The sequence below is a fragment of the Symphodus melops genome (genome assembly GCF_947650265.1).
Source record: "Symphodus melops genome assembly, chromosome: 10".
In the NCBI taxonomy this organism is placed as follows: Eukaryota; Metazoa; Chordata; class Actinopteri; order Labriformes; family Labridae; genus Symphodus; species Symphodus melops.
In genome coordinates this window covers 2,204,510-2,265,457 of record NC_136700.1, presented here as the reverse complement: position 1 = coordinate 2,265,457, position 60,948 = coordinate 2,204,510, and the positions used below count along the sequence as shown (strand labels likewise).

At 42.7% G+C, this 60,948-nt stretch overlaps 4 protein-coding genes across 6 annotated transcripts; 3 read left to right on the top strand and 1 right to left on the bottom strand.

Annotated features, from left to right (window-relative positions):
* Positions 1-314: 314 nt before the first annotated feature.
* Positions 315-27,305, top strand: prx (periaxin). 3 transcript variants are annotated; one of them, XM_079353741.1, is made up of 9 exons: positions 315-430; positions 8,079-8,128; positions 9,575-9,682; positions 11,225-11,350; positions 11,468-11,627; positions 12,470-12,663; positions 12,773-13,011; positions 13,235-25,542; positions 25,785-27,305. In XM_079353741.1, the coding sequence occupies exons 4-9, from the start codon at positions 11,321-11,323 to the stop codon at positions 26,066-26,068; spliced, it is 13,215 nt and encodes a 4,404-aa protein (XP_079209867.1). In that variant the 5' UTR covers positions 315-430; positions 8,079-8,128; positions 9,575-9,682; positions 11,225-11,320; the 3' UTR covers positions 26,069-27,305. The 3 variants fall into 3 exon arrangements, with proteins under 3 accessions (XP_079209867.1, XP_079209868.1, XP_079209866.1); XM_079353742.1 differs by lacking the exons at positions 315-430; positions 8,079-8,128 and having other exon boundaries at positions 9,581-9,682; positions 13,235-15,971; positions 16,311-25,542; XM_079353740.1 differs by lacking the exons at positions 315-430; positions 8,079-8,128 and having other exon boundaries at positions 9,581-9,682; positions 13,235-22,886; positions 22,989-25,542.
* Positions 27,306-31,805: 4,500 nt separating this feature from the next.
* On the top strand, positions 31,806-42,490 carry LOC306831052 (uncharacterized protein). The gene is made up of 5 exons (XM_079354914.1): positions 31,806-34,456; positions 37,018-37,217; positions 38,488-38,600; positions 39,428-39,542; positions 40,455-42,490. The coding sequence occupies exons 1-5, from the start codon at positions 31,960-31,962 to the stop codon at positions 40,584-40,586; spliced, it is 3,057 nt and encodes a 1,018-aa protein (XP_079211040.1). The 5' UTR covers positions 31,806-31,959; the 3' UTR covers positions 40,587-42,490.
* Positions 42,491-45,482: 2,992 nt separating this feature from the next.
* kcnk6 (potassium channel, subfamily K, member 6) lies at positions 45,483-56,494 on the top strand. Its single transcript, XM_079353664.1, has 3 exons — positions 45,483-45,883; positions 49,511-49,903; positions 55,176-56,494. Exons 1-3 carry the CDS (start codon positions 45,568-45,570, stop codon positions 55,424-55,426), a joined length of 960 nt encoding a protein of 319 aa, XP_079209790.1. The 5' UTR covers positions 45,483-45,567; the 3' UTR covers positions 55,427-56,494.
* A 206-nt stretch (positions 56,495-56,700) lies between these two features.
* Positions 56,701-60,075, bottom strand: sertad3 (SERTA domain containing 3). The gene is made up of 2 exons (XM_079353663.1): positions 59,749-60,075; positions 56,701-59,066 (listed from the first exon to the last, which is right to left on the bottom strand). Exon 2 carries the CDS (start codon positions 59,056-59,058, stop codon positions 58,084-58,086), a length of 975 nt encoding a protein of 324 aa, XP_079209789.1. The 5' UTR covers positions 59,059-59,066; positions 59,749-60,075; the 3' UTR covers positions 56,701-58,083.
* Between the last annotated feature and the right edge of the window lie 873 nt (positions 60,076-60,948).

Below are 60,948 nucleotides of genomic sequence, written 5' to 3'. Positions count from 1 at the left end.
ATACTCTGCCTGGTCAGAAAGACTCTCCACTATGTCACACACTTTGCTATCTTCTCCTCCCTCCTTCACTGCAGCCCCACCTCTCACTGCCCTAATATGGGGGGGATCTCTTTGCCCTCTGGCCAATCAGACGACTGGATGCGTCCCTCCTAGAGATGCCATGGGTCCAGCCTGGCCTGAGGTTTTCAGTGAGGGGAGCAACAGGCTGGCTGGTGACAGGGGGCAAAGGTTTCAGATAGAGAGAGGGGGACAACATCCAAAAGAATAAGAACAAGTGAAGAAGAGAAGCTGTGAAGAGACAGGAAGTGAGCGTTAGCTGGAGCCAGAGAGGACAGGAAGTTAAGAAAAGAGAGGCTGAGATTGAAGTCGAGCTGCTGCAGGTGGAGGTTGTCACCTTTGAGCTGCTGGAGGAGAAACACTGAGAGGAAAGGTAGGCTGGATGGATGTGCTTTAATAAAGTGTGTGCTGATGCCACAGGGCTCTGAGGGGCTGGGATGTGCAGGGCGGAGGGCAGGTGTTGGGACGGGGACAGATGACAGCAGTATTAATGCATCTTCAGCGGCCATGCCCGTGTCCACGCTGTCTCCACTGTCTGTTTGTTTAATTTAATTTAAAATCAGCTCGAGGACTTGCTTTAGTTCTCAAATATTGGCTCAACATTTGGCAGCTGGGAGCTGTGCATGAACAGTTTATGTGTCAGGCTGCAGCCTGAACATTGCTGACTCCAGAGAGAATAACAATAGCGCGCTGTTTAAATGCAGAGATACTTTTAGTCAGACAGCTGCCGCTTGTGTTTATTCCCGCATGCCAGTAGCTGCTCACACACACACACACACCCCAGTATTCACCCAGCTTTATGGTCACCATTTGCAGTGTGACATGTCACTATGACTCCAAGTTTATAAGAGTGTTTTGTAATGAGACCTGTGTCAAATAACACTGGAACATTTTTCATCGCAATTATTGAAAGTTTTAGGAGCGTCCGATGGGCGGGGCCGCCACTGGACTACCCATCAAGTCAAAACACGAAATACTAAAGCTTGATCTAATGCTTCAGTGTCTCCATAAGGATTGTGTTTAAACGACTTGGTTTTGCAGATGAGCACTTGTTGTGTTGTGCATTTTGAAATAGTGGCTGTCTTAACAGTGTTACACACCAGCGACAGCTGCAGTGTGACGGTCACAGGATCCCTTTGCCCCGCAATTCCAACTCAAGCAGCCTGGTATGTGTGTTGGCCCAAAGTGGCTTCAAGAGTTTCTGCAGCCAAAACACACCCGCTGTGTGATGGAGGATCACCGACATATGTGAGGCCCTTACATAATGGAAGCAGTGTGTTGACTGTTGAAATATCGGCGCTTACATGAAATCAAACTTTCTGATTTTGATCCAAACAGAAAATGTCCTGACTCTACTTTTTATCATCGACAGTATTGACGATTTCAGAAGCTTTCAAAAAAAATTACACATCTTCTGTCATATTTTTTAACTTCTACAAGAGAGAGAGCATCGACTGTGGTCTATTCAAATTCAGAGGCCAGAAAATGCTGACGCTTTTCAAGCTCTTTCGACATAAAAGTGAGGTTTATGTGTTTTTACAAAAAGCAAACAGAGAGCCGATGAGGTAACACTGTGCAGGAGTTTGCCTGTAACCGAGCTCTTAACTTAAATCCTGACAGAGATCACGAGTCTGATGCCACAAATAAAGCCCCCCCCCCCCCCCCCCCGAACGATGCACGCTGGTTATTCGTGGGGTGACTTGTTGCTTCGAAAGGTGCAAGAAAAGAAACAGCAGGTATATGTGACGCCCGCGAGCTTGAGAGTAAATGACGTAGAAAACGAAATGATGGATGATGATAGGAGCTTCCTGGCGACAGACTTCGGGTGGTGGGTGGGTGGGGTTAATTTTAAACCAGGAAGTACAGGGTCAGCAGTGGATTGGGCAGTTCAGCGGGGAGACCTGAGGAGGAAACTGTGCTTGACGTACGCACTCGGGTGAACTTCCCTCAGCGTACACAGAGAGCAGAGACGAGATGTCAGGAAGGAAGAGTCGTGTAAACAAATGTCTCAAGAGCACATTTGTGAAATATTTGAGATTATATAGAAATAATCCCAAAGTGAGAAAACCCATCTTAAAATGTGCTACAGTTCCTAACATCTCATCCTTTCCATGTGCAGTGTGTCGCTCACTCGTGATAAGTGTATCTGTCAAAAGTATCTCGGTTTCCTGTTTACATGGAGGCATTTCCTGTCCAGAAGCTAACGCCTGCGGGTGTGTCTTGTTTTTGTCCATCTGACGTGATGATGGGAGTATCTGTCTCATCTTCCGGGGTTTGGACATGAATCTGTCTGGTGGATCTTTTATCTGCGGTGGCTCACAGCAGGAACACTTGGTAAAAGTTGGCCTCAGATCATCTCAGTGGGAGTCAAAGCTGCACAGTGTCGGAGTTGTCGCTCTGCACGATTTCTTTTTTGTCTCCTCCTTAATTGGAGTCCTAATCTCGCTCCTTCCAGTCATAATTATTCTGCTCTTAGATTCGCCTCCTGAACTCCATTTTCCCAAAAGTTTCTTCTTTCTCAATCGTATTCGAGGTCGTGTGACGGCAGCATCCAGTCCTGCTTGTCTGTATTACCGACTGCCTGAATGATTTATGCTTCTGGAGAGCCAAATCTCTTCAAGACGACTTTTATGTTGACGCTCTGTTGTTTAACTTTTGGAAGTTTGGAAAAACAGATATATCTGCAGAGATCCTTGGCCCGTGTTAACCCAATCAAAAACAAGTCTTGCTCCGCCCCCGTAGATAAGAATCAAATTCTTGGGAAAAGATTTCCAATAAATAAATAAATAAATAAAGAAACGAGAATCTTCGGACTCATGCATGTGGTCCAGCATCCAGAAAAGTGTTTGTGCTCTCAGGAGAGGGTACTAAATAGTTTCACTTTGTTTTAAAGACTCTCTGGTGTTTATTTAAGTTTCAGTCAGTCGTGTGTCCAGAATAGAAACTGTTTTCCTCCTCTGCTCTGGTGACTGTCCTAAAATTAGATTGAATACGGTTGGTGTTGTGTCCTCACACTCGGCCGACTATTGTGAAAAAGTGTTTCGGTATTTCCTCCGTGTACGTACGCTTCTGTAAGAATGTGAGGAGAAATCCTATTCCTGTCGATATCTGGCCTCTGCTGATAAAACTTCAGCTCCAAAATAAATCTCACACACACACACACACACACACACACACACATCCTCAGCTGTCGCTCATGTGCTGCATCACTGCTGCTCCGTGCTACGTCACAGAAACGTTGTCAGCTCCGTGAAGGACACAAAGGTGGTTGTTTTCTTCGGGTGGATACCTGACGCTCGAGTCCTGTCACTACTGAGCCAACGGTAACATCATTAACTGCTCCATCTCTGGCAGGCTTAGCAGCATCTGAGTGGGATCAGAGCTGCGGGGTTTAAGTTTCATGATGCTGCTGCTGGAAGTCAGAGAAGGACAACAAAAGCCGTACTCCGAGCCGTCAGTCATGATTTGAAGGACACGAGTTGAGTCTCTAAGATTTCCTCATGCGACAAAATACAAACTGACACTTCGATAAACAAGAGCAGGAGGTTGTTTTCACGCTCACTTCTAACCTTGTGTTCTCCTAAATGAAATATGTATGTGGCTCTTATCCACTAAATGTTTGTGCCTCTCATCAATAATCTGTCAGTAGATTTTTAGACCGTTTGCATCTGGGCGCTTCATAGTTAGATTTACGCAGCTCATCCCTTTACACATTTTCTTCTTATTGTTCAATGAAAATATTTTCCATAAAAATGTTGATTAAAGACGCTGACGTCAGCGATCACATCGCACAGCCCACGATCAGAGGCTGAGATCGTGGGTTTAAATCCGACCTCGGCCCTTTGCTGCCTGCTTGTCCCCCCACGTCCTCCTTCTTACATCTCCTGTCTCTCTTCAGCTGTCTCATCTGATAGAGGCGAAAACCTGTCCCCAAAAATAACTTTAAAAAAAGACTCTTAAATCACAGAGGTCATAGTTCAAATACTGTGTTAGTGCACTGATTGCACTAACACACTGACATGATTCAGCTCTTTTTAAATGAACATAGTTAAATAAAGATCGTAGCATCCTACCTCAAACCTGTGAGTGTAGAGTTTGGTCTGTTCACTGTTTTGGGTTACGATGGATGATATCCTTTTAAAACATTGAAAATAAACACAGAGAATAAAAAAGGAAATAAAATGGACCAATAAAGAGCCGGATAAAGGAAATCAGAATTATAAGATCATGTCTTGTGTCATTTTACATTCATGATTTATCCATCAGAACAACCTGTGACAACAACAACCACTTGTTCCACGTTTATCCCGTATCATGGTGTCAGACTGAGGATGTGTCGCTGTCACCTTCACAACAAACACTTCTCTCTGCCTCCTTATTATTATTATTATTATTATTATTATTATTAGAGGGTAAAAACAACAGCTGTGTACAGATTGTCTTGTTGTCTCTGCTCGTTTGATTTGAAGGGGACAAATTGTGTCTGGATGCTGAACTGAAACATTCAAAGAGGAGTAAGTTATCAGTGCAGTTTCCTGGATGTAAAATGTAAATGAAGTGAATCTTCCCAGAGTGATAAAACGTCAAACTTGCAGAGCACGTAGAGAGGCAGAATTCATTTTGTTGTGACTAAGCTTGAAGCACAAACTGTGCCGAAGATGAAAGTTGCTGTCAGAGCGTGTTGGAGTTTTTCGTTCCCACTTTAAGACCTCCCTCACAGACCCGCCTGCGCCATCGCCAGACGGCTTAATCCTGCTGCTGTTAGACAAACTGAGGAGAGGCTGACACACCAAACACGCTCCTTACGTTTGTTCTCTGATCTTCAAATACTGAGCTCATCAGGAGAGAAGTGAGAGTCTTATATCAGCTGTCTGCCTCACACTCACTGACTTAAGACAAGTGTAAACTTTCTGCACAGACTGGAGAGATGACTACAGCTGTGAATATACTGAACAGATCCTCAGAGAATAATTAGATTTTTTTTTTATCGGGGAGTGCAGCATTACAGTTTGTAGATGTGGTCGTCACAACAACAAAGCATGTTGTTTGTTCATGACTGCATGTCGGTGTCTTCATGTAACTGGATTGTTTTCACATAATGCATCGTATGAATCCTGTGCAGCTGCATCAACTCAAACTATCTCACAACCTTCGTGAGCGTCTGTCTTCGTCTCGTTCTTTCTTTGAGACTAAATCGATTATCTCTCCAGGCTGCTGGTTTCAATACGTTGTTTCACGGGTTCTTCTTCGTCTTGCTTGGACCTCTCGACTTCTATTTCCTTTAATACGCCGCTCTAGTTACTCAAGGGCGCTGGAGTAGAAACAGAGAGGAGCCTTTCCAACCTGCCCATGCGTAGGCCTACTACATAGACACCATCACACTGCTACATACATCCAGCAGCTGTCAGTGGAAAAACAATCAGTTATTTGTCGGCATTAACGATGCGGTTCATTTGTTATCTAACAGCGCAGTAGGAAAAGAGGCTCCTCCCTCTTCACTGATTTATTACAGAAGGCCGAGGGTCCGGGCTGAGGGGGGGGGGGGCTTTCATTAGGCATGTAGAGGCATGCAGATGTGTGAGTGTGATCTATAAAGAGAAAGGACTGCGAGGCATTTCAAATCTTCGCCTCCTCCTCCTTCATTCCTCCGCTCGGTGCAGGGAGTGCCGCCGCCTCCTCCACCTGCTGCAGTCCGTCTCTCCACACAGAGCTGCAAACCTCAACAAGAAGTCCTGATTGATAATCACATTTCTCTCTCTTAATTAGATTTAGTGGTTTTTTGCGAACAGTTTGTTAGCAGAAATGTGTTTTGATTTAACTGCCGACATCTTTCATCGTCCTTTTTCACGCTGTCTCCTGATTTGTTTTTCGGGCCGTGGATGCACCTGTTGTTGCTGCTGATTCAACGTCGGTCACTCAGCACTGAAGTATTAACAAAGCCGAGATCTTAACACTCAATCAATTCAACATTTATGTTTGACAAATAAGTGACTGAAATATGTGCAAGACGGCGTTTAAATAAAAGGGAATCACCTTCAGCAGAGTCATTTATAAATACAAGGAACAGACATGTTCACCGTTTGTGTTTGTAGAGATTTTGAAGCGACTGTCAGGAATATATCTTTGATCGTCAGCGTATGATTTACAATAACTACGGAAGCCCTGAGCAGACATTTTACATCATACATTTTATTTACTCGTTTTTTTTTCAAGATATTTATCTGAAGATCACAAAGCTTGTGGGAGGTTAAATCTTTGTCCGTTTTAAACGCTTAGATTTCAGAATATAGGATGAATGAAAACATGTTAACACAGGATAAGCGAAGTATAATAAATGTATGGTCACATGTCAGCTGTATAATTGACAGCATCAGTGGGGGGCTAATGATGTTGCTCATGACTGGAGGGTCTTCATGTGTCCGTCCTCATCACTTCATGTGCTGAGAGTTTATCTTCTCACACTCTGCTCCTCGGTGACTGATACACTGACGGCTGCACTGAATGTGTAGTATGTGGTCCTGTGACCTCCGAGACACCAGATCCCTCCAACCCACCCAAACAGGCACGACATCCACGCTGACACTCTACACGTCCACACACACACACACACACACACACACGCCAAAAATCAAACACACTGATAGCTTTCTCTCTTGTACACACACACACACACACACACACGCATAGCTTCGCTGATGCAGTTAAAAAAGTGATCACATGAAGACAGGACTGTGAGGAATGAGATGCTGGGGGGCCGCAGTCACAGAGGGTCATCGAGACCCCTGAACGAGCAGAGATGTACTTGCTGATTTACTCGGTTCGGCCCAATCTTCATGTTCACGCCACACTGAGTGGCTCGTAATGCCAAAACCACAGAACTTCTTTCTCCTGGGTGAAACGCCTTTTTGTGGTCGTTGATTTTCCCTTCGACTTTGTTTTTGTATAACTCACAGTCCTGTCATGTTTCTGTGCGACGTCACTGCTTCGACCTGTTCATGGGACTTATCGAAGTTTAAAAGTAAACAGTTGCTTAGCTGCTTGTCTTAGTGGACGTGAAGTCACTAAAGCCATGCAGTCTGGTTTTGAGGGTTCTTCCTATATGTCAATGTAAACACTGTCTTTACCCATCTGAGCCTTTAAGGCGGTACCACTGGATGGAATGCGTGCGTGACTGGAGGGTTTAGATGACTCAGGTTCGGGTGGGATAGTTGAGAGATGTGAAACCACACTGCAGAAAGAATTTAAAGACTGCCAACCCTAGAAGTGAAGGGCCGACTGCCACGTGTAACTTCAGCAGACGTTAAACACCGTATGCACAAACTGACAGGAAACACCTGATGCTGCTTGAGCTGATTTACTGTGAGAAGAGACGGTTCTGATCCGATGGTATGTCCATGTGGTGCACTGCTGTCGTACGGAAAAATGTACCCACATTTACCTCGATTTATTATCTCTAACAGTCGTGCAGCACGCCTTAAAGAGATCGTATCTGTTCATTTTCAATATCCTACTTTGTGCGCCATCGTAAACTGACCCCACAGACACAGATCATCTTGTTTTTGTATCAGATTAAGAACTATTTAAAACACTCCACGATAAAACATCATTTGCTCATCTTGAAAATAAAATAAATGTAACTTGACCTTCATGGAAATTATTTAGTGGAGCACAATTTCTTTTTCTGTTAAGCTCATTGTTGTTCTGTGTAAAATCGATGGTCTTCGTTCTGTTTGCCTCCACAGCACAGTTGTATTGATTAGACTTGATTCACCAGCTCGGCTTTACATCCTTTTTTTTTTTTCTTTTTCTAAAGCCGAAAGTCTTGGAACAAATAAAACGAGGAAACAAAACACTGAAGGCCAATTCAATAGCTCTGATTTGGATCCAAACAGAGAAGAGCAACACAGAGACACTTTCTTTCTTTCCAACCATTTTAAAAACATTTTCACCACATGCATCTGATTTATGACACTGTTACCTCATTCATCTTAAATGAAGCTTACTGTGTTTTTGTGTTTTAGACTCTGACCCAGAGGACAGCCATGTGTTCAGCCAGAGCCGAGATTCATCCGTAAGTAAACAACTCAAACTGAAGTCAACATTAACAGTGTTGTGTTTACTGTACGGTGACGTGTATGTTTTATTATTGTGCCCTCGCTGCCTTTTAAAGTCTGTCCTGCTCTCAGTAGAAACACTTTAAAGGAGCGACTCTTTTATGTTTCCATTCTCTAATCTTATAAGAACAGCTGTGCATCATTACTCTCATAAAGAGAGTTGTTACTTATACTTGGCTACGCACGACGACCCGTATGCAGAGTACTAAACATTTTAACCTCATGGTTTAGTGCACAGGTGTCAAACTCCAGTCCTCGATGGGCCGGCTTCCTCAGACTGTTAGATGTCTCCCTGCTCTAACACACCTGCTTTAAAACAATGTGTTGTCATTAAGCTCTGCAGAAGCCTGATGACGAGTCACTCATTGGATTCAGCTGCGTCCAAGCAGGGCGACGTCGAACAGTCTGAGGAAGCCGACCCTCCAGGTCTGGAGTTTGACACCCCTGTGTTTCACTGCAGCTGAACCTGTGTGCATGTTTGTCTTAAACGAATCTAAAACTAGGAACTTTTCAGAAACCAGCCAGAATATAATCTGGATTATGAATGTATTAAACCTGTCTAAATGAAAAGGCTTCTAACCCTCAGTGATTGAGGAGTGAGAGTCCATGAGAGAGCGTCAGGGAGATTGTTGTCCTTATTAAGGAGAGCCAACGTGCCTGTTTGTTTCTGCTTGTTGAAGACTTTTTGATTGATCTGAAAGCGGACGGTCAAAATGTTTCCATACTGAATGAATTTGAACGTTGAAGAAATGATGTGCATTTGGTATTTCAAGGATGTAGCTCTTGATGTGCACAGGAAACGTGTCCTTAGTTTCAGAGGTTGCAGCAGCCTGCAGGTCACAGCGACAGGTGAAGTGCTAACACAGGATGTTTTTACAATCTATGTGAGCGTTTATGAAGTGAGTGCAGGAGAGGAAGGAGGCGTGGGAGGCCGGGACGAGACAAAGTTTCCTCAAGTTAGAGGTGAAGAAGTTCAGCTCGGTTTGACCCACTCTGTTTCAGGGAGGGGGAAAAAACACCCAAAAAATGGTCGAGATTAAAGATTTCATATTTGAATGAAATTCATGCAGTGCAAGTTAAAAGACAGAGACTGTATCCTAAATCAGACCGTCAGTCATCTGCAGATGAAGGTGAACATTTGATTTTCCTCAGAGATTAAAACCTTTAATCGCCTCTCTGCTGCAACTGAAGATTTGTGAAATTTCGATGTCCCGACCACATTGGATTAATAAGAGCAACAAATAGTGTTCAACAAGCCCGTCGTGTAGCTTCAGTGTTCGATAAATTCTAAGCTGAGAGCGTGTTGGAAAAACGCAGGTCTTTTAGCGTCTGCCCAGAGAAAGTTATTCCGGTTCAAAGTCGACCTGAACGAACGTGAACACGATCTTCTGCTGTGTGTGCAGGTAAAAGACAAGAGGAGGTCGCCCCCCTCCAACAGATCCCCCTCCGCCCAACAACGCAACCCTCATCACAGCGGCTCCACAGACGAGCAGGAGAGCCCAGAGAGGGTGGTGAGAGAGAGAGAGACACACACACACACATACATACACACACACACACACACACACACACACACACACACACACACACACACACACATGCATGAAAACAAGAATGCACAAACTGTGACACATACACATTCATTCATCTCCAGGGAGTTCAGATTATGTCAATAAAAGATTTTATTCAGACATGATGACAGCGGTCATTGAAAGAAGAGAACGGGGAACCAAATCCGTTCCAAGGTTGAATTTTTATATTGTTTTTATTAGCAGTATTATTTAAGAAAAGAAAGAGTTAGGGTGTTAGGGTTAGAGGTTGGATGTTGTTGCTGCTTGTGTATGGTTTTTTCTTTTTTTTTTTTTTGCTAGCTGTGTGTCTGTATAGATATCATGGTAAACTTGTACCAGAATGAAATATATGACGGTCTTATTAGCGAGTGTACAGAACTCTTTGTGCTCAGTAGAACACTTCGGTTTCTGATCAAATGACTGCAGGATTATGACTAAATGACAAACTCCCTTCTGCAGACTCAGACTTTTTAGCAGAATTCACCAAATGCATATAAACCCTGAACAGATGGGGTATGGAACAAACACTATAACTGCAAAACAGCAAACCTGCTATCACAGGGACTGTGGCATTTAGCCCAAAACAGTCACTGTGTGAAACACAATGCTGCTGCTGCAGTGGATTCCTTTGTTTGGACTCGTCAGTGTAAAACTGACCTCAGGACCCTGACATGAACAGAACATGATGACATTTTTATAAACTTCATTATTGTTCAGATATATTTGGAAAGACAGACACAGTTTAAAGACCGACCGCCTGACCAAGCCCATTCAAGCTGGATCACAATGGTCCAGGCTGATGTGCTGAGGTTGTTGTCCAGCACATAAACAACCTTTCATTTCTCCCAGCTCAGCACACATGCCAGTGCTGGCTTTTTCACACCGCCACAACAAAAGCCTGCATGTGGTGGATCTGAAACCAGCTGCAGGTGGTTGTAAACACTCTGCAACACATTCTTGGACTTTAAAAAAAAAAGCACGTTAGCACTTTCAGAGTTTTTGTGAAATATAATAATGATGCTGCTTGTCTTGACACCGCAACACCTGGTGGTGTCTAACATGAGAGTGTAGGTAAAAAAAACTATTTTTAATAGGAATTTAATTTATTACGATAGCATGTCTTTGGCCTGTAGTTCCATGTTATCAAATAGTCAAGTATAACTATTTTAAAAAATACCACAGGAAGTAATTTTATGTAGAAAATTCTAAGTATTTGGAACAAACTAAAAAAACAGATAGAAAAGCTGAAATTATTTAAAAAAAAACAAAAAAAAAAAACTGAGGAGTTTTAAAACTGTTGATGTTGATGCCTATATGTCAACTCATATAATACCCATAGCTGCTGCTATTGGAGCAGTGTTGTACATTTCTCCTGAATCTTGACATCCACCTGCTCTTTTGAAAATCCTAAGCGTTCTGTGTGTGTGTGTGTGTGTGTGTGTGTGTGTGTGTGTGTGTGTGTGTGTGTGTGTGTGTGTGCAGGTGCAGAAGGAGAAGCTCCATGCAGAGTTGAAGAAGGTGTTGAGTCAGAAGAGAAGTCACCTAAGAGAGTCGACCTGCCAACTGGCCCAACCAGAGATGGATTCAGAGCCCACAGAAGAACAAGCCGTATGTAATGACTGTGTCAGGCAGGAGCGGCTAATACTAACAAAGAAAAGCCGTAACTAGAAATAGTTCACAGGTTTGTCTGAGGTACTACAAGTGGTTTCCTTGTGTGTGTTTTAGATTATTGAGGAGGTCTCTAAGTTGGTAGAAATCGTGGTTGAGACCGAGGCGGAGGCTGGAGCGAGCGGCTACAGTGTGACTGGTGGAGGACAGCGAGGGATCTTCATTAAAGATGTCCTCAAAGACTCGCCAGCTGCTAAACATCTCAGTCTACAGGAAGGTAGAAATATGGAAGCAAAAATATGATATAAAAAGTACATAATTCAACACGAATTAAAAATAAATAAAAAAAACATGTACACTGCAAACTCTGAGCCATTGTGTGTGTCCTAGGTTGTTGCTTGGTCAATACAAAACTATTTGATATTCAGGACTATTTATTAAGTCTCAAAATTAAATCCATCAGAATTGTATACAGCAGTAGGTGGGCAGACTTTAAAAGTCAGTGTATAATGTTGCAGTTCCCCATGTTGCCACTAGAGAGCAGTGAAATCAGAAGATTTTACAAGCAAATGTATCCAGAAAACTGTTATTAGAAAAACGACCGTCTAGCATGTTGTTAATTATTTGCAAAGCAAGTTACCCAACACTGACCTGACGTAGGGCAAATGCAAGATCGCTTTTAATTTCTCTTCACTTTTTTACATTTCTGGAAAGTTATCATTGGTGCTGAACAAAATACGTTTGGATGCCAGAACCAATCAGAACAGAATCAGTTAAACGTGTGTCGAAGCAGGCAATTTCAAAATCAATATCATAATGACATTTCAACATTTATTATCATCAATTGTTGTTTGCATGCGAGTTTGAAATTAAGCCATCATAATAAACTTGCTTCTTATAAGATAATAGTTTTGATTGGCTCCATCAAGTCCAAGAAGGTCCTGAAATTGTTGTTTTTTTGATGGACCAAATACACAGTATAGAAAATTACGCACTTGAATAGATGCACATAGTTTAATGTAGTTACCAGTACTTAAATAATTAGAACAGGGTGCATTTAAATCAGTGTAATCTATTGTAATTCTTGAGACTTTGATTCATGATGTTCTCCATGTGAAGGTGACCAGCTGCTGAGTGCCAAGGTCTATTTTGACAATGTGAGGTATGAAGACGCTCTGAAGATCCTTCAGTGTGCTGAGCCTTACAAGGTCAGCTTCCAGTTGAAGAGGACCATCCCTGGGGCAGAGGTCAGCGTGAGACCTCGAGTTCCCAGTGTGGAGGTCAAAGGTCCCAAAGCCAAGATGGCCAAAATGGTAATTAGTCTTAATATTCGGTGTATATTTTTGACATGTGTAATTCTTCTTTTCACTTAGTTAAATTAGAGGCATTCAAATGTTGCTAATCCTCACATGCCTATTTCAGAGTGTGAAGGGCACAAAACCATTCAAGACAAAGAAGAAGAGAGGTGGTCGTTTTGGTCTGAAGAGGCTAAAGGAGAGACGCAAAGAGGAGCTGGTGATTGAGGGAACGCCCCCCAAGCTGGAGATGAGCGACGTGGACGTGGAGTTTTCTCTCCCGAAATTCAAACAGAGTAGGAGTGTGAAGGTGGAAGCCGGAGGAACTGAAGGAGCTGCATCCATTGGGAGGGCGAAGAAAATCAGGTTGTTGTTTTTATTTTTATGGTTCTAGTTACTTACTGTAAAACATTGCACCAGAAGTAGATGCTTGTTGCAGTACAATAATGACGGTATTTCTAAAGAATACAAAATTACAGTATTACTGTCGGAAAGGTTTATGGGAAAATATATTTTGAGCTATTTAACAATACATAATTATTCTTTTCTCCTTTCTTTCTTTCTTTCTTTCTTTAATTGGTCCTTTTAGGTTTCCTGGCCTGAAAACAAAGAGTCACACTGGAACAGAGAAAGAAGGAAAAATGGAAACGGGAAGATTTGAGGGACAGGTGAATCTCTTGCAACCAGAGATATCGGGAGCTAAAGCAAAAACAAAAGTAAAAGGACACAAGTTTGGGATCACCTTTCCGAAGAGCAAACGCACAAAGACAGGCTCGGCTTTGGGAGCTGGATCTGTGGAGCTCAAGCCCCCCAGTGTGAGCATCCAATCACCATCAGTGGAGTTCAATCTATCTGATAATAAAGACATTAAAGCGCCTGATGTGGAGTTTGCACTTCCTTCAGGAAGAGCTGATGCAGAGGCAGCTGGAGGAAAAATTGACGTAGACATAGGAAAAGGAGATGCAAAACTAAGAATGCCAAAGCTAAAACTACCCAAAGTTAGACTCTCACGTCAGTCAGATGAAGTAGATGGTGACATTAGGGTAAAAGCCAAGGGGATAAAAGTACCTCAAACTGACATAACAGCTCCACAAGTTCAAATGAAAGCAGAGGGGATCACTCTCCCTGAAGGAAATGTAACCAAACCAAAGATAGAAAGTAATCTCTCAGGAAAAGCTGCATCTATTCAAATGCCTTCTGTTGATATTTCTTTGCCAAAATTAAAGGGAAAGTCTGACATCGAAATCTCTCTACCTGAATATGAAGGTGCTGGGAGGACAACAATCAAAATGCCAGCAATTGACCACTCTGTGCCTGATGTTAATGTGGAAATGGATACCAATCAAAGAATTCCCGATGAAGTGGAGGGCACATTTAAAGGGCCCAATATCCCCATGCCAAAGATTGATATCGCCTTACCAAAGATGGGATCATCCAGTGTAGATATCGAAAGGCCAGAAATTGGAGGAAAATTCAATCCACCCTCTGTTGATATGTCTCTCCCCAAAATGAAAGCGGAAGGTGGAGATGTGAACATGGACTATTATGTTGGTGGAGATGGGAAGTTCCAAATGCCTGATTTTGACGTATCTCTCCCAAAATTGAAGACGCCAGGACAAGTTAATACACAAGGAAAAGAATTGGAATGGGGCTTTAAGTTACCTAACGTAGACCTGACCCTACCCAAAGGCAAAGCAGAAACAACAGACATTGAAGCAGAACAATTTAAGCTACCATCGCTTGATATCTCCCTCCCTAAAATGAAAACAGGTGAGGTAGAAGCAGACATTGTAGGGCCTGAGGCAAAAGATGGTCGATTCAAAATGCCTAGACTTGATATTTCTCTACCCAAAGGCAAAATCGATGGAGACATTGAAGGAGAAGGGAGTGCTGGGATGGGAGCAACATTTAATATGCCTACTATTAATGTTTCCCTACCGAAGATGAAACTACAAGAGGGTCACGTGAATGTTGACAAACCCAAGCTTGAAGGTGGAGGTCAAATCCACATGCCGTCTATTGACATATCATTACCAAAAGGACAAGACATCAGAGGAAAAATGGAAATGCCAACTGTTGATATCTCACTTCCAAAAGGAAAAATAGAGGGAGATGTTGATATTGACGGACATGGAAGTAAAGGAGGACAGTTTCACATGCCATCAGTTGATATCAGACCTCCAAAAATAAAGACTCAGGACATCAATGTTGATATAGAAGGACCTGAGATTCAAGGAGGAAAGTTCGATACACCATCAGTTGATATTTCAGCACCTAATATAGGAGCTCCTGGGATGGATGTCAGCATTGAGGGTGCAAAGATGAAAGGAAGAAAGCTTGAAATGCCAGACATTGACATTTCCCTACCTAAAGGAAAAGCAGGTGGGAAATTTGAAGTTGATGGACCGGGTGGAAAAGGAGGCAAATTCCACATGCCCTCACTTGACATCTCCCTTCCTAAAATGAAAGCAAAGGGACCTGAGATAGATATTGAAGGACCTGACATTAAAGGTGGAAAGCTAAACATGCCATCACTTGATGTTTCGTTGCCCAAAATGAAATCTCCTGAAGTAGATGTCAGCCTGCAGGGTCCTGGTGTCAAAGGAGGAAAGATCAGCTTGCCAAGTGTTGATGTTTCACTTCCCAAAGGAAAACTAGAAGGGGACTTGAATCTTGAAGGCCCTGAGGTGAAAGGAGGCAAATTCAAAATGCCCAAATTTGATGTGTCTTTACCAAAAGTGAGTTTACCAAAGATTGATGCCAATGTGGAAGGACCAGATATGAAAGGAAAAATGGAAATGCCAACAGTAGATGTTTCACTTCCAAAAGGAAAAGCAGACGTGGATATTGACATTGATGGACTCAGTGGAAAAGATGGAACCTTTAAAATGCCTAAATTTGATGTCTCATTGCCTAAAATGAATCTCCCAGAAGGTCATATAAACTTAAAAGGCCCAGACATCAAGGGGAAAAAGATTGAAATGCCAGACATTGATATTTCCTTACCCAAAGGAAAAGCAGGGGGAGATATTGAAATTGGAGGACCTGCTGGAAAAGGCGGAATATTCCACATGCCCTCACTTGATATCTCTCTTCCTAAAATGAAAGCAAAAGGACCTGAGATAGATATTGAAGGACCTGACATTAAAGGTGGAAAGCTAAACATGCCATCACTTGATGTTTCTTTGCCTAAAATGAAATCTCCTGAAGTAGATGTCAGCCTGCAGGGTCCTGATGTCAAAGGAGGAAAGATCAGCTTGCCAAGTGTTGATGTTTCACTTCCCAAAGGAAAACTAGAAGGGGACTTGAATCTTGAAGGCCCTGAGGTAAAAGGAGGCAAATTCAAAATGCCAACATTTGATGTCTCTTTACCAAAAGTGAGCCTTCCAAAGATTGATGCCAATGTGGAAGGACCAGATATGAAAGGAAAAATGGAAATTCCGACAGTAGATGTTTCACTCCCTAAAGGGAAAGCAGACGTGGATATTGACATTGATGGACCCAGTGGAAAAGGAGGCAAATTCCACATGCCCTCACTTGACATCTCTCTTCCTAAAATCAAAACAAAGGGAGCTGATTTAGATATTGAAGGACCTGAATTAAGAGGTGATATTCCCCTCCCAGGGGGTAAAGTTGAGGGTGACCTGAATATTCAAGGCCCTGAGGTAAAAGGAGGCAAATTCAAAATGCCCAAATTTGATGTGTCTTTACCAAAAGTGAGTTTACCAAAGATTGATGCCAATGTGGAAGGACCAGATATGAAAGGAAAAATGGAAATGCCGACAGTAGATGTTTCACTTCCCAAAGGAAAACTAGAAGGGGACGTGAATCTTGAAGGCCCTGAGGTAAAAGGAGGCAAATTCAAAATGCCCAAATTTGATGTGTCTTTACCAAAAGTGAGTTTACCAAAGATTGATGCCAATGTGGAAGGACCAGATATGAAAGGAAAAATGGAAATGCCGACAGTAGATGTTTCACTTCCAAAAGGAAAAGCAGACGTGGATATTGACATTGATGGACTCAATGGAAAAGGCGGAACCTTTAAAATGCCTAAATTTGATGTCTCATTGCCTAAAATGAATCTCCCAGAAGGTCATATGAACTTAAAAGGCCCAGACATCAAGGGGAAAAAGATTGAAATGCCAGACATTGATATTTCCTTACCCAAAGGAAAGGCGGGGGGAGATATTGAAATTGAAGGACCTGCTGGAAAAGGCGGAAAATTCCACATGCCCTCACTTGATATCTCCCTTCCTAAAATGAAAGCAAAGGGACCTGAGATAGATATTGAAGGACCTGACATTAAAGGTGGAAAGCTAAACATGCCATCACTTGATGTTTCGTTGCCCAAAATGAAATCTCCTGAAGTAGATGTCAGCCTGCAGGGTCCTGATGTCAAAGGAGGAAAGATAGGCTTGCCAAGTGTTGATGTTTCACTTCCCAAAGGAAAACTAGAAGGGGACTTGAATCTTGAAGGCCCTGAGGTAAAAGGAGGGAAATTCAAAATGCCCAAATTTGATGTCTCTTTACCAAAAGTGAGCCTTCCAAAGATTGATGCCAATGTGGAAGGACCAGATATGAAAGGAAAAATGGAAAAGCCGACAGTAGATGTTTCACTTCCCAAAGGAAAACTAGAAGGGGACTTGAATCTTGAAGGCCCTGAGGTAAAAGGAGGGAAATTCAAAATGCCCAAATTTGATGTCTCTTTACCAAAAGTGAGCCTTCCAAAGATTGATGCCAATGTGGAAGGACCAGATATGAAAGGAAAAATGGAAAAGCCGACAGTAGATGTTTCACTTCCAAAAGGAAAAGCAGACGTGGATATTGACATTGATGGACTCAATGGAAAAGGCGGAACCTTTAAAATGCCTAAATTTGATGTCTCGTTGCCTAAAATGAATCTCCCAGAAGGTCATATGAACTTAAAAGGCCCAGACATCAAGGGGAAAAAGATTGAAATGCCAGACATTGATATTTCCTTACCCAAAGGAAAAGCAGGGGGAGATATTGAAATTGGAGGACCTGCTGGAAAAGGCGGAAAGTTCCACATGCCCTCACTTGATATCTCTCTTCCTAAAATGAAAGCAAAGGGACCTGAGATAGATATTGAAGTACCTGACATTAAAGGTGGAAAGCTTAACCTTCCATCACTTGATGTTTCTTTGCCTAAAATGAAATCTCCTGAAGTAGATGTCAGCCTGCAGGGTCCTGATGTCAAAGGAGGAAAGATCAGCTTGCCAAGTGTTGATGTTTCACTTCCCAAAGGAAAACTAGGAGGGGACTTGAATCTTGAAGGCCCTGAGGTAAAAGGAGGCAAATTCAAAATGCCCAAATTTGATGTCTCTTTACCAAAAGTGAGTTTACCAAAGATTGATGCCAATTTGGAAGGACCAGATATGAAAGGAAAAATGGAAATTCCGACAGTAGATGTTTCACTTCCCAAAGGAAAACTAGAAGGGGACCTGAATCTTGAAGGCCCTGGGGTGAAAGGAGGGAAATTCAAAATGCCCAAATTTGATGTCTCTTTACCAAAAGTGAGTTTACCAAAGATTGATGCCAATTTGGAAGGACCAGATATGAAAGGAAAAATGGAAATGCCGACAGTAGATGTTTCACTTCCCAAAGGAAAACTAGAAGGGGACTTGAATCTTGAAGGCCCTGAGGTAAAAGGAGGGAAATTCAAAATGCCCAAATTTGATGTCTCTTTACCAAAAGTGAGACTTCCAAATATTGATGCCAATTTGGAAGGACCAGATATGAAAGGAAAAATGGAAGTGCCAACAGTTGATATTTCACTCCCTAAAGGGAAAGCAGACGTGGATATTGACATTGATGGACCCAGTGGAAAAGGAGGCAAATTCCACATGCCCTCACTTGACATCTCTCTTCCTAAAATCAAAACAAAGGGAGCTGATTTAGATATTGAAGGACCTGAATTAAGAGGTGATATTCCCCTCCCAGGGGGTAAAGTTGAGGGTGACCTGAATATTCAAGGCCCTGATGTAAAAGGAGGCACCTTTAAAATGCCTAAATTTGATGTCTCGTTGCCTAAAATGAATCTCCCAGAAGGTCATATGAACTTAAAAGGCCCAGACATTAAGGGGAAAAAGATTGAAATGCCAGACATTGATATTTCCTTACCCAAAGGAAAAGCGGGGGGAGATATTGAAATTGAAGGACCCAGTGGAAAAGGCGGAAAATTCCACATGCCCTCACTTGATATCTCCCTTCCTAAAATGAAAGCAAAAGGACCTGAGATAGATATTGAAGGACCTGACATTAAAGGTGGAAAGCTAAACATGCCATCACTTGATGTTTCGTTACCCAAAATGAAATCTCCTGAAGTAGATGTCAGCCTGCAGGGTCCTGATGTCAAAGGAGGAAAGATCAGCTTGCCAAGTGTTGATGTTTCACTTCCCAAAGGAAAACTAGAAGGGGACCTGAATCTTGAAGGCCCTGAGGTGAAAGGAGGGAAATTCAAAATGCCCAAATTTGATGTCTCTTTACCAAAAGTGAGTTTACCAAAGATTGATGCCAATTTGGAAGGACCAGATATGAAAGGAAAAATGGAAATGCCAACAGTAGATGTTTCACTTTCAAAAGGAAAAGCAGACGTGGATATTGACATTGATGGACTCAGTGGAAAAGGAGGAACCTTTAAAATGCCTAAATTTGATGTCTCGTTGCCTAAAATGAATCTCCCAGAAGGTCATATAAACTTAAAAGGCCCAGACATCAAGGGGAAAAAGATTGAAATGCCAGACATTGATATTTCCTTACCCAAAGGAAAAGCAGGGGGAGATATTGAAATTGGAGGACCTGCTGGAAAAGGCGGAAAATTCCACATGCCCTCACTTGATATCTCCCTTCCTAAAATGAAAGCAAAGGGACCTGAGATAGATATTGAAGGACCTGACATTAAAGGTGGAAAGCTAAACATGCCATCACTTGATGTTTCTTTGCCTAAAATGAAATCTCCTGAAGTAGATGTCAGCCTGCAGGGTCCTGATGTCAAAGGAGGAAAGATCAGCTTGCCAAGTGTTGATGTTTCACTTCCCAAAGGAAAACTAGAAGGGGACTTGAATCTTGAAGGCCCTGAGGTAAAAGGAGGCAAATTCAAACTGCCCAAATTTGATGTCTCTTTACCAAAAGTGAGTTTACCAAAGATTGATGCCAATTTGGAAGGACCAGATATGAAAGGAAAAATGGAAATGCCGACAGTAGATGTTTCACTTCCCAAAGGAAAACTAGAAGGGGACGTGAATCTTGAAGGCCCTGAGGTGAAAGGAGGCAAATTCAAAATGCCCAAATTTGATGTCTCTTTACCAAAAGTGAGTTTACCAAAGATTGATGCCAATTTGGAAGGACCAGATATGAAAGGAAAAATGGAAATGCCAACAGTTGATATTTCACTCCCTAAAGGGAAAGCAGACGTGGATATTGACATTGATGGACCCAGTGGAAAAGGAGGCAAATTCCACATGCCCTCACTTGACATCTCCCTTCCTAAAATGAAAGCAAAGGGACCTGAGATAGATATTGATAGACCTGACATTAAAGGTGGAAAGCTAAACATGCCATCACTCGATGTTTCTTTGCCCAAAATGAAATCTCCTGAAGTAGATGTCAGCCTGCAGGGTCCTGATGTCAAAGGAGGAAAGATCAGCTTGCCAAGTGTTGATGTTTCACTTCCCAAAGGAAAACTAGAAGGGGACTTGAATCTTGAAGGCCCTGAGGTGAAAGGAGGGAAATTCAAAATGCCAACATTTGATGTCTCTTTACCAAAAGTGAGTTTACCAAAGATTGATGCCAATGTGGAAGGACCAGATATGAAAGGAAAAATGGAAATGCCAACGGTTGATATTTCACTCCCTAAAGGGAAAGCAGACGTGGATATTGACATTGATGGACCCAGTGGAAAAGGAGGCAAATTCCACATGCCCTCACTTGACATCTCTCTTCCTAAAATCAAAACAAAGGGAGCTGATTTAGATATTGAAGGACCTGAATTAAGAGGTGATATTCCCCTCCCAGGGGGTAAAGTTGAGGGTGACCTGAATATTCAAGGCCCTGATGTAAAAGGAGGCACCTTTAAAATGCCTAAATTTGATGTCTCGTTGCCTAAAATGAATCTCCCAGAAGGGTATATGAACTTAAAAGGCCCAGACATCAAGGGGAAAAAGATTGAAATGCCAGACATTGATATTTCCTTACCCAAAGGAAAGGCGGGGGGAGATATTGAAATTGGAGGACCTGCTGGAAAAGGCGGAAAATTCCACATGCCCTCACTTGATATCTCCCTTCCTAAAATGAAAGCAAAGGGACCTGAGATAGATATTGAAGGACCTGACATTAAAGGTGGAAAGCTAAACATGCCATCACTTGATGTTTCTTTGCCTAAAATGAAATCTCCTGAAGTAGATGTCAGCCTGCAAGGTCCTGATGTCAAAGGAGGAAAGATCAGCTTGCCAAGTGTTGATGTTTCACTTCCCAAAGGAAAACTAGGAGGGGACTTGAATCTTGAAGGCCCTGAGGTGACAGGAGGCAAATTCAAAATGCCCAAATTTGATGTCTCTTTACCAAAAGTGAGTTTACCAAAGATTGATGCCAATGTGGAAGGACCAGATATGAAAGGAAAAATGGAAATGCCAAAAGTAGATGTTTCACTTCCCAAAGGAAAAGCAGGTGGTGAAATTGAAATTGAAGGACCTGCTGGACAAGGCGGAAAATTCCACATGCCCTCACTTGATATCTCCCTTCCTAAAATGAAAGCAAAGGGACCTGAGATAGATATTGAAGGCCCTGATGTTAAAGGTGGAGACATTGACATGCCAAGTATTGATATTGCACTTCCTGGAGGAAAGGCTAAAGGGAACCTTAATATTCAGGGCCCAGAGGTCAAGGATAGCAAATTCAAAATCCCCAATTTTGATATTTCTCTTCCAAAGTTGAAACTGCCTGAAGGAGATCTCAAATTCGAAGGACCAGAGATGAAGGAAGGAAAGATTGTAATGCCCGCTATTTCCGGTCCAAAGGGAAATGTTGAGGGAGATATCAATATCACAGGACGAGGTCTCAAAGGAGATGCTAAGCCAGGCAAGTTGAAAGTTAAGGGTGCAGACATTGAGGCAGATGATGCAGAAGGTCCAAGTGCATCACTTAAACTTCCCACTGTCAAACTTCCATCAGTGGACATCTCAGCTCCAAAAGTGGATCTAGACTTTGGCCTTAACAAACCTAAAGGTGATGATGTGGAAGTAGAGCTCCTGAAAGCAGAGGGAGGCCGGCCCTCTTCAGGGGGCAGCTTTGATCTACCTAATGTCTCCCTTAAGTTCCCCAGTTTTACACTTCCTAGATTTGGTGGAAAATCCAAGAGTGGTGGTTTGGAGATATCAGGTAAAAGTCCAAAAGGAGACATTTCCCTCAGCCCACCACATGTGGAAGGAGAGATTAGGGCACCATCCGTAGAGTTTGATGGGGATGGAAAAGTCAAGGTGAAGAAACCTAAAATCAAGATGCCCTCATTTGGTTTGTCAAAAAAAGATGCAGATGTATCCGTGTCTTGTCCTGATGTGGATATTAGAATGAAAAAGGGGAAAATTGACATTCCTAAACCTGACATCAATGTTGATGAATCAAAACATAAAGTGACATTTCCTAAGTTTAAAATATCATCACCCAAAGGTCAACTGCCAAATGCAGAGGTTGATGTAAAAGAGGAAGCACATATGGAAGGGAAAGGTGGCTTCCATGCACCTGATGTCACAATTAAACTACCAAAGTTCTCAATGCCAAGATTTGGCTCTCGAGAAAAAGGTTTGGGTAAGCCAGATGGTAACCTTGATGCTAAGGCAAAAGTCAAGATGCCCTCTGTAGAGCTTTCACTTCCAGAAGCTAAAACACCTGATACTGAGGTTCTTCTTCCCAAAGCAGAAGTTGATGTCTCAGAAGCTGATTTAAGAGGTTATGAGGGAAACCTTAAAATTCCTAAAATGCCAACTATTGACCTTGCAATCCCCAAAATTGACCTTGATGTGTCTCTGCCAAAAGTAAGTGAAGCGAGAGCTGATGGGGGGGAAGGAAAATTGAAGATGCCATCAATAGACATTTCCCTTCCCAAAGGAAAGACTGAAGGTCCAGAGGTGGAGCTTAAAGGAGAAGGTGGAAAATTCAAAATGCCACATCTCAGCATGCCTTCGGTTGACATTTCACAGCCGAAAGGAAAGATTGAAGGTCCAGAAGTTGAAATAGATGGAGGTACAGGGGGGAAGTTTAAAATGCCTCACATGAAAATGCCCAATGTTGATGTGTCTCTTCCAAAAGGAAAGATTGAAGGCCCAGAGGTGGAGCTCAAAGGGGAAGGTGGAAAATTCAAGATGCCCCATCTCAGCATGCCTTCTGTTGATATTTCACTGCCCAAAGGAAAAACGGAGGTTTCAAATGTGGAAATAGAGGGAGGAACAGGAGGAAAGTTCAAAATGCCTCAAATGAATATGCCAAATGTTGATTTATCTTTGCCCAAAGGAAAGTTTGATGGTCCGGAGGTTGAAATTGAGAAAGGTACAGGAGGAAAATTTAAGATGCCACATCTCAGTATCCCTGCAGTTGATATTTCATTACCCAAAGGAAAGATTGAAGGTCCAGATATTGAAATAAAGGGAGGTACCAATGGAAAGTTTAAAATGCCTCAAATGAAAATGCCAGATGTTGGTGTATCTCTGCCCAAAGGAAATATTGATATTCCAGAGGTTGAGCTCAAAGGGGAAGGTGGGAAATTCCAGATTCAAAATATCAGCGTGCCTTCTGTTGATATTTCATTGCCTAAAGGAAATATTGAAGGTCCAGATGTTGAATTTAAGGGACGTGGAGAAAGAGACTTCAAAATGCCTGGTATGAAGATGAAAGATGTCAACATTTCTCTTCCTCAGGGAAAGATTGAAGGTCCAGATGTTGAAATAGAAGGAGGTAACGGGGGAAAATTCAAATTACCGCACATGAAAATGCCAGATGTCGACATCTCTCTACCCAAAGGAAAATATGGCAAAATTGAAGGAGCAGAGTTTGAGGTTGAGGGAAGTGGAAGCCAAATGAAATTGCCACACATGACAATGCCCTCAGTAGATTTTTCACTGCCAAAAGGAAAGGTTGAAGGTCCCACAGTTGAAGTCAAGGGGGAATCAGGAAAGTTCAAGATGCCAAAGGTTGATATATCTCTTCCTAAAGGCAAACCTTCAATCCAAGGACCAGAGTTAGAGATTAAGGCAGATGAGGGGCAGTTCAAGACTCCAAATGTGGCCATATCTCTCCCTAAAGGAAAAACCAATATCCACACACCAGAGGGGAAAATTGAGGCAGAAGGAGGAACCGTCAAGCTGCCATATATGAAGATGCCAAAGGTTGACATTTCACTTCCTAAAGGTAAAAGTAGAGATTCTGAGGCACCTACAATGGAGATGGATTTCAGAGGAGGAAAGATCAAAAGTCCTGATGTTAAAGTTTCTAAGGGGACGATACCAACGGAAAAATCAAGTGGTGTGGGGATCAACTTACAAACCATTGAGGCAGGAGGGAAAACCAAACTGCCAAAAGTCACATCACCAGATCTGGATGTGGATGTAACACTCTCTAAACCAAATCAAGGGACAGTTGTTGAGGCAGAGAACAAAGGCCTAAAACTTAAGATACCAACAATAGATATTAAAGTCCCAAAAGGAGATCTTGAGCTTGATATAGGACTGCAAAAAGGGGATGGCACGAAAGACAGGAAAAAAGTTGAACTACCTGACTTGGAACTACACACAACAGAACCCAGTAGCAAAGTGAAGGGTGCAAAAGTTAAAGGGACACGATTCAACATTGGAATGCCAAAAAAGAAAAATGGCAAGGATTTGGCAGCAGAGGCAAAACCGAAAAGCCACAATGGACATAACGAAGACAAATATCGTATAAACATCCCAGTACCAGGGGTTAGTTCAAGTGTACAAGGCTCAGCCAGCTCAGTAACAGGAGAAGAGAGTGGTCTCTCCTCCAGAGCAGAAATCAAAGTCCCCAGGATTCCAGATATAGATTTTGATATAGGTACGTCACAGGATGAGGAGGAAGATAAAACTGAAACAGGCAAGAAAATCAAAATCCCCAAGTTTGGTGTTCCACTGCCCACGATATCCCCCAAGGGAAGACGAAATATCTATGGGCAAGAAATTCAGTATGAGGGCCCAAAAATGCCCAAAGTAAAGAAAGCTGTTTTTGTCTTGGTAAACCCTAATCAAACAGATGAACCTGCTGCATGCTCAGGCTGCCTAGAAGAGGACTTGACGAAAGACGACCTCAAAGTGAAGATGCCCAAGATCCAAATGGAAGGGGAGAATTTAAAGGGAGAGAACATGACAGTTCCCAGAGAGTCATTATCATCTGACACATCAGGACAGTTTGATGTCAAAGGTTCTAGTTCAAGTCAAATACACGCAAGTCTTCACAAGGGCTCCATGGATGATGAAGGGAAATTCAGTGGTAAAGTTAAGCTTCCAAAAGTAGAGCTCAGCTCTCCCTATGGAGAAAGGGCTGCATGGGAGGAGGACGCTGAAATGAGTGTGAAACTAGGAAAGAATTTATTATCTGGAGAAGTGGGGGATTCCAGCGGACTTGCATTCAAAACCGGCGAGATGGGCTCTGCTGGTTTTAGCGAGCAGCTCTCTAAGGATGTGGTATCATCTCTTGCCAGAACAGATATGCTAGATAGGGACAGCTCAGAGTCGCCTGCAAGTCTGACCATGGAGCTCAGCTCTACAAAGGTCCAGACTTGGAGCGAGGTTGAAAGCAAGAGCTGGGAGTCTGAAGAAAAAGAGTCTTCCCCCTGGTTCAAGGTTCCTAAGTTCACCCTGAAGCCGCACTCTACAGGTGAGAACAAAGAAAAATTCAAGCTGCAATGAAATGACAAGCTTTGTTCACACCTAATCATATATATCAGATATTACTTGGCATTCCCTTTGTGTTTAATCTATAAATGATTAACATACAATCTCCTCTTTTCTCTCTGTTAAACAAGACTAAGTTTCTTTTCCCACTTTATTTCTTTATTTATCCTCCTCTCCTACTTGTTTCCTTTCCTTCTTGCCGCTCATTTCCTCCTCCTCCTGCAGGCTTCCTCCAGATAACTCCAGAGGGTTCTCCTCAGGCCCAGAGGAAGGGGGAGGTGGCAGGTGAGGTTGATGTCTCAGGGTCCTTCTGCCTCCACACCTCAGGACACAGTTTCACCACCCAGGAAATGCCAGAGGAACACCAAGTCTCCTCCACAGAGGAGGAAACTCTCACCATGGTGACCAAAACCACCAGAATCACCCGGCAAATTGTCACCACTGAAACACGAACAGGCGAATCTTCAACAACCACAACGCCACCCAACCAGGCATTGGACTTTGACTAATGAAGATGCTGTGATGATATCTTAAATGTCTTTGAATTGTGTTGTTTTTCTTTGGTGAGGGTGCAGTATAAGCTGAGCCTGCAATGTGGAAACCCGTGTCTACATTTAAGTCTTTATTTTATATTTTAACAGTTGCGGAAAACTGAGATGAGAAAAATGACATTTCATCTTTAAGCATTTTTGTCATTATAGCAGCAACAGAGTAATATATATATATATACACACACCTTTTTTTGTTACTGTTCTTTGAGTATTGTTAGTTTAGTCTTAATTATTTATCGGTTTTGTTTGGTTTTACAGGTTTCACTCTAAATGTAAGCCTGTGGTGTTGCTTCGTTATTTATTGTTGTTTGTGGGTTCAACTTGTACTGTAACGAGTCATTTACAAGCATCAGCATCATGGCTTCCACCATGACTTTATTGAACAGTACAGGCCAGAGTAATATTCATGTATATACTACTTTATAGTTTTTTTTAGCAGTATCCCCTCAATTTGAAATGTAATTATTTTCATATCTACCAGTACAAATCATATTTTTTTGGGCTGGATAACTTATCGTGTTTCTCTTGAAAGAAAAGAGTGAGCTTTTTGTGATTTAGGCTTTTCTCCTTTTCTGCCATAGTTTTATATTTTGAGCATTTATCTGGTGCTGTGAGATAGTCACAGTTAGTGAGCGAGACACTCTGGACTCTAATCTGCTGTGGAGATCAAACCTGTGACCCTCTCGTCAAAGGCTTTTCTCTAAAATGTAGGCCACCCTGCTGCTAATGTATTTTATATTTACGTTTATACTGTACACTGCGAGGTGCTATTTGGCACTTGAACAAAATCAGTGAAAAGGACCTTGGTAGTGTAAACTGTTAAACATTTGATCTAACTGCTGAGATAATCGACTATTTGGGCTGATGTTATCATTGGACTGCTACAATGACAGACCTAGTGATTGGAGAGTCCCAAAGCCGACCCCTGATAAAAGAGATTGTGATCAGCAAAGAAAGAGGTCAACAACTCGTGGACTCAGGCACAGCTCTCATGTTTTTACATCAGAAAATTAATGTGTCGAGGTTACACACAATGAGTAGTATCTATGTATAATGGAGATGTTTTACGCCTCTGGTTTTTAACAAATCTACAAAGTTCTTTTAGATGATAAGGGTTTCAGTGCCAAGTGTTTCTGTCAAAGCTGATTTTGAGAGGATGTTTGTTAAAATAAAATTATATTCACATGAAAAATGATTCAAATTGAAATGGCATCATGTTTTGACTTCAACAACTTTTTTTCAAATTTGAATAAACCATTGAATTTAGGTGGTTCAGTTTTTAGAGTTTATCACATTAATCAGCTGATCAGAGTCAAGGCCCTGACACACCAAAGAGGCCGTCAGTCCCACACCGTAAAAACTCAATAAAGTTGAAGCAACAGAATGCACGCATTGTTATGAATTAAATATAACTTTGTTAGAAGTTGAGTTAATATAACTCAAATCAGGTGCTAAAGAATAACCTGTTTAAGTTGAATAGATTCAAATGAAACACAAATATATCAAGCAAATTTAAACAAAAATATTAAGTAGATATCAATTAGGGAAAATGTCTAAATTAGTAAAAGGTGCTGATATAAATAATTAAATCCAATGTATAAATTATTATTATTACTTAATTATGTAATTAAGTATTACTAATTACTTCTAATTTCAGTGCATTTTTAAATGTTCCTCAATAAAATTAATTAAAAAACAACAACAAAAAATACTGTAAACAAACTAATCACTAATCACAAGAAGACCTTCATGAACTGACTGATTTTATGACTGAGCAAACTAACCAAAAAAAAATTCTTGGAAAATATGCATAAAAAAATTTAGTAAATAGGTCCGTTGTTACTGTGAGCTAAGCTCCATTAGACCTTTTAAACAAGTCCTGTGACCAGATTGTCATGTGTTTGACTTCAGGAAAAAGGAAGGACTCTGTTTTAGTTTTTAGCTCCTGTGTGAACTACTGGAGTCTGGGTGTCGGGAAAGGATGTCTACTCAGTATGTAGACAAGCTAATGCTACTGAGGATCTGTTTGTATCAAATATCCTCTGCAATATAAATGAAATATTTAAAAATGAAACAAGATAAAAATCTCTTAATTTAGAATTACAGTCGAAGAGGAACTGTTTATCTATGACATTATTTTCATTAGGTAAGAAAAAACACTATATTTGGTCTCATATGAAAATTATTTTCTTACAGATTTGTATTTGTTGGCTAATGTCAAACTAAGAGATTCAACCTGATCCATGAAATTAAAAGCACACATCTGATTTACATCCAGAGCGCCCCCTTGTGGTGTTTATAAAACAGAGCGTGAATTCACAAATAACTCAGTTCAGGTTAACTTAATGTTCTCAAGCAGTTTTAATTTAAGTATTTAAGTTTTTAAAATCTAGTCTGTATTCTACACATGTTGGTAAAAGCAGCAGATACAGAGCACACGTGGACTGATTATTCTCACCCCATCATACAGAAAACACGTCACGGTCACTGTTCTGTCTGTCCTTGATTGAAAATGCAGCTTTAGGATGAATTCCGGGTGTAAAAGCGATAGATAGCATCAATATATTTTGAGAAGCATAATGTTCAGAGAAGATGAGAAGAGGAGTTTAAAATTCTGCTGTGGATTGAAGACACAAAAGCAAATGGATTAACATCAGGTATAAAAAAAAATCTCAAAGTGGAGGGACTTTGGAGGAGAAGAAGTGCAGGGGCATGACGTCTTCTTATTGTGTGTGTGTGTGTGTGTGTGTGTGTGTGTGTGTGTGTGTGTGTGTCAGTCACCTTATCTTCTGCTGTGATGATGCTGTGCAACGTAAGAAACAAGGAGTGTGTGTGTGTGAGGGAAGATTACTGCTGTATGAGGAGTGAACGATGCAACTAGCCAAAGTCTCCCTTGTTTGTTTTGAGTGGATAAAACAGAGGAGATGAACAATATTACGTCTTAACATAAAAGGTGCAAACTTTACTTCACAGAGATTAAACGACTGGACAATTGTGACACCATGCAGACAACAAGCTTTTGCAAAATTGGGCATAATAAAAGGTGTGCCGGAGTTGACTGTAGCGACTCCAAGCCCTATTGTCGCTGGAGAGGAAAACCCTGGGTTTGGTTTATTTGTATGACGCGCTGCTCGGCTATCACAGAAGCACAGACTTCAACCAAGTGAGTTTTTGTGGCATTTAATTAAAAAAGTGTCGTTGGTTCACATGCAGTACATTGTAGATCAGTGTACACGTTTATGGCTGTATTCCAGTGCTGAATGAATGAAGCGAACGGTCAACAACAACTACGGCAACCCCCGGCCCCCCTCTCTCTCCTACAACTTTTCCAATTCACAAAAAAAAGAGGTGAGCCTTATAAAAACTCCGCCCGTGAACACGTGACCTCGAACCCTGCACGTCACCACCCAGTCGTGAGTGACAGGCCCCATTACCTCATTTATGGCTCCTACATTGACTGACTGCAGCTGTTTGTCAGGAGGCTTAAGGTTATGGTTGCTAATTCTGGGAGGTTTACAAAATGTAAAAAGTATCCTCTCCTCAGGGCTCCATATAAACCCACTCCCTCCTCTAAGGCATGTACGTAGAACATGAAAGCATCCTTTTAGCAAGCCATAGCTGTTGTTGCTAACTATCTGTCCTCTGTACACAGAGGTTGGCCGTTGTGCAACTTGATCCATACATATGAGCTTTTCTTGCAGTGGATGTCTTCTAGCGTGTTTGTTTTTAAATGCATCATGCCTTGCATCATGTATTTCAGCCTTGACTTCCACCTATTGTCTTTATTGTGAACAGCACCACAATAGTGGGAGTTAGGGAGGGGGGTGGTGACTATATCTTGTGACCAGCGCATGACCGCTGTGTGCATCTTATTGGTGCACATGATGACGCTGCATCATTATCTCTCTCTCTCTGGCATAGATATAGAGGCAATGTTTCTTATTAATGTGCTGTATACCTGACTCTGTTGCTTCGTCCACCAACTTCTCTGTTGATTTTATGTCATGGATTGCCTCAAGAGAACCCTCACATGTCTCCGACATGTTCACACATGTGAACATAGCCTACTATTGGATCTCTGGAGGATGTTAGGGGCAGAAATATTCTAGACATTTTAAGGAATGTAATTTGTGCTGGGAATTTCTCGGAGAGTCAGAGTCATTATAATGTTAGTATGCAACACTAAGACTCATGATGATCTCTTCTTTATATCCACACTAAAAAAGCCTCTGGTGTGGCATTAACCATCCCTCATACACTTCCGCTCTCCTCGCCTCTCCTGCCTCCGTGTGGCACGATCCACCCCTCTCGTTGGTGAGTGGGCTGCAAGTCAAATTAGCTCTCCGTCATCCTGCTCGCTGAGCGCACCCGAGGCTACTGCGGTAAGATGCGGCGACGCACGATGTCGAGCCGCGGCGGGTGAAGCGATGCGCAATGGTCGAACGAGTGACGAGAAAGATGAGAGGAGACAAACGAAAACCATTCACCGTGCTGTTCAGCTATAATTTAGAGGATGGGGCAGAGCTGAGTGCGTGTTCGGCTGATTTGTAACGCTGTAAGCTCCAGTGGTGCAGGCCGACTGGAGGGATGTGGTGCTGAAGCTGATCCCGCTGAAGGATGCTCCAGAGCCCGAGGAGGAAGAAAGGGCTTCTCCTGTAAACAACAAGGAAGCAGAACGACATCCAGCGAAGGGCACTTGATTTAAAGCTCGGACAGGAAGCTCGGAAGCATCGAACCAGGTGAGACACGATGAGACCTTTCCTCGAGCATCTCTCAGGACATTTTGGCTGGGGATACTGGTTTCGCTGGTTACAGTTGACGTGGTTTATCTTCATCGTAGTGTGCCCTCATGTGAGTAGGTTAAGTGAGATTTGTGGCCCAAAACCAGTTCGTGCTTCTTAATGTGGAGCTCTACTGAGTCACTTTTGGTCAATCATGTAAGCCGTGTTGGCACGAGGAGGGGATTTATGGATTAATGGCCCCCTATGTGTCATTATTCATGTTTATTTTTATGGCTGATGCAACAGTAATGCATGTCTGATTGCACATGCTTTATATAAAACATGGTCTGTCCGTGTAGGTGTAGTATGAAAAGAAGCCACTTGGATTCTTATGTTTGACCTTTGACAGACTCACACCTCCACAAACAGGAGAGCTGTGAGTCAAACCCGAAGTGAAACACGATCTCTGCTCCGTGTGGATAACAGGAAATTCATCTTTACTCAATTATGCTTATACATTTACATTTTCACCTGATCTTGTGTACTTTTAGAAAGGATTTTATGGTTTCCACTCCTGGCATGATTCTTGTAATTTAAACTTTAAAAACAAAGAATGAAAAAATTGTGCTGTTTCTGTATGAGCATGACATCACAGCTTTCTAACTGTTAATTGCCTTGTTTTGTCCCTCTCCCCTGCAGCTTGTTGTGTGACAGCTGAGTCAGTCTTCTGCGCCGACAGTGAAGCTCTGAAGACGGCGTCACTGTGCATCAGTCTGGAAGAGACGAAAACTTCTCATTATCCTCTCTATCATAGTCTCTGACAGCTTGGACGTCTGACCTGGGCGTTTCTTTTCATCATCAGACTTTCAAAGTTGAGGAGTGATAAAGGGAAACTGAAAGTCAAATCGGGCCGACCATTAGGAACCCGACAGATTCTGAGCTGCTGTTAATCAGCATGACAGTCAGTTTGAGGCGCTCTTGACAGTACTTTAGCTTTTCTATCAAACTTTAGTATTTTAACATTAGAGCTATTATGCTCTGAATCATATACAGGCTCTTGATGGTGCCAGTGTTCCCTCTTACATGACCGGCCGTGTTTTGATAAAAAGAAAAGTGAATGAATCCTAAATGAGGCCAACGACAGGCACCATGCTGCAGCAGAATAACAACAATAACTACCCCTGCCTGAACGTGTCAGGCTCCACCCGGGAGATGCTCCAGAAGTGCTCGAGAGCCTCTCTGCCCTTCCACAGCCGGATGGAGCTCGGCCTCGGAGACCTGCCGCTGATCCGGGGTCTACGAGCCTGGGCCCTTTTCTCCAAGAATCGAAGAAAGGCTGGAGGTCTTCTGGGAGGAGGTCAAGCACCCGTAGCTCCTCCTTCAGGTCGAGGTGGTTCCACTTCTGGCCCCGCTGACGTCTACCTCAGCGGGGAGTGGGGTGGCATGGGGTACGGGATTCCCTTAGGGCTGGACGCTGGGCAGGCCGGGATTGGAGCTTTGGTCACGGTCGCCACATTGAAGACATCAGAGGGCAGCGGGAAGACTCAGACTCAATGCATCTTCCTCCGGACTGAGAAAGGGAGCTGTTTGTACTCGACAGCTAAACCCGGTTGTGGAATGACCTCCAGTGCAGCCTCCAGTGTTGGCGGTTGGCTGAGAGGCAAGACAGGAGGTGGAGGAGGGAGCAGAGAGACGCCAGCCGGGAGGAGGGACAGTGGGCCAACTCAACCAGCACAGACTGGAGCAAACCGGGTTAGAGTGCGATCTGGCCGGAGATGGAGGAAGTCCTGTAATTCAGCAGGCCGGGAGAAAACTGGCTTGAGTAGAGAGCGACAGCGGAGCCGTGGCGAGGTTTCTGCAGGAGAAATCATCCAAGAAGAAAGGCAGGAAGAGGGAGGCAAAGGAAGCCTGGACTTTAAACAGTTTCCCAGCCATCAGCAGGACAACAGGAGAGCGTGCAGAAGTCCCAGATGCAGCCACAGTGACTCTCCTAAAAGCTGCACTCGGTGTGGAGGCAGCGCACAGAGGAGGGAACGCCAGCTGGAGCTGGAGGGAATAAAGAAGGAGAAGCAGAAGAACGAGGAGGAGGAGGGAGGCGTCTGCGGCGTGGAGTCGTCTAATTCTGTTTTGGATGCACCAAACCCTGACCCAGAATCGAACCACTTTAACCCAGAATCCCTCAGCGGCTGTGATGTCGAAGAGATTACAGAAGCAGAGAGTAGCGAGAAAACCTCCCACGTCAAGGACGACTGTTCAGAAGACAAAGAGGACACAGACTCTGAGGAAATGAAAGTGAAAACTACAAACTATGATTTTAGGGATGACCGGTCTTGGAGGGTGACTGATGACATTTCATCAAGACATATAACAGATATTGATCACAGAAAACCCGGTGAAATCCCCTGTGAACAAATAGCTGCTCATGTGAATGGATTTCCGGACTCTGTGGACGCAGATCACGAATCAGAGACGGAGATTGTGAGTGTTGAGGAGAAGGGAAGTAATCAGACTCTTGCTGAACTCTCTGTCGTAGCAAACTGCTCAGAGGACGTCTCCGTCTCTCCCTGCGCTGAGCCCTCCGCGTCTGTAGAGGGCAGCACCTGCCATGCAGATCACACGAGTTGTGTTGTTTTGGGGGAGAACGGGAGCAGTGAAGAAGATCGAATTGAAGGGTCTCAACAAGGTGTCGCAGGTTTTGGGATCGTGGCTAAAGAAGGACAGGATGTTTGCAGGGTTGAGCTTCAAGAAGCAAATTGTGCCAACACTCTGAACGAGGACAGAAAACCTCAAAATGTAGAAATCGGCAGCAAAAAAGGAGAGGCTGAGGCTTCATCTGTGTCCCTAAGACACATCAGTCCCTCATCAATTAGCGCGAGGATAGCAGAAGAAAAGTGTAAATATGGTGGAACTGAGCTTCTTGGAGCGGATTGTAGAGATGAGGCGGTGTTGGAGAAGAAGAGGAAGTCACAGGAGGGGGGTGAAGCAGGGGAGGTTTTGATTAAAGACTGCATCTCCAATGTGCACGATTCTGATGGTAAAAAGATCAGCGTCAAAGAGACCGAGGATGGCGTCCATGTAAATAGCATGCAGGACGACGATGGCGACAAAGTGGAAAGAAAATGTGAAGTTAAACACACCTGGAGGAAGCGAGAGTCTGAGGCTGGAGACACCTGTGGACAAACAGGCATCACACATGTTGAGTTTGACGCAGAGACCAGCACGGACGTCACTAATGTTCCCTGCGCTGATCCCTCCACCTCCATTACGCTCTCCACGGCTAATCCTGCCCCCTCTCAGCCCCCCTTGGGATCCATGGCAACCGGCCTGCCCTGTCTGGAGGCGGAGAAGGAGGAGGAGGAGGTGGAGGAGGGAAGGGTAGGAGTGACGGCAGGAGACGGGGAAGGAGGCCAGGAAGGGAAGTGGAGGCACGGGAGAGAGCTGGAGGAGCAGGTCGAGGAGGAGAGGGTCTCCACCGTGGCCACTGAGGAGGGGAGGAACGAGGAGGAGGAGGAGGAGGAGGAGGAAGATGAGTTTGGAGTATTCATGCAGGCGGAGGGGGAGCCGGCCTGGAGTGAGGGATCCAGCATGTCTGCCTCAGTGCCTTGTGGGAGCAGAGGAAGTGTCGGTGAGTATCTCTCGCCCCTCTGACAGCTTTAGTAAGTTTCCTGTGTGTGCTGCTGCTGCGTGACGTGAGTCGACATTAAAGTGTTCACACGCAGAGACGTGAAAATATCAGCTCTTCTCTGTTGTCGTGCTACAAATAACTCACTCGAAGTATTTTTACTGCTTCAGGAATGCACTTACACATGCTCTGCTTTAAAGGTGATTTTCAGTCTTTTTTTTAATCCAGGCCTGGAAGAAACTTAAATGCTGTTTAATTAGCCGCTACAGAATGGTCATGGTGTTATCAGTGGAGTGGTTTTAAATCCTTGTAAGCTTCTTCACATTTATGATGTAACACAGTCTGACAGCGCTTCACACTTCAACCTGGCTGCAGCTCTTTTAAACACCCTGCTTTTCAAAGGTTCCCCTTTATCCCGACTGCCAAAGAATAATAACTGTCTTTAAAGATAGTTTGATCATGGGCTTTTAGCTTGAACCGTTACATAAGCTGTAACTTCTGCTTTACCTGAAAGGTGATGAGAATTAAAAGGATGCCTCTCAACAAAAGCACGGTTTGGGCTCACACCACATGTTATCGGATGTATCCACGGTACGGTCCATAGTGGTGAGCAGAGATGAGAGTGATGTGGTTTCATTACATGCACAAAGACTCCCACCAGTTTCTCCTGTCTGGGGCCGCAGGTCACACACGTCATCACACTCGCCCCCCCTTTCACACGCTGTAAATCTCCTGAGCACGACCTGCTGCGCTCACTCCTCGGAGGACGGCTGGAAAAAGTCCAGACAAAGTGTGAACGTGAAAGCTGTCATAATCAAAAGCTAAATAATTGTTAATTAATCAGGAGAGTTGTGTGTTTCGAGGGGGGATTCACATAATGAGACGAGATATTGTTTGTAATGATTTGTTTCAGACAGTTTGGCACCTTCATGAAATGATAGAAATCAGTCTGAAAAAAAAAACTAAAAATGGAAGCCTGAGTTTTGAAGATGTCTGATTTATTGGGAAAGATTTAAAACGTACAAACACACTGCTAATATAAACGAGATACGGTTTTAATAAATAATGTCTGACTTGACAGTGCTGTGAGCGAGTACACAAACTGAATGCATAAAATAATAATAATTCAGCTCCTCTATATTCAACACACACACACACGACATGCTGCTGAGACCGTTACATCTTTGAGTCTTTGTGCCTCCAACATCCAGCGTTAATCAGTCCTCACGCTCCCGTTAGCTAATCACTTAAGCCCAGTTACCTCAGAGGGCAACAAGGCTAAGCCGAGGTGTAATCATCCTGCATTTGTCCTCGCTGCATTCACCTGATTTATTGTACTATTCGAACAAACCGAGGAGACGTGAGGAGTCTGAGTTGGATGAATGTGCTGCCTGCATGTGTTTGTGTTTGTGGCCACATGAACACTTTTAGCTTGACTTTCTGGGGTTTGAAGAAAACACACGATATACTGTCAAACATAGGGACTGTGTTCTTGATGAAAGCCACTTCCATTTTTTAAAGTCTTAAATGTCACACACACACACACACACACACACACACACACTCCTCAAACTAATATTATTCTTCATCACCAGGATATTGAGGTGAAGCTGAAATACTTGTTTGCCTCACTCTCTCTCTCTGTGCAGCTTCACTAATCAGTCATTAAAGCAGCTGCTGCTCTGATCTTTACATAGAAGAATATTAAAACACCTCAATATTATAGTGAGAATCTCCTCTGCATTAATGTGACATAATCTGCTCAATTTATTAAACAGTAATAAAAACACCAGGATACGTGAAACCATCTGCCGTCAGTAAAAATGACAGTGAATTAAAGCTGTGTGAATGACAGGATGGTAGATGAAACGGTTTCATCTTTTTAGCTTGTTAATGACTGTGTATGTGGATTCTGAGCATGTAAATAAGTTCATAACATGAAGTGCACAATAATTTGATCCGTAAAGTTTCTAATCTTGTCAGAAATGTGGAGCCGAGCACCACTTGGCGAAGTCAGAGTCTGTCCTGACCTGAATTCCTGCCCGATCTCTCGCTCTCACTCCACGTATTAATCATTCAGAGTTTGTGTTCAGGGAGGAGGAGGAGGAGGAGGCAAACGAGGCCCGGGACACTGAGCTGGTTTCAGCCTCAGGTTGTGGGGCAATGGGTGAAGAAGAATGTCACACTAACAACAGTTTAATATACACGTCATGAAACCTGTGAGCGATGCCAAATATTCACAGACCAGAGAAAAGCACGACATCGACTGCTGTTCTTAAGAGTTTTAATCCGCTTTAAAACCATCCTAAATATCCTCATTGTTCATGAAAGAGCCGGATCTTTAGCTTTTCCTTAAAGGTGCAAAAGGAGTTTGGTTTTTCATTTCACCACTGGGGGGCGACATAGGAGGAAAGTCAAATTAGAGACAATGGGCCCTTCTAACAGAAAGTCTCCAACTCATACTACAAACTACTGTTAACAAAGTGTGTGTGTGTGTGTGTGTGTGTGTGTGTGTGTGTGTGTGTGTGTGTGTGTGTGTGTGTGTGTGTGTGTGTGACAAACAGCACTTGGAAACCACGCCGTCACTGGAGAGGCGACTCACTGGACACCTGGCTGGACGGACAGCTCCTTCCACCAATCAGACGACACCTGGACGGCCTTTCCTCAGGATTCGTCAGATGGCGGTCGCGACGCAGTGGGACAGTGGTGGCCGACCTGCGCTATGGAGCAGAGCAGAGAAAAGCTCTTGGCCAATCAGAATCTGGTAAAGTTCTTCCGTCTTTATCAAGCCTTTAGAAATGTGATTTTATGACGATGTGACGGCTAAAATCAGAAGCTCCTGATTAAATCTGGGAACGAGAAAAAAACGGTGATTGATCCCCAAAGAAGAAAAACACATTACTGACAGATCAGACTGTGACGCTGCAAACAATATAAAATTATAGCAAAATTAAAAAACGATCTGTGTGTCAATATATATCACTGTAACGCAGACTCATGTAACGTTACTATGGAAACAGCAGGACACAGCTTCTGCTAGCCTGTCGCTAATGCTAGCTTTGCAGACCTAAGAGACAGTCCTCGCCGTCCTCTTCATCGTCCTGATGTCTGACTCGACAGTGGCTCCACCGCGTTAGCATTGCTTTTTGTTATTGACCGGTATTATTATATAAATCGTTTTTTATCAACAAATCAAGGAGAGAGGCTGCAACCTAAAGGGGCTCCAGCCTTTTTAATATTTACATTATTACCATGAAGTCAGCAGTAAATCATAACCTTTATCTGAACTCAGAAACATGTCAACTAACACCCTGATCTGAAAAAAAAATGTGTATATATATATATATATATATATATATATATATATATCGAAATGGACTTTTTGGTTGTTTTGCTCATGTTTGAACTTGTGAAAAATGTTATGTTAGAGGTTTATTTCAGACCTATATTCAAACAAGTAGAGGAATCTATCATTCTGGTAGAAATAATTATGAGCCAGTTCCCTTTATTAATTTCCTGTTTTCACACACCGTAACCACGGAAACACATCCAGACTCCGCCCTGGGGGTAAGGTGACAAAGTTTTCAGACTTAAATTAGTCAGTATTTTGTAGCTCACGTTACCGACCACTGTAAGCTCTGAGTGTGTGTGTGTGTGTGTGTGTGTGTGTGTGTGTGTTGTTTTTTTTTCCTGAGAAAGGAGCCGACGCTGCAGGAAGCGTCTCCCAGCGGACGTTAATGCAGCGAAAAGATGCAGATGAAAAACGAGCTCTGCCCAAAGCTGCAGCGAAGGAGAGAAAAAGTGTTTTGAAATGAGCTGTTTCGTATGCTTGCAGTGTCAGGAAGACGCTTCTTTAGCAGGGCAGGTTAAGGGCAACAACAATATGTTCCTGTGTTATAGACACGCGCTGTCCTGTGGGTGGCGTGTTTACTTGTTTTTGTTTGTATCACCTGAGCGTTATGTTTCATGCCCTGGAGGAAGAAGCCTGTTAAGTCTTTGGATTATCTGACGAGATCTCTGCGTCTGTTTTTCAGGCGTCTGTCTTCGCTCAGGCCTTCCCCTCGCTGCCTGATTCGTCCTCAAGTGACCTCGATGCTGTTCCCACCCTGACTCAGATCCTCCGAGGCAGAGCAGACCAGGACCAGGGGTGAGTTCACCTCCCAACTGAACCGAGTCATTCCCATTTACTGCGTACTAATTGATCTGCTGCAGCGTGTTGACACAAGACGAGTCCTTCAGGTCGGCCTTCAGACTGACAGGGAGGCTGGAAACTCAGTTTAACAGCAAGTCAGTCATTTCAAACCTTTATTTAATGAGGTTGAGATAGAGATGGAAATTAACAAAAGACAGGTCAGGATGATCCTCAGCAGAAGCGATTACACACTGTGGTAAAGTTGACGTCATTGTCTTCATCTGCCCAAGAAAAACTGAAGTGTCAAATCCTGAGAGAGAAACATCAAATATTCAACTTCTGTTTTACTTGAAGACTTTTTTTTAATTATTATTTATTCAGTGAGAGCGAGGAGCTCAAAGTTTAAAGAAAAACCTCAAACAGATTGATTGAAAAATGTGATAAATCGAGGCCACCTAGTGGTGGATGTTGTGAACTGCATGTCAGAGAAATCTAAATATAGATTGTGTTTGTGATCGGTTGGGCTGGCAGAGTGCTGGCAAAATCTTTGATGCAAATTGCAGAGCGATAGAATGAAACATGTTGAAATACATTATTATTCATCACACTAACAGTATATTCACATACAGACAAGAAATCCCTCATAAAATGACATTTATACAGCGAGTGGTAAAGTGATGGGTCCTTAAAATCCATCACTAATAAAATCATTAATTTAATCTGGAAACATTAAATCAATAAACCTGGTTTGTTTAGATTCTTTTTCTTTAATTTCATTTAAAATGTTTTTCGTCTTTCTGGTAAATCGTAACGCTCTCTCTTCTTCGTGTTCGACCCTGCAGGCTGTTGGACAGTTTCCACGACTTGAACAAGATGATTTGTCAGAGATACAAGAGAGCCAACGGCGTCTCTCGTGACCTGCTGCGGAGGACGTTGCACCTGGAGCAGCCGCACGCTGTGAGTATAAGATCGGGGTTCATTCACACGGACAAAACAAAGTCTGTCTCTCTGCGTCTCTGGACTCACGTCCGGCCGGCCGGCGGGTTTTTCAGCGTTCAGAGTCGAGCTCTTTAAAAGTTAATTCTCTCTCTCTCTTTCTGCACACGCGCTCCATAAATTCTCGAGGACAAATCAGCGCAGAGGGCTTCATGTTGAGTTTCAATTTGTGCAGCTTCAGTGTTGTTAAATTGAATTTGTCCCTGCGGCCTTAACGGCGTGTAACAAGAACTGATAGTGCTTGTTTGACTGGTGGCCTTGAAAACTGCAGCTTCATTTAAATTAAGTGACCGCTGCTGTTACATGCAAAACACTCCTCGCACCTCACAGTGGAAGATAAAGGAGCCGAGCTGGACTCACAGTGAGGGAACGTGTTCGAGACAAATACAAAGCACCTGCAGGAAACACACTGTGCTGAAGGGTCTCCGCTCTTTACTCGAGTAATGAGGCGCAAGCTTCACATTATTAGCGCTAAGTTACACATCTGATGCTAACGCATGATTACGTCTCATGCATTTGTGCACAGCCATGGAGGCTCTGCTCGTGGGAGTGGCCTAATATCTGAAACTAGACAGAGGTTATTGATTGTTGAGTATTTGGAGTATACAGCTAACAACAAACCATGTTGCTAAACACTGATTTTAAATTCAGTGACTTTACATGACACTCAAATTCCTCCAGGCTGGCAGCCGACCTGTGGCTCCTTTCCCGCATCCCCCCCTCCCTCTCTCTCTGATTGATCCTATTGGTGTCCATATAAAAATAAAGGAATAAAAATGCTACAAAATAAAATGAGAAAAGCTTTGATAGAAAAGTGTGATAAGTTGTTGTTTTTTTTAATCGCTGCATCACGGTGTGTTTTCGTATCTGCAGGAGGTCAAACCTGCTGCTCGGACAGCCAATCGACGACTCTCCCCTGGCCTTCCCTCGGCCAATCAGCACGCCCAGAATGCTGCTGCTAAGCGACGACTGTCATATGACTACAACAGAAACATCTTGGAGTAGCTGAGCAGCTTCAGCTCCGGTTGGATTTTGTTGAAGAGCTGCAGTTTGAACCTGAACCTGAGGCGGGCGAAGCAGACTGTTGACTCTGGATTCACGTCATGTGATCAATAATAACTGAGCCAGCTTTTGGCTCTTTGCACTTCTTCCTGGTTCTTAAAGCCTGACCCGGATGACGAGACGTAACCTGGATACAAATGAAACAACTCGTCTCCTCACCCTGTGCCACCTCGTTCACCACCTCCACGACCGTTTTCATCATCCAGCTCCACCATGAGGACAGCGGGACGTCACAGACTGCTGGAGAATGATGACCCCGGGTTAACAGGCACTCATACTAGAAGAAAAAGTTATAAATGCTTTTATATAACTACACCACCCTGAAAGTGTCCCTCTTGTTGTTTTATCAGAGAAGATTTAAACATGTTTTCATGTTTCAGAGCTGCTCGGAGGGAACAAACCGTCTCTTTGTACACTTTCTTGCGTTCATCCTTCTGGACCTTTCTATGGACCGGTTCTGTTGTTTCATGCAGAGTCCGCTGTGACTGCTTGATTATTTTCTCCCCTTCTCTACTCATGTTATCCTTTTTGTCTTTTCCCTAAAACGATGAGAATCATGTGTTTTTGTTTTACTCAAACAATGAGACGTGTTCTTCCCGTGGAGCAGCTCTGACTGAGAACCGATCGTGTATCTAAGCCAACTTAAAACTTATACTCACTCAATTTATCTCGACGTTCAAGATGGCAGATGCCAGGAACCCTGATTGTATTATTTTCTTACTGATATTATGGTTATTTAACACTGAGCTGAAACTTATGATACCCCTTATTGGCTTTTAAAAAAATAAGACGTATAGTTTGCCTTCACAATGTTAGCTTTGAATTAGACACTGTGACAATTTCAAGCAATTCTGTATTATTCAGTGCCAAGTCTGATGAACTGGAGCTTTTAGAGAAATGCATTTAAGTTCTGGGCGTGACGAGATATTTCACCCTAAAGATGTAATTATTCAGTTTGAGCGACAAAAAAACAGAAGATGACTTGATGCTCTTCAGTCGCTGTTAACAAACATCTGTTGGATTCAGTCAGGATCCATTGATTATTTCCCTTTTTTTTTTTTTTTTTTTTTTTTTTTAAAGACAGGTGACACACACAGAGTAGAGCGCTGGCTCCAGATATGATAAAGTCTTCACCTCTTTTTTTTAGATTTTGTCAAAGTGATGCATGTGCATTCATTGTGTATTTGCAACAACAACAAAAAAAAAGCCAAACACAGGATTGACTCTTAGCATAGTTTCGGTTCCTCAGAGAAACAGATTTGTCTTCCAGTTAGTGCCAACGGGAGCTCGTGTGAAAGTGCCACGTTTACAGGGTTAAGCACGGGGAGCAGACGCCGTGAGGAGGGAACGCCGCCTCCTGTTTCACAGACACACTGAAGTGGACTCACAAACAAAAATGTTGGCATGTGATGTTTGTTTTCATTCTTGTTCTTTTTTCTTTGTCTGGCTTCCTGTCCGCCTCTCTCTCTCTCTCTCTCTCTCTCTGAACACTCACGGGCGAGCGAACTTCATGGGCAAAACTTGAATCAAGCTGCCAATCAAAAACCATATTTTTATGGAAACTGTCTTCACATTATTTCCAAGTCAATAATGCACTGAAAATGTTTAATTTAGACACAATATGACACATATTTCATCTCCAGTCGACTTTGCTTTACGTTGTATATTTCACCTGTCAGTTCAGTTTATTCGTGATGATGTTCAGAAACGATCATGTGTTCGTGTGTCTGCCGTTTGTGCAAACTACAAATCCTCGAAAAAATGTAGAAGATGAATATTTTCTGATCTGGGGAAGGAGAAGTTGTCACCTTGTAAACTGATGTAATAAAATGATGCGGTGTGATGGACAGCAGCTTCCTCGTGTTCAGTCTCTTTAAATAATCCTCCTCCTGCTTCAGAGGCATCCTGATGTAAAATGAACACCAGTATTTGAAGTTTGAAGCATAATGCGCCAGCTTCATAACATTCTCTGTAACAGGGGTGTCAAAGGTAGATGATAAAAACAAACACGTTGGATGCATTTCACAAGAGGAGAGGTTTAAAATAAATGTTCAAAAGAGCTGCAAGAAAGCTCAAGGTCACAAGCTTAACGTTTGAGCTCGGAGGCAAACCACCATCGTCTCCCCCTGACCGGCATGAACAGAGACGAACAGATAGAGCGTTCACGTTGGGACGTCGTTAAAGGGAACAAAACAACATGTGAAACTTGTGTTTATGGGTGTTTTTTCTTTAAACGTGGTTATGTAAGAGTGAGATGGTGAATGTTGGACTTGGTCAAAGTTTAGCTCAAGGCTGGTGCATGAAACTAGTTTTGGGTGAATTGCTCTGTTTTGAGTCAGCACCTTCAGTTGGGGGGGGGGGGGGGGGGGGGGGGGGGGGGGGGGGGGGGGGTTGATGCAGGAGGCCCGATGCTCGGCTCCGCCTCTCATTAGGTGACCTAAAAGTAAGTCTGAGTCAGCTGTTTCAGTGCTGGACCTCAGTGAACTCATGGGGGATGTCACTGAGACTCCTCCTCTGTGTTTACATAAAGTCTGTGCTTAATCTAGACAGAGGAGAGGCAGCCACGCCCCAAATGATAAACAACTCATCCTTACTAAACCAAACTGATCTAAACAAACATCACCACGGACAGTGTGTATCAACACAGACATGGGCTATTCTGTTTTAACCAGGCTATGAACATGTTTATGCCTCCTGTAAAAAGTTAATAACCTTAATTGGACATCAGATTTTTTCTCTTCTTGATTGGCTTCATTTTTTCCACACCGGAAGTTTCAGCTTGGTTTACTTTGCATGAAATCGGATGCAGCTTAACATCCAGGCTGAGGGTTTCTGAAAATAGAAATAAAAAAAAGGTAAATATGAGTGCAGACTGTTTGTCTGCAGCATTACTCAGGGAGCTCCACTGTATCACAGGCTGAAGACGTTGATCCTTTACATTGGAATACAAAAGTGAACATCTGTCCTCTGGGAGACGACTGAAGCAGCGCTTTGGCTCCGACAGAGTTAAACACTTGATTTGCTGAGTCAGAGCAGCTGGCTGCTGCAGCAGCGTGATAACAGAGCTTTGTACTGCGTGGAAGCAAACAGGCCTATGGGCAGCCGAGCGCCCTGACCTCACACTGCATGAATCAGCCGGCTCTTTACATAAACACCACAAACAAGACAGCGGTTGCCTCCTGGAGAAGCTGAGGCAACGTGCTGAGAAAGCTGCATTGTGCCTCGCAACCTCTGACTGGGAAAACAAGTGGCAGGTTGAGGCCTCGAGGATTCAGATCATAGCTCTCTGTGAAGTAAAGGTTTAGTTCAGTTTTCTAAAGCTTGACATAAAGAAACTGTTCAACATTTGGAGAAATAAGTTTTTTTTCTTGTGGGGTGTAAAGAGGAGACTGAACAGTCTTTACACTAAGCTGCTGCTGCTGGGTGCGTCATATTTGTCAGACTGATTTTAGAGAGGTCGTGTTACCTTGACACATCATTTAATTTATTCATTCAGACGTTACGTCAGAGGAGTGATAAAAGCACAGCCGACTTCTTATCTCATTACTGATTTGTTCCTGTAGATATCAAAGTAGTGTCTACTGACCTTTGCATTAAAAGTCAAAGGTGTCTCTCACTCTGTGATCCACTTCTCACCTGTGCGCCGACGCGAGTGGCCGCACATTCAGTAGCTCCGTCCCTGTCGTACACTTGAATTTCCCTCGGGATCAATAAAGTATCTATCTATCTATCTATCTATCTATCTATCTATCTATCTATTGTTTGTTGCGGTAAATGTAAACAAAGGCCGTTCATAAAGTCTGACACCTTCAGTGAAACCTGAGGCAGCACTAAAAATGACTCCAGCGAGAAATCATCAATCTGGTAAAGTGTGATGTTAGCTCACATCATCATCCATAATGAATGCAGTCCACTTCATCACAGATGCTTTCAATAAAAAATTTTTTTGGAGAAAGCAAAAAACTCTGAACCCGGACAGAAATCTGATTCAGTGGCAGAAAAGCCAGAATGAGATTTGTGCACAAAGTGAGGATTTTATTTTTCTCTAAGCGAGATATGTACATCAGGTGATTAAATGTGGATGCATGAGACAGACAAACATGCTGAAGGATAACATCTTGTATCTTAATAAAGAAAAAATGCCAGTGTTTTATTTATCAATAATAAGATCTGAGATTCACATTTCTAATACTTAAAGTTCTGTTTGTCCACTTTTAATCTTGTTGTTCCACAAAAGGCTCCAGGATACCAGGAGGTCTGACGGACTGTTTTTTATCAAATGTTGTTGAGGACATGCAGACATGGACTTGTAAGGAACCAAGACTTGACTACAGCACACGTTTAAAAAGATCTTGTGTGACCAGGCAGAGAGTGTGAAGTCAACATGGAGGCAGAAGATGAGCTCATCAGAGAGAGGGTGTGGGCCACATCTGGATTAACAGGAGAAAAAATGTCTTGCAGCTGCATCATCAGAGAAGCAGCATGTCCTCAGACTTTATACGACCTGTTGAACAAAGACGACAGAAAGGAGTGACACATGTGCTTCCTCGTGGGACTGAGAAATCATAATCTGAAACAAAGCAAACATTGAAGGACTTTTAATCTTCTTCTTTTGGTCCGACCTTTAAACTCATGGCATCACATCAAGATCTCGATGTTAATCATTAAGAAAAGCCAAACTGTAAGAACGATGTGTTCTGCAGAGGACCAAATCATTATCTTCCTTAATCCAGGATGCACATCCTGAGCTGACCACACCCTCGGGTTTCACTGTGGGAGGAGGATGAGCTGACAAGGAGGGGTTCAAGTTCAATTAGGACAGCCCCCTGAAAAGTCTTCACACAGAGAAGAGAGCAGTGAGAGTGAGAGAGGGAAGCCCCGGTCTGCAGCTCCGCTCATGTTCGTGCAGGAGTGAAAAGCAGACATGCATTCAGCAGGCCGGTCGTGGCTGCTGCTCACAGGCTTCATTCTCTTCTACATCATCTACCTGCTGTTCGGAGCTCTGGTTTTCTCCAGCATCGAGCGGCCGGTGGAGGACAAGCTGAGACATGACTTGGACGCCTTGAAGCAGGAGTTTCTGAACCAGAGCTGCGTCAACGCAGCGTCCCTGGAGCGCTTTCTCATTAAAGTGCTGACGGCCAACAAGTACGGCGTCTCCGTCCTCAAAAACTCCTCCTTTAGTTCAAACTGGGACCTGGCTTCCTCCATGTTCTTCGCCAACACTCTGGTCACCACAGTCGGTGAGTTCAACAAACTCCACAGAGGAAGTTAAAGGCGAGATGACGCAAAACTGACATCGTAAAAATAACCATTCAGTCTCGTGCAGCTTTCACAGAGAAGGGTCGATAATTAAACACACTACAGACATATTAACGCCACAGACAAAACCATATTTAACTAGTGTTGGAGAAATTTTCCGTTTAAGAAAACAACACAGAAAGTCTCATTCTGCAAATCATGTTATGACGTTATTTTGCCACGTGTCATGGATGTTACGAACCATTTTCAGATGTTTAACTTTTAGGTCAAGTTTCAAGATCAAAACAAAAACAACTGCAGATAGTCCACAGGATGTGCAAAGAGCAAAGCGTCAAACAAACAAACAAACCCTCATCCCCACACACACAGATAACAGAGTCTTTCTGTTGAGCAGAGAAAATGTCCCGGGGACCTTTTCATGTCCAACAGTTAGAAGTTAAAACATGAAGGCAGAGAAAGTACAGTTTGTATCTGATGATAAAATCATGTTTGTTTGTTTTTTAAAACACAGTAGAGTATGAAGAGAACTGAAGCCTAACAGGAAGTAAAAGCTGCAGCTGGGTGAGACACATCACAGAGACCTAAAACATCATCTGCAGGTGGCTCAGCAGTGATACTACACTTTACAGTGTCCCTGAACTACACACATGAACACATTCAAGTATTGATACAGTATTGGATAAAGGTGTTTATTATCCAAGCTTTAGTATTAATAAAAGATTAAATGTTACATGTTAGAGTTTAGCTTCGTGCTATATGTCAGCGTAAGGTTGAATAAAAACCTAATTTAATGATTTAATTGTAAGTGAATCTTTAAAAAAAAACTACACATCTTCAGTCCTATTAAACCAAAATCTGCTGCAAGCGAAACAAACAGAGCACAGTCTTATTTATTTTTAAACTATTCTGCGTCTGTAGGACTTAATGTCGGGTACTTATGAGTAGACGGAGGTCTAAAAAGGAATATTTGGAAGAAAATATGAAAACTAATGTATGAAAATAAATAATGAAGTCTTTGTAGAGTTATCCAGCTATTCTCTTTATTCAGTTTGCGTTAAAGGAGGAGTACGTAACTCGGACACCTAGTGTTTTAAAAAGGGTACTGCAGTCCACATTCAGAACGTGAATGTCGTGGACACTGAAGCTTCAGTGTTTAACCAGCTGTCCTTTCTTCAGTGTAGGTGTGACATGTGGTGGGAAAGTGCTTTGAGTAATCAGAAGACGAGAAACAAAAAATACAAGCTGAGCTCCTTTTACCATTTAAGAAACTCAGGATTTGATCGCTAACTCCTTTGTAGTCTGAGCAAAGAAACTCAGAGTCACATTCTGAGGCACGCTGCTACAGACAGACAGACAGACAGACACTCACAAGGCCACGGAGGAAATGCAAATTCATGCAACTCAACCTCAGACTAAACACTGTGTTAGCTAGCTTCAACTTTAATCTGAAGGCAAAACCAGAAGTGAGAACAAAGACACTATAATGTGTTGTAGATCCTCATAGAGTTAATAACCATGTGCAAACTTCTGTAGGAAGAGGAACTAAAACGTTGGGTGAGAAATAGACTGGTGAGCACAAACTCTGATACCTGTGTGATGACGTGAGGTCACCTGCTCTCTTCTGACTGACATCCATGTTCAGCAGCTTGTAGTCTTCTATCTCTGCTTCATGCTTGGGTGCATTCATGATGCACAAAAAAAAGACGGTTCTGCTCTTTAGGTGTAGTTAAAACCTTTACTCGGGCCTACTCAGTTCATTTTAGATGTCATTTATGAAGTCGTAAAAAACCAACACCCGTACAGTGTCTCCTCAGCATGTTTAATCTGTGTCCACCGAGATTAGATTTCACTAAATGTTCCTCATGTTCAGCTCCTGTGTCGGTAATTTGATCTGAAACGCAGATTAAAAAATGCTAGTTATGGGCTTTTAATCACAGGGAGATCAGTGAAACACAAAACTGGAGAGTCACCGCAAACAATCAAATGAGCACAAAGTGGATGAGAACAGTGGTTACAGTATCAGAGTGTGTGTGGAGTTCCCCTCACTTTACAGTCACTTCTTTGTACTTTCAGCTGCAGCTGTAGCTGACCTGAACTTGTGTTAAAGCCCTGAATGTGTGTTTGTGTTTTATATTCTGTCAAAACAAAACAAAGTCCACAGTCTTGTATTATTATGAAGTATCGGGACTGAACTGGCAGAAGCAGGCTGCATATAAAGACAATGAACTTCAGGTTTAAAAATGTAAATCCTCCCTGGTGCAGGTCGTCACCATCCCGGTGTTTCTGCAGCCATAATGACTTCTTTTGTTTTGATGAATACAAATACAGTTTTTTGAAGCTTCATCTGAAGCCAGCACAAAGGAGAGTCTGTTGAATCTCTGCAGGTGGTTTCAAGGTCGTCGGCAGCCGTGTGTTAGTGCAGTCAGGTTCATGCACGCCACTCATGCCTGTCAACAAAAACATTCAGCACATTTCTCCCTGTCCGTGTTTTGTTGTGTCAAAAACTTGAACATGTGATTTCAGAGCGACATGGAGCTAATCGCATCAGCGTTTGACTCTGCCCCTGTTTGTGATCAGAATAACGGAGCGCCACAAAGAAAGCTTTGTTCTCCCGTTGTCCTCTCTCACTTCCACAGACGGAGCAATTCAAACACATCCGTCAGGAGTTGCCATCGGTTCGCAGCAGATTGGATTAAAGATATTAAATCAACACAATCTAAAGGGAAGCTTTCAGTCGTAGCAGAGGGAAAAAGCTTCACATGTTAAAGTGATGCAAACACACGGTGTGCTGTCATTTTCAGCTGCTGATTCTGTCGGAGACGTTTGTGTTCCCTGATGTTGACCACAGCTACGTTTCACTAACAAACACAGCGACATTAACTTGATTTAAATCTGCACTTGTGACTTTTATCGCAACATTTTAAATTGCACAAAACGAGTTGATAATTAAATTTTGATGTGTGCAATCGTGAAGACAAAATGAAAACACATTTTCAGATTTCCACTCTTGATATGAAGCCAAAAAAGTTTACTGGTTAGTCTTCCAGATCTGCAGAGTTTGTTTTGTGAATTTCTCCCTCCAACACAGTGAAGGTTCATGGAGTGTGAGAACTGAATCAGTCCTGCCTCTCAGTGGAGCGATTACACCGTGGTTGTGATGACATGCATTGAACAGACTTTACAACTTTTTGTCCTCTTAAAAATGAAACAAAAACAAGTATAAAACAAATGGGCGCCAGTGTAACTCATGTGGTTCTATTGAAGGCTGGACCCCCCCCCCCCCCCCCCCCCCTCCCTTCCTGCAGTTCTTCAGCTGTCTCCATCTAAAATGGGCAAAAAATACCCAAAACATAATCATAAAAAAGGCTCCATAGTTCTATAGTTAAAAAAGTATTGATTTAATATTTAAACTCCAAAACAAGTAAATAGCTTAAAATGTTGTTTCTTAAATGCTGACTGTGTGGATGCCTTCAGAGAGAGTCTCAAAGTGAGGGATGAAAACATGAGATCAGTCGGATGATCACAGCTCAAAGTTTTAAGAATCAGAGCAGGAAGCAGCTGCATCTTTTCCTTCTGCATCACTATTTCCACCTCTCTTTCCCGAACAGGTTACGGTCACAACACTCCTCTGTCGGACCCTGGGAAAGCCTTCTCCATCGTCTACGCCCTGATAGGCGTCCCCTTCACCATGCTGGTGCTGACGGCCTGCGTGCAGAGGCTCATGTACCCTCTGGTCCTCGCCCCCGTTGGCCTCCTGCAGCGTTCGGGCATGGAGCCGCGCCCCGCCACCGTCCTCCACTTTCTGCTGCTGCTGGTTCTGGTGGTGTTGTTTTTCTTCGTGGCGCCGGCGGCTGTGTTCAGCGCGGTGGAGATGACCTGGTCTTTCTTGGATGGCGTGTACTTCTGTTTTATCTCGCTCTGCACCATCGGACTGGGGGACTTCGTTCCAGGGACGCATCCCGCGCAGAAGTACAGACCTCTGTACCAGGTCGCTGTCATGGGTGAGTGCAGAGGGTTAAATGTCCCTCAGACATCAAGAATACGTCTTTAATGCAGAGGAAAGACATGATAAGAAAGACATGGAGCTTTGTAAAACATTCAATCCTTTCCCGTCTGTCTCGCCTCGTGTATTTACAGACTTTACTTAAAAATAAAAAAACAACTGCAAAGAGTTTATTTTTATTTCAGATTGAACGGGGAGTTTTAAGTCTGGAGTGAAGTGTGAATGTGTCACGTCTCCAGCATCACACACTTCTCCTTAGCGATGTGCATCATTAAGTTTGATGAGTAGGTGTCGTCTCATCGTAGCTGTCTGTCGAGGGCGGTCAGTCCAAACTAATCACTCTACCATTGTCTCAATTAAGCACACAGGGTACGTGTGCAAAGTCTCACTCACTCGTGTCATTTAGCACAGGCATGTTTAAAGCTATCAGGAGTGTCGGCGTGCTCTCAGTGCACACTCCCTTCACACACACACACACACACACACACACACACACACACACACACACACACACACACACTGCTGAGGGAGGATTTCTGAGTAAATAGATCCAGGTAAGAAAAACAAACATCTTCACTGTGTTTGTTTTGAGTCAGTCAAGTGGAAAGTTTTCCCCGTGGCCTCTTATTGGTTCTTTTTTAATTTTTTTTATTTTTTTTATCTCAGTCTGTCAGTCACCGTTGTCACAGAGTTTTCTGAAGCTTCTGATAATATTTGTAAAAGAAATCATCTTTGGGTCCTTTTTAACTAATTCAGCCTAAAACACTATGAATACTTTTTAAGGTGCTATCAGGAACAGAAACGTTCTAAAGAATATTCACAGGACGATTTGTCGAGTAACACTAAATATAAACGTAACTCTCTGTGTTTGCCGTGTTAAGAAGGATCCTTTTTAATTCAGAAACAAAGCAAACAAACAAAGTGAGGAGCGAAGCTGAGTTCAAGCAGGCCAAACAAAACGATGAAACGATGCACTGATGGGCTCCAGCCTGCATTTCATCTTGTAGAAATCACAACTCATGTAAGGTAAGATAAGATCAGATAATCCATTTATTCATCTCGCAAGTGGAGAAATTTACAGCAGCAAGCAGGATAGAAGAAGAAAATCACACAGTGCAAAAATAATTAAAATACAAGTGTAGAAAGAGGAAAAAAATATGCATCAAAAACAATAATCAAAGAGCTAGTAGAAAATATGCATCAAAAAAGGAACAGTTGAAATGCCAGTAACTTATCGATGTAAGTCTATTTGTAGGTTTATGATTACAGACACACAGTATACACACTCATTTAGAGACCGCTCTCTACACACAGGGGGTCAGAGTATCTTCAGATTTCTTCCCTGCAGTGTTGACTATGCATGTAACACACACACTCTGAGTGTGTGGTTCAGTCCTGGGAGGCTCACACCAGGCGGCTGCATGCCTGCAGAGCTGGAAATGAGAGCAGCTTATCAGTGTGGTGTCCTGCAGAGACAAAACATACACTCACTTCCTTCTTTAAGAGGAACCAGGCCTGACGTGCTCTGTAATGCAAATCCAGCTTTTATTACAGAGACTTGATGCAATGACAGGATACACAAACGAAGGATTATAACTCGTCTGAATGCTGCTCACACAACCTTTATGTCATCTTACAGGATGCCAGGTGTGATTAAAAACTCATTTGTTTTCCTGCTCTGAGGGAAGCAGCTGACCTTCTCAGTTTTGCATGCAGTCTTAATTCTCACCTCTGGTGCAAGAAGTGGCACCTTTCACAGCCTCCGTTTTCTCGGTCACAAGTCAGAGGCGGACATGTCAGTACCCAGAAATGAAACTGCTCTCTGAATGTCTCTGTGAGCTGCACAGCACTCACAGAGAGTTAATACGCATTTAACAGACATTCTGAAATCCCAATCCTGAGGGATCAATCTTTGCCTTCTGATCATTTTGATCAAACCTGGAGATAGAGGTTAAAATTGTAGAGTGAGACCTTTTTTTTTATTTTTTTATAATTGAATGCCAAAATCAGGATTTTAAGCAGTGAGAAAATCTACATTTGAAATGAAATATTGAGGCTCAAATGAGTATGTTTGTCTCCTTAGGGCTTCTGGGGGGGGGACCATAGTTAAATCCCAGATTCTTCTTCTTGAATTGTTAGAAGCATTTAAACAGCCACAGATGTGAACAAATTGAATTAATTTTTTAACGAATACAAGCAGAAAATCTACCTCCCTAGTTTGTGCATACATTGACTTTTTAACGCATTGACTTGTTGTTTGACTTCTAAACTCCCCGACTGGTTGTTAAAAGTGAACGTAAATTGACGATCCCCAGGGGGAGTAATCATGCAGATCCTCTGACTTTCCCACAAAGCGACAAAATGAGGTTGACATTTGACTCTGCAGTGAAAAGGCACCACATCACACAGCTGCTCCTGCATGTGTGGACTGCTTATTCTTTGTGAGAGAGAGACATGTATTTGATTATTTTTAGACTTTCTTTTGCCACATCAGAGACGGGCTTTGTCAAAAAATTTGGCAAAAGAAATATCATGTGAGTCACTTTTCATTTGGTCCTCGATGAGTCATGATGCTAATTCTTTTAATTTCCTCCCCGCAGCAGAGCGAGACCAAGACATGCAAAGTGAAGTGTGCATGTTGGTTATTTCATGTCTATTTGCAGAATGTGATTTAAGCATGAAAAAAGCAACGGAATAAATGTGTTGCTTTATTGAAAAGGAAAATTCACCTGCAGATATGCTGAAACGTTTTCTAACCTGACGAGACGTGGAGGAAACGCACATTAGTCTGGAAACCAGCACGGTGCATTATCAGTCAGGATTCACATACTGTTGTAAATGTGCTTTTTTCATAAAACCGCTGGGACCATCTGTGTCACATGACGGAGGTTATTTCCATGGTGGCTCTCTTGTTGTTCAGCCTCTGTGCGGGTCTTTTCTCTCTAATTGAATCGGAGCTGGAATGACCTTTTTGTCTAAAAGTAGACATGCTGTTGTTTTGTCCCCGGCTCGACTGAAGGTCTCTGACGAACACTGAGTTTGGACGTCAATGGATTTAATTTGCAAACAAGTAAAATTCACTTTTAGTAACTTTGCTGTCAAATCTAAATAGCTAGTGTCAAACTTTTTGTTTCTGTGGACTTAAACATATTTAAAAATTGTGATTTCTTTTTTTCTCGACATGATGGAAGTAGCTGTAGATAAATAGATAGATAGATAGATAGATAGATAGATAGATACTTTATTGATCCCGAGGGAAATTCAGGTTGTTGTTTTTTTTGATAGATAGATAGATCGTGGCCTCAGATAATCCCCTGAGTTCAGGCTGGAAGGAGTCCCAGCAGTTCACACAGAACAGCAGTGTTGTTTTTGTCTCCATGCTTCAGACTTTATTACATAACGATGATGTAGGTCGAGTCAGATCCTGACGAGGGATTAGTGACCGACTGAAGAAAGCGGCTTCTGGTTCTCACAGCCCGATGAAATGACGTAAAGCTGGTGTTGTTCTCCAGTGTGCTTAAACTGAGCAGCACCTAAAATCATTCTCCGAAATAAACCTGCTCTGCTGTAGTGGAAATGAAAGGAGGGAAAACCTCTGGTCAGTATTTGATCTTTTATTCAAAGAAACATGTGGGTAATATTTCTCTAATTTAACGAAGGATTTCCCCCTTGATGTGCTGAAAGCCATGAATGGACGGTGAGAAGTCATGACATGTTTTCTTTGTATGAGGTTCCCAGGAGTTTTCTTTGCTGGGTGTAGATATCATGCAGTTTAAATTGTGGTGTTATGGCAATCAAAACATTGATGGATAGATAATTTATTGACCCTGAGGGAAATTGAAAGCGTCCAATGACAGCTTAGAAAAACATGCGCAACATGAGATCAACCAATCTTTGTGTTGCACCAATTATTATTATTAATCCCAAGAGTCAAAGAAACACCTACATACTGTACTTCAAAATAAATCTATACAATGAAAAATTAGACCTTTAACAAGAAGATTCATAGTAAAACTAAACACAATTACAACATACAAGTGTTGGGACATGAAGGGCCCCGAATGTGTTGAAAGTCACTCAATGCAACAATGGCAGGAAAAGCTAAAAGGAGCGATGTCACGACGGCTCAGCATGTCGACAGCTGCTGAAGAGCAAATATTTAAGGCTGCTGGTTTTGAAGTTTAGACCGTCAAAGTCCTGTTTTTGTCACGTGGTGATTAAATATAACCAAAAACAGTAACAGATTAAAAGAAGACGGCAGGTTTAGTTAATCAGAGGACGGGGAATATATAACCAGCAGGTGCTGACCTGCAGGTCTCAGGATTTCTCCTGCATCACTGACTCCCTCAGGGTCTGTACAGTTCTGGACCGGAGGCCTCTGTAATCCTGCACAGTTTGTCTTTACCAGTTGGCCTACTTGGTTATGAGAGTCTGTTTTCCTGGACCTGATTTCTGGGCTTCTGGAGGAAAGTTAAGTGCACACATGACATGTGACTGAAGAGAAAGCACATGGCCCCTGCAGAAAGGCAAACAACAGAATCAGAGCAGAAATAACAAACGGCCGAGTTTACACCAGCGGCGTGTTAGCTCACCTGTGGCGCCATCTTGAGGACATATTGTGAGGGAAGTAGATCAATGTAACACATTTGTTCCCTCAGCTCCTCACAGACCTCAAAGATTTAGAAGTCCCTTTCTGTTTGTTTATATTACTTCGACGTAGGTCTTATTTTCTTACCATTGACTGTATATTAATATGTGCAGCGTGTCTCCCTTCGTGGTGGAGCTGCAGCGTTGGCATCGCTCCCCTTCTGCTTACTTAAGATCGCACAGTCCTCAGCCGAACAGATTATTTTGTCGTTTTGAAGTTGACACTCACAGTTCTGGTCTTGTGTTACTTTTTCTTATGTTTCCTTTTAACTCTGCTGCTCTGGTCGAGAACACAGCAGTTTGTCAGCGGAGCTTTTAGTCGAGGTTTTATATCCCGTTTTAAGAACTACTGACGACCAAAACTCTGTAGAAAGTGTTTGATTGGATATTAGATGAGAGAAACCATGTCTGACATATATTTTTATTATCTATTATATAAGTTTGCTACACAGTCAACAAGATTGGCTTCACTTCTCTGAGCTCCTGTGCTGTCCATCTTTATACAGTTTAATTACAGACATTTAAAAATCTAATATTTCTGAATCTGTTAAAAAGTTCTTTGCAGAAGTGTTTTGCTCCTTTGTTCCTTTTGGATTAATAACCTCTCACCTCTCTCCTTCCAGTCTACCTGTTCGTCGGTCTGATGATGATGTACCTCCTGCTACGCACCTTCCACAAAATGGCCGACCTGCACGGCCTCACCACCCTCCTGCAGCTGCCGCGCTGTGAGGAGACCGACCTGGACGAAGAGAGGGAGCCCATTGTGGAGAACGGAGACAGGAACCAGACGCGCTCTTACGTTACGGGAAAAGACGCCAACAAACCCCCGGAGCCGGCGTCGCAGCAGACGTACAACGCCATCAACAAAGGCTGAGCTGAGGGGGGCGCAGAGAAGAAGAAGAAAAACGCAGCTCTACCTCCGCTGACCTCTTGGGCTTGAACTGGTGATAAAACACGGAGACTGGTGGGCTGAAGCTGAGCGCTCGTCTCAATCGTTTCATTCGTGACGTCTGTTTTGTAGAAGGCGAGCGAAGTGAGGGATTGAGACGACTGTTTCAGATTCAGCCTTTTAGTGTGTGCGAGCGCCAACTTGAGAAGTCCCTCTCTGCACACACGAGAGGACCATCATAGCGTTACTACGGCAACCCACCTAGGCAAAAAAAAAAAAGACTGGTGTAACTGTGGTGTGTTTACAGCTTCAGTTTGATGGACTCAGACTTTGGATTCTGGTTTGTTGTTTTCAGGTCACTTTGGACTTTTTGTTCCGCTGGTTTTGGGTTGCAACGTCGGCGTGTCACAGAGCTGAAACCGTCTGCAGGCGCCGTCTGAACCTCATCAAACTACCACTGGCCGTTTGAAGTGTTCAACGTCTTCCGGTTTTTATTTCACATTTGCACTCGTGGGCCTTTATTTTGCTTTTGCACGATTTTGAATCCATCTTCCTGAACGTGCACGATCACAGCTGTGTTCACTTCTTCAAAGATCGGTTTTATGAAGTCCTCTGCTGAACATTTCAAACACAACAGACTTTTTCACCCGAATGTGTTTTTTGTATTAATTCGGATCCTGTGTGTAAACGGGGGACCTCGTCTGTTTTTGTCCGCCTTGATGAACACAGGAACGCCAGGACTGAGGCCGCTCGCCTTTACAGTGCCTCCCTCTAGTGTCTACACGAAGTCTACACGTTATTTCTCCGTTGAATCGGTCATAAAGGGTGTGAGGGTTGGAACAGAGGTGCTTCTTTAGGGTGATTACAGCCTCATCTGTTCCAATGGAAACTAAACAGCACTTTAATTGTTACAGCAGTTATTTGCAAACGAAGTTGTAGTCGAATGAAGTGGCTTATAATAACCTGATGTAAAATATGTTTGTATGTAGTTTAGGGATGTTTGACGTGTATCCATGTAGAACCTCCGTTCATTAAAAACCATGTTGGCTGTTATTTTTCTTTTTAAAGAATATCAGACTCATCTTCACCCTGACACGTTTTAGTTTGACTGAATCAAACACTGAATGTATTTCTGGTTTCCTCAAGGTGCCCTTACACTCGTCCACTGTGATTAAAATAATGCTACATGCTAATAATAATGCTACATGCTTTGATTTTATCGCTGAGGATTTCTTTTCCTCGATGGAACAAACAAACGCTTCATTTTCACATTTTATTAAAAACATCGGTACAAGAGAACAGATCGTTTCTGTCTTGTGAAAAAAAGTCTAAATACACAGGAACTCAAATTCAAAACCGAACTTTAAAATATTTGAAAGGACAAAAGTTAATACAGTACTTGAATACACAGTTATTGGATTGTAAGTTATGGTATCGCACTTTTAAATAGGGACTGCAGCGCAGTTATTCAGAGAGTTTCGATCCATCGACAGAACATTTCATCTCAACGTTTGAAGAATGCAGGTTCATAAACTCAGAACATCCAGAACAACTTCAGAGGTTCTGTTAAACGTAGAAAAGAACACGCACAACGGACCCGATCATGTGGGCTCAGAGACTAAACACACACACACAACACATGCTGCCATTAAATGCATATGAAAAACAAAAGTGCAAGAACTCTGATGTAAACCAAACGTGCGAGCAGTGTTCACACGGGGCTCAGAGGTCGTGATGATTCGTGTCAGTGCTCAGGACTGCAGAGAACGTCTTTTAGTTCCACTCCTTCGTGCAGGGCGGGACGTGCTTCATTAACGTCTTTAAGGATGGTAAATCATCGTTAAAGAGTCAAACTCCCATGAAATGTATTAAACACCTGTTATGATTTCTTCAAGCCAAAACGCCTGATTTAATTAAAAAAAAAAACTACAGTTCTTTTTTTCTACTTTTTCCAAGTCCGATCATGACCTTTGACCTCTCAGATAAAATGTGAAGTTTAAAGGATTTCTTCACAGAAGATTTGACCTATAAATGTTCAGACCAACAAATAACCAGAACTCAAACATTTTACACTTTTCAAAGTCGATCGTTCAGATTTCTCTCCAAACGTTCAGTGAGTTTAAAAATAAGAATCAGTCAGTTCACAACTGGCTGGGGGTTTTTTCTGCTCGTTCAGATTGAACGTGACATTATCTGAAGCTGTGATGCATTTGACAAACATGAAGGCAACACTGACGGGATTTTCTCTTTAGTTTTTGCATAGTTTCAGTCAGATGAGTCATGCAGGAAGTGTAGTAAACACTGACTCACGAGAAGGAAACAGACTGAACTGGGTCTTTTTTAACCTCCGTATTCAGAGAGCAGGAACCCTTCACGCTGCTGAATGTTAAATACCTCACAGCTCCTCTTCATGATATTCCACCTCTCGAGTGTTTCATGTCCAAGACATTAACACTTAGTGATTTCTAGAGCATCCTCACTGATTTCAGGGGAGCCTAGTATAGTAACTCACGAGCAGTGTATAAAAACAACAAAGTGGTTTGAAAGTTTTACATTTATCCTGCAGAACAGTTTTCTTCCTCGACCGACGGTGTCCAGAATACTTCCTGAACTCTCTTCAGTCTGAGCAGAATGAGGGGCGATCAGGACTCCACCAGGATCTCCATCAGGTGCTCCAGCTCAAATCCGTCCTTGACATGATTCTGAGCAGAGAGGGCCGGTGAAGAGAACGAATTCGAGGAGGTAGATGAGGAAGATAACGGGCTGAACGAGGAGAACGAAGGCAGGCACTTCAGGTTCTGGTTGAGGGAGAGAGGGAAAGAGTGCGAGGGGGACGACGCCGACGACAAAGGTGGCAGGTACCTCAAAAGCTCATCACCAGAAACGTATCCACCGCCGCTGCCACAGAGCCCGAGCACACACATGTCCCTCTCCAGCAGGGACGTGTCTACATCCTGAAACAGGTTCTCTACAGTGAGGTCACTCAGGTAGCTGGACGCCACCCTGGACTCCTCCTCCTGCTGCTGCTCCCAGCTTCCCCCACAATCTCGGACTCCCCTGACCCCTGCCCCAGCTCCCTCACAGGGGCCCGGCAGGTTCTCCAAGGACCTGAAGGGTGTGCGTGGAGCTGCCTGTGCACTCCCATCAATGGTGCAGTCCAGTGCTGTGAGAATTGAGGAGATGGCAGCAGAAAGGGAGAAATCAGAATCTGTGGACATTGATCCCCAGTCCTCATCATCGTCTTTTAAAGGCAGAGCGGCGTATGAGGCACTCGAGAGGCTGTTTGTTATACACCTACCGGTACTTGCAGAGTTACTAAGAGGAACAGAAGGGCAGCTTGCAAGAGTCGGGTGGCTGTTAGAAGAGCTACACGTTGGTTGTAACACCTCCATGTCAACAGGGGGCGTCCTACAAGCCTCCAGGCTGACCTGCCGCAGTGTGTTTGCTATAAGAACAGAGCGTCGCAGGCTGGGCTCAGGTAGCTCCTGACCTCGCTGATACTTGTTCATGGAAACTGAAAAAACAAATTGACGTTGGGTTTCCCAGCCGGCGCCGCTCCCGTCTGAAATCTCATCGTCATCTGGAGGGAGCTTACGCTTCTGCCCCTTCACGATCATCTCTCAACCTACGGAAGAAGACACAGACTGTTAAAATGGTGAATCCAATCACATGTAGTCACAACAGTGAGGTGAGATCACAATCCATTTACAAGTAAGTATTGAAGCTCCTCTTTCTTTTAAACACATTTTTGGACTGTTGGTCACACGGTTAAAACATCCTGTGGTCTGACAGCTTGTGGTTAAAAGTGTCTTAAATCTAAAAGATAAACTGGAAGACACAGGAGACATCCAGGTTACACTTTGACAATTTGAACTGCTTGTTGTGATCAGACAGAGAAAACTTAAACATGTTTAGATGTTTTTAGTGCTCTGTGTTTGTCACAGATAATTTGCAAAATAATTTGAATTGATTAATAAAGACAAATTAGCCTGAGATCACTAAGATGATGCCTTAGTTTTAAAACACTGTTAACCGTAAGAGATCATATTTAAAATCCTCCCACGCGCTGAATGGGGGTTGCTATGGTGGGGGGGGGGTTGCTATGGTCGGGGGGGGGTTGCTATGGTTGGGGTTGTAGTCTCATCGTGTAGGAGGGAAAACTCAAGGAGGCTAAAATGAACTTAAACACGTTTAAAACATCTTGATAAACGACACAAAACGATCAACGACGATACTTTTTTTTTTAAATGGATGGAAAACGTTTAACTTTAAGGCCATTTTTAAAAGTAAGTAAAGAAGAAACAAACCTGTTGAATCACTTTCCGTCCTTCCTCGGTGAGTTTAGCAAACACGTTTCCGTGGTAACGGTGTCTTTAAACTGCCTCCTCTTCGACATGAACAGCTAATTAAAGTGACACGGTTTACTTGGGAGACACTAAAATGTTTAAAAAATATAAAACAGATCCAGACTCAAGCGTCAGGATACTACTACAGCCCTGTTTCACCGACTGAATGAGCCGACCCTCTCCCGCCCGTGATTTGAAGCTTTACGCCAAAACGTTTGCAGTTGGGGGCAGGGTGTGTCGAAATGCATCATGGGTAGTGGAGTGTATGTAAGCAGCATGCCATCACATCCATAAAACAATCAAAAATTGCTTCAAACTCACATCTAATGTTGAAATTATGGAAAATGTTATTATAAAATTAGAATGTGTATTTTATTTGGACCTGTACATGTTGTTTTACCATCGATTAGACAAGGCTGTTGAGTTTGTAATTATGTAATTACATAGCACTAATTCCTAAATGATTACATCACCGATATAGAAGAGAGATTCCCACACGCAATATGCCTTTGAACATAAAGTACAATAATGTATTTATTAGATATTTAACAAACATTTAGCTCACTTTTAATATAAGCTAAGGCAGTTTATGAACATACAACAGCTTAAAGAAGATATTAATCCATTAATCCATATAGAGGGATTAAAAACTACAAATGTGTAGTTTTTAATTGACAGTGATTTATCACTGCCAATTTAAAAACAATATCGGAGAAAGCTTTTTTTTCTTATTGGGTTTTAAAAGTCTCTGTACACAGGGAAAGTGTTTGATCTTTAATAAAAATTGCAGCTGTCCTAATGTGTAATATCAATCAGAATAAAAATATTTTTACCTGAGAGAAATAGTGTTCAGGGAGGAAAATGGTCAGTAAAAACACCTCCTTTTTGCGAATCACCCTCAAGTCATTACTTACAGTCCAGTTCTCGACTCAAACCAGTGAGGGTAACTTAAAAACAGCTTTAACTTCCTCTTCGACCTGTGTATTGGACGGTGAAAATATTTAAATAAACCATAACATTAAACAGCTCCCGGAAGTCTCTTCAAAATAAAACAAAATGTCTACGCGGTCACGTGATTTGCGTTTTACTCTACTCAAAACGGCTTTAGCAACAGCTGCAATATGTTTGTATTATTGTTGCAGATTTGTAAATAGATTCGTA

What these genes read in the sequence shown, in the direction of transcription:
- prx (XM_079353741.1), top strand. Translation starts at nt 11,321, where the DNA reads ATGGATTCAGAGCCCACAGAAGAACAAGCC. An exon ending in AAGCCAAGATGGCCAAAATG is followed by an intron (nt 12,664 to 12,772) that starts GTAATTAGTCTT and finishes TGCCTATTTCAG; the next exon opens with AGTGTGAAGGGCACAAAACC. An exon ending in GGGAGGGCGAAGAAAATCAG is followed by an intron (nt 13,012 to 13,234) that starts GTTGTTGTTTTT and finishes TGGTCCTTTTAG; the next exon opens with GTTTCCTGGCCTGAAAACAA.
- LOC306831052 (XM_079354914.1), top strand. Translation starts at nt 31,960, where the DNA reads ATGAGGCCAACGACAGGCACCATGCTGCAGCAGAATAACAACAATAAC. An exon ending in TGGGAGCAGAGGAAGTGTCG is followed by an intron (nt 34,457 to 37,017) that starts GTGAGTATCTCT and finishes TGTGACAAACAG; the next exon opens with CACTTGGAAACCACGCCGTC. An exon ending in AGAGCAGACCAGGACCAGGG is followed by an intron (nt 38,601 to 39,427) that starts GTGAGTTCACCT and finishes TCGACCCTGCAG; the next exon opens with GCTGTTGGACAGTTTCCACG.
- kcnk6 (XM_079353664.1), top strand. Translation starts at nt 45,568, where the DNA reads ATGCATTCAGCAGGCCGGTCGTGGCTGCTGCTCACAGGCTTCATTCTC. An exon ending in CACTCTGGTCACCACAGTCG is followed by an intron (nt 45,884 to 49,510) that starts GTGAGTTCAACA and finishes TTTCCCGAACAG; the next exon opens with GTTACGGTCACAACACTCCT. An exon ending in GTACCAGGTCGCTGTCATGG is followed by an intron (nt 49,904 to 55,175) that starts GTGAGTGCAGAG and finishes CTCTCCTTCCAG; the next exon opens with TCTACCTGTTCGTCGGTCTG.
- sertad3 (XM_079353663.1), bottom strand. Translation starts at nt 59,058, where the DNA reads ATGATCGTGAAGGGGCAGAAGCGTAAGCTCCCTCCAGATGACGATGAG.